Source organism: Urtica dioica, chromosome 7, assembly GCF_054948205.1.
Source record: "Urtica dioica subsp. dioica isolate 48M chromosome 7, U.dioica_male_clone48M_v1_H2, whole genome shotgun sequence".
Lineage (NCBI taxonomy): Eukaryota > Viridiplantae > Streptophyta > Magnoliopsida > Rosales > Urticaceae > Urtica > Urtica dioica.
Genome location: NC_142762.1, coordinates 45,033,733 through 45,104,563, shown reverse-complemented (window position 1 = coordinate 45,104,563; position 70,831 = coordinate 45,033,733). Strand labels below are relative to the sequence as shown.

Below are 70,831 nucleotides of genomic sequence, written 5' to 3'. Positions count from 1 at the left end.
AGGTTTGATTCAGAACAAGCCATTGCTTGGCTATAGGAAACAGGATCATCCATGTCAGAGACGGCTACAAGAGAGTCTCCATAAGACATGTACCTGTCAGGCTTTTGAGTAGCCCTCCCACTACGTCGAAGTACTACTTGACGAGATTCTGATGAGTTAGGTTGTGTTTTAGTTGGGGTAAGAACAGTTCTTATAGATGAGGTAGAAGCTTCCTCACCCAACTTTTCTTCAAGCACAATTTTGCTTCTAGGTTTCGCATCCTTCATAAAGTCCTCCTCAAGGAAACGAGCATTCGTGCTAACGAAAGTCTTATCGTCCTCGGGACTATAGAAAGTAAAACCTTTGGTTTCCTTCGGATATCCTACAAACAGGCACAGTTCTGACCTACTAGCCAACTTGCTAGTCTTTTGCCTCAGCACGTGTGCAGGGCAACCCCAAATTCGGATGCGGCCAAGATTCACTTTACGGCCAGTCCATCGTTCATAAGGAGTACCAGGAACCGTTTTGGACGGAACTTGGTTCAGAATGTAGGCAGCTGTTTCGAGGGCATATCCCCAAAAGGAAAGCGGGAGTGATGAGTAACTCATCATCGATCTAACCATCTCCATAAGAGTTCGGTTTCTTCTCTCTGACACTCCGTTTTGTTGAGGTGTGCCAGGCGCGGTAAGCTGAGAAGCGATGCCTTCTTCTTTAAGAAAGTCATCGAACTCTCCAGACATATACTCACCACCTCGATCAGATCGAAGGGTTTTGATCACTTTGCCAGTTTGCTTTTCCACTAAAGCCCTAAAGACCTTAAATACGTTAAAGGTCTCGGATTTGTGTTTAAGCAAATAGACAAACCCATATCTTGAGTAATCATCAGTGAAGGTAACGAAGTATTCGTATCCTCCACGTGCCTGTTGGTTGAGCGGACCACATACATCAGAATGTATTAGTTCCAGCAACTCAGTGGCTCTTCGACCCTTATCGGAGAAAGGGCGCTTAGTCATTTTTCCTTCTATGCAGGATTCACAAGTAGGTAGTGAACCTATTGCAGAGGCTTGGAGTGGACCATCCCTCACAAGTCTCTTAATCCTATCTAGACTGATATGACCAAGTCTTAAGTGCCAGAGGTATGTTGATTTTGTTAGATCGGAGGATTCAGAAAGTTTGATCCTCTTTGGCTCCCTAATTAGATCGTTATCTATTTCGGTGTCTAAGAGAGAAGGTTGAGTGGGATAGATGTAAAAAAGACCATTCTTCATACATGCATCAGTGACGAAAGAATTAGAAAAAGAAATACGAATTCCATTCTTTATAAACTTTAAATAATAATCTTGCTCGAAAAGTTGAGCAACAGATACTAGGTTTTTCCCAAAGGAAGGAACATAATAAACATTATTCAAATTTAAAGTTCGATCTTCAAAAGATAGCGTCACGGATCCCACAGCCTTCGCAGACACCACGCTCTCATCACCCCACTTGAAGCAGAAGTCGCCATCCTCTAAGCTTTTGCTTTTCCTAAAACCAGTCAAGGAGCAGCAAATGTGGTTAGTAGCAGCGGAGTCAATAATCCACGATGATACATTATCAGCTACTAAACAGGCTTCAGTAACAAGTACAATACCTTTAGCTTTGGTTTTGAGGTAGGCGGGACAGTTCCTACGCCAGTGACCAGGCTCGTTGCAGTGGTGGCACTTGTCTTTAGACTTATCCACCTTCGGAGCCTTTGGCGTCTTCTTCTTCGTTTGAACCTTAGGTTGGTTCTTCTTCTCGGCGTTGCGAGGTCTCTTCTTAGATCCAGAGGTGGAGGCAGTAGCATGTACTTCTCCTTGAGCCCTCTTTTTCTTAGTGAGTGCCTCAGCGGTTTGAAGTTCCTTCATGAGCTCGGTAACAGTGTACTCCAGCTTGTTCATGGAATAGTTCAACTTGAAGGTATCAAAGGTTTCGGGGAGAGTTTCCAAGATCATATCTATTTTAGTCTCCCCATCAATCTCAGATCCAAGAATCTCCATCTCGTTGAGATAGCTAATGATCAGCATCATATGATCTCTAACGGGAGTTCCAGCCTTCATACGACAGTTCATGAATTGTCGGACCGCTTGTTGCCTAGCTTGACGTCCTTGCCCTCCAAACATCTCATGGAGATTGTAGAGCACATCGGTGGCAGTTTCGAAATCACGATGTTGTTGTTGCAACACATTGTTCATCGATGCCAAAATATAGCATCTCGCAATCTCATCGGATCGAAGCCAGGCCGCCAGGACGTCTTTCTCCTCTTGCGTCGAATCATCATTCGTTTGAGGACAGGGGGTGGTGAGAACCCATTTGTGCTTGTCGACAGTAAGGACTATGTCGAGGTTACGTTTCCAGTCGACGTAATTGTCGCCTTCGAGTTTATTCGAGGAAAGAATTGTTGAGAGAGGGTTGAGAGACATATTGCCTATAACAGTTGAAACAAGTTTATGATTAGTCTTTGGTTTAGGATTTAAGTTTTATTAAGACTTTTGTAAAACCCAAAGGTGTTATAAACCAAACGATAATTTACTCCCTCAAGAGAAGGCCGCAAAAAAAATCTCCTTTTATAAGTAAATGACACATCATTAATGCTAAGCCAAGATGTCAGTACATCATTTTGACTAGCCACCTTGTAAATTGGTTTGATCACTCATATCCTTTCGCAGAGCCTTAAGGAAGGATACTAGGGATTGAGCCTAAGTGTGCAACCAACCACTTAGTCCAAAAGATCAGCTTTGAAAAACAATCCCCCAAGGGGAGGCCTTGCCATCATTGCATCACTTTCGGACGTAGCTCATTGAGCAATGATCGAAGCAATAACGCCTTGGAGTACTCACATTTAAGTGAGGGTCGCAAGAGCGGCTCTTAGTCCCACGTTATTGCATCTTTCACTAGTGTTGGGGATCGCGGGTTACAAACAACGAGTATAACCCTCCCACTTAGTTTTTGGAGTTGGTTCATCGACTCTTTTAAGTTCGGAAACAGATTTCCTAGTTAGAGAGCGACAGAGCGGACAACTAGAAGAGAATCCTAGATCGACATGTTCAGAGCAGTATTAGTGCATAAAGGCACAAGGTACATACTCGATCTTTTCCTATTTTCTATTTCGGGAAAGTGCGTGAAGGAAGTGTGAACTTCAACTCACTCGAACACTTGAAAGTTTGAGATTACACATCTTTTTATTTTTCGGCTTGTCTACAAGGAGACCTCCCACTCAAAATTTCAAGAGCATATAGATTTTGAACATATGTGATATAGATATAGTTTTGAAAACATTTTGAAAACTTATTTGATTTGGATGACAAAATATTTTCAAGTTTGAAAGTGAAAACGGTTTTTCAAAATTCAAACTAGTTTTGTAAAAATTCAATTTCAATTAAACTTTCAAAAATCAAAACATTTTAATCTTACACATCATGTTTATAATCATATGAAAAACATTTTTGCTCAAGAAAGTTTTCTCATTAGAGTTCTATAACTCATGGTAGTGGGGTTTGAAAATCCGGATTTCTAAAAAACTGGAGTTTCAGACAGCCGCGCACCTCGGAGTAAAATCGCCATAACTGGCGGCTCCGATGTCCTTTTGAGCCGAAACCGGTGGCATTGGACAGAGGACAGACAGAGCTTTAATTTGATTCAAGAATCATTAAATTTCGATTTCTGAGCAGAGAGTTATGCCGCTTTTAATGCGGGTTTACATTCCAGCTCGAAGAAAAAGAAATAAATTAAAGCTTTGTCCTTTTGGATGCGAAAAAGAATCGAGTGTAACGGAACGTTTTATAAAGTTGTTTAAAGCTTTTATTTGTGTTTTATTAGCAGGGTAATAACATAAAAAATAAAAGAAATAACAACATGCATAAAACGATTCAAGTAAATAAACGAAACTAGCAAGAAAACAAAACTAGTCACAAAATTTACTCGAAAATTCTCAAACCTTTAAAACACGTTTTTCAATATAAAAAATTAAAAACTTTTAGAACTGATTCTAATGTGTTTTAACATCATCCCAAACTCATAGAAAATCAACATGGTTTTTAATTTAAAGGCATGAGCAATAAATTAAAAAAAAATCTAAGATTACAATTCTAACTTGTCACAAAATTAGTAAACTTTCGAAAACGATTTTCAAGCTCATAATTTAAAAACATGCACATGCATTCCTTTGACCATAGCTCTGATACCATTTGTTGGAATCGATCTAGGGTTTAAGAAAAAGATTAAACGCTTCGCAAAGCGGCGGAATTTTAAAAATTTTCTTTTTAAGTAAAACTAGTTTTTACTAACCTAGACAAGAGCATATGCATGTAAATAAAAACTAATATGAGCTTTAAAAGTTACTAACCTTTTTGATGCTTGAACGTTGATGAGCCTTTGGAAGGTTGGCAACGTTCGTCTCCCCTCGCAGCACGTCTCTCTTTTCTTTCCTCGGGAACTCGAGCAACCACGATAGTTTCTATCACTAAATCACTCGAAAAGAAGGAATTAGTGAGTGGGCACTTTTAAACACTACGACTTGAGAACGAGTCTCGAAGTCGCAGAGCTAAAGACTAGGTCGAGTGAGGACCTAGGTGCCAAGACAAGAGAAAACCGAAAATAAACTAGAGAGAGAGAGAAGAGGACTTCGGCCAAGTTCTAGAGAGAGAGTCTCTCAAATCTCTTAAACTTGGATGAATGAATTGTGAGGAAATGGGGCTCCTATTTATAGGAGAGGTCTCACCTTCAATAAGGTAGTTTCCTCTTCTATAGAATATCACATATTCATGAGCAAAAATCCTTCATTTCCCATTCCTTGTTGGGCGCCCAAGGCTGCCTCCTAGAGGCTAGGATTTGTTTCCTTTTTTGTTCCTTGGCTTTCCCTTTTCTCACTTGGCCGAATTTCCCATTGCATGTGTGGGAAATTTGTTTCCTCTTTTTCTTTTGGCAAGTATCTAAATACATTTATGCACAAAATAAACTCTCTTTCCTTGGGTATTATGGGCGCCCATTTCACTTCTAGAAGGAGCTTCTAGAAGCTTCTTCATTTATTCATGAGAACATGAAAAAGGCCCATTAAGAGTTTTCAATAAAATTCTTATGAAATGAAATTAATTCACAAGGCCCAATGATCAAGTCATGGCCGAGTGAAACATGTCATAAAATGACCTTGTCAAAAAATTTATTGACATTCATTTCATCCTTTGTCTCAAAAGACAAAAATACCCTTTTAACTATTTTCGTTCTTGTTTTGGCTTAGCTTCCAGTTTAACTATTCCTATCGATGTGATTCGTGACAGTGACCTCATGGACCCAAATGAACAAAGCTTTAGCTAAACACTTGGACTCAAAAGTTCACAAACCTTTTCCAAGTTTAGCTTAATGCCAACTGACTCCACTAAAGAGCTGACACTGAAAATCTCTCGGTTCAAATGAATTTATTTTCTACTCAAGAATTCGACCTAATTATGATGAGCGGATCCACTGAATATTATCTATGTTTACCCTTCATGAATGTCATCAGCTAGTCGGGATTTACTAAATTACCATTTTACCCTTCTAGCTGTTATTTCCTCAACTCCTTTGTCGCTTGTGAATAAGTTAGAAACAATGTATTGACGAGGAGCTAACAAGTCACATTGTTTCATCCAAAAGAGTCGAGACTCAATTTGGACACTGGCCAGTTCATTTATTCACACTCCAAGGAACAAAGCATGAGGTGACATACATTGCATTTCAGCAATCTTGTACATGAATTCCATATCTATGAGAACTTCACAAAGTTACTCATGACAGACTCACAACTTAGTACTTCACCAATAGGCCTTGTTCGGAATCACATAGTGAGTCCGAACTTTGACTTTCTCAAATGAGAATACTAAGGTGTGAAATGGCATGTCTCATTTCAGGATTAAGGTAAGCATGATGCAATTCATACATAGTGACTTCGAGACATAAGAGGTTAAATGGTTTGTTCTTATCTTGTCTCTAGAAGTGCACTGGTCAATTCAGTACCTTCGGAAGATACCTAGAAGAACTATAGAGTTCCTAACTCTCAATGCCTCATAACCAGACATCATAGATTCTTCTAACAATCATACTGAGGTCAATAGTCCTTTGACCCTAAGATTGCGAATATATCGTTTTAAGCAAACTACGAAGAGTTTGTTCATGCAAATCTACATTTGTCTCTTCGTAAGTTGTTAAGTTTGTTTATGGACTAAAAGACTATGGTTTTATCATAAAGCTTCAGACAAGGAAGATTGAATGAACGTTTCAACTTTATTAATGAATGAATAGGCAATTACAAGCAAGAGTCTTCATGAGACTATATGACATCAAATGTACATAAATAGACACTACTACTCTTCTTGTGGGCACCATTGACAACAATTCCGAACAAGGCCTATTGGTGAAGTACTAAGTTGTGAGTCTGTCATGAGTAACTTTGTGAAGTTCTCATAGATATGGAATTCATGTACAAGATTGCTGAAATGCAATGTATGTCACCTCATGCTTTGTTCCTTGGAGTGTGAATAAATGAACTGGCCAGTGTCCAAATTGAGTCTTGACTCTTTTGGATGAAACAATGTGACTTGTTAGCTCCTCGTCAATACATTGTTTCTAACTTATTCACAAGCGACAAAGGAGTTGAGGAAATAACAGCTAGAAGGGTAAAATGGTAATTTAGTAAATCCCGACTAGCTGATGACATTCATGAAGGGTAAACATAGATAATATTCAGTGGATCCGCTCATCATAATTAGGTCGAATTCTTGAGTAGAAAATAAATTCATTTGAACCGAGAGATTTTCAGTGTCAGCTCTTTAGTGGAGTCAGTTGGCATTAAGCTAAACTTGGAAAAGGTTTGTGAACTTTTGAGTCCAAGTGTTTAGCTAAAGCTTTGTTCATTTGGGTCCATGAGGTCACTGTCACGAATCACATCGATAGGAATAGTTAAACTGGAAGCTAAGCCAAAACAAGAACGAAAATAGTTAAAAGGGTATTTTTGTCTTTTGAGACATAAGGATGAAATGGATGTCAATAAATTTTGACAAGTTCATTTGATGACTAAATGTCACTCGGCCATAATATGATTAATTGGGCCTTGTGAATTAATTTCATTTCATAAGAATTTTATTGAAAACTCTTAATGGGCCTTTTTCATGTTCTCATGAATAAATGAAGAAGCTTCTAGAAGCTCCTTCTAGAAGTGAAATGGGCGCCCATAATACCCAAGGAAAGAGAGTTTATTTTGTGCATAAATGTATTTAGATACTTGCCAAAAGAAAAAGAGGAAACAAATTTCCCACACATGCAATGGGAAATTCGGCCAAGTGAGAAAAGGGAAAGCCAAGGAACAAAAAAGGAAACAAATCCTTGCCTCTAGGAGGCAGCCTTGGGCGCCCAACAAGGAATGGGAAATGAAGGATTTTTGCTCATGAATATGTGATATTCTATAGAAGAGGAAACTACCTTATTGAAGGTGAGACCTCTCCTATAAATAGGAGCCCCATTTCCTCACAATTGATTCATCCAAGTTTAAGAGATTTGAGAGACTCTCTCTCTAGAACTTGGCCGAAGTCCTCTTCTCTCTCTCTCTAGTTTATTTTCGGTTTTCTCTTGTCTTGGCACCTAGGTCCTCACTCGACCTAGTCTTTAGCTCTGCGACTTCGAGACTCGTTCTCAAGTCGTAGTGTTTAAAAGTGCCCACTCACTAATTCCTTCTTTTCGAGTGATTTAGTGATAGAAACTTTCGTGGTTGCTCGAGGTGCCGAGGAAAGAAAAGAGAGACGTGCTGCGAGGGGAGACGAACGTTGCCAACCTTCCAAAGGCTCATCAACGTTCAAGCATCAAAAAGGTTAGTAACTTTTAAAGCTCATATTAATTTTTATTTACATGCATATGCTCTTGTCTAGGTTAGTAAAAACTAGTTTTACTTAAAAAGAAAATTTTTAAAATTCCGCCGCTTTGCGAAGCGTTTAATCTTTTTCTTAAACCCTAGATCGATTCCAACAAATGGTATCAGAGCTATGGTCAAAGGAATGCATGTGCATGTTTTTAAATTATGAGCTTGAAAATCGTTTTCGAAAGTTTACTAATTTTGTGACAAGTTAGAATTGTAATCTTAGATTTTTTTTAATTTATTGCTCTTGTCTTTAAATTAAAAAGCATGTTGATTTTCTATGAGTTTGGGATGATGTTAAAACACATTAGAATCAGTTCTAAAAGTTTTTAATTTTTTATATTGAAAAACGTGTTTTAAAGGTTTGAGAATTTTCGAGTAAATTTTGTGACTAGTTTTATTTTCTTACTAGTTCCGTTTATTTACTTGAATCGTTTTATGCATGTTGTTATTTCTTTTATTCTATGTTGTTACCCTGCTAATAAAACACAAATAAAAGCTTTAAACAACCTCATAAAACGTTCCGTTACACTCGATTCTTTTTCGCACCTAAAAGGACAAAGCTTTAATTTATTTCTTTTTCTTCGAGCTGGAATGTAAACCCGCATTAAAAGCGGCATAACTCTCTGCTCAGAAATCGAAATTTAATGATTCTTGAATCAAATTAAAGCTCTGTCTGTCCTCTGTCCAATGCCACCGGTTTCGGCTCAAAAGGACATCGGAGCCGCCAGTTATGGCGATTTTACTCCGAGGTGCGCGGCTGTCTGAAACTCCAGTTTTTTTAGAAATCCGGATTTTCAAACCCCACTACCATGAGTTATAGAACTCTAATGAGAAAACTTTCTTGAGCAAAAATGTTTTTCATATGATTATAAACATGATGTGTAAAGATTAAAAGTTTTGTTTTTTGAAAGATTAATTGAAATTGAATTTTTACAAAACTAGTTTGAATTTTGAAAAACCGTTTTCACTTTCAAACTTGAAAATATTTTGTCATCCAAATCAAATAAATTTTCAAAATGTTTTCAAAACTATATCTATATCACATATGTTCAAAATCTATATGCTCTTGAAATTTTGAGTGGGAGGTCTCTTTGTAGACAAAACCGAAAAATAAAAAGATGTGTAATCTCAAACTTTCAAGTGTTCGAGTGAGTTGAAGTTCACACTTCCCTCACGCACTTTCCCGAAATAGAAAATAGGAAAAGATCGAGTATGTCCCTTGTGCCTTTATGCACTAATACTGCTCTGAACATGTCGATCTAGGATTCTCTTCTAGTTGTCCGCTCCGTCGCTCTCTAACTAGGAAATCTGTTTCCGAACTTAAAAGAGTCGATGAACCAACTCCAAAAACTAAGTGGGAGGGTTATACTCGTTGTTTGTAACCCGCGATCCCCAACACTAGTGAAAGATGCAATAACGTGGGACTAAGAGCCGCTCTTGCGACCCTCACTTAAATGTGAGTACTCCAAGGCGTTATTGCTTCGATCATTGCTCAATGAGCTACGTCCGAGAGTGATGCAATGATGGCAAGGCCTCCCCTTGGGGGATTGTTTTTCAAAGCTGATCTTTTGGACTAAGTGGTTGGTTGCACACTTAGGCTCAATCCCTAGTATCCTTCCTTAAGGCTCTGCGAAAGGATATGAGTGATCAAACCAATTTACAAGGTGGCTAGTCGAAATGATGTACTGACATCTTGGCTTAGCATTAATGATGTGTCATTTACTTATAAAAGGAGATTTTTTGCGGCCTTCTCTTGAGGGAGTAAATTATCGTTTGGTTTATAACACCTTTGGGTTTTACAAAAGTCTTAATAAAACTTAAATCCTAAACCAAAGACTAATCATAAACTTGTTTCAACTGTTATAGGCAATATGTCTCTCAACCCTCTCTCAACAATTCTTTCCTCGAATAAACTCGAAGGCGACAATTACGTCGACTGGAAACGTAACCTCGACATAGTCCTTACTGTCGACAAGCACAAATGGGTTCTCACCACCCCCTGTCCTCAAACGAATGATGATTCGACGCAAGAGGAGAAAGACGTCCTGGCGGCCTGGCTTCGATCCGATGAGATTGCGAGATGCTATATTTTGGCATCGATGAACAATGTGTTGCAACAACAACATCGTGATTTCGAAACTGCCACCGATATGCTCTACAATCTCCATGAGATGTTTGGAGGGCAAGGACGTCAAGCTAGGCAACAAGCGGTCCGACAATTCATGAACTGTCGTATGAAGGCTGGAACTCCCGTTAGAGATCATATGATGCTGATCATTAGCTATCTCAACGAGATGGAGATTCTTGGATCTGAGATTGATGGGGAGACCAAAATAGATATGATCTTGGAAACTCTCCCCGAAACCTTTGATACCTTCAAATTGAACTATTCCATGAACAAGCTGGAGTACACTGTTACCGAGCTCATGAAGGAACTTCAAACCGCTGAGGCACTCACTAAGAAAAAGAGGGCTCAAGGAGAAGTACATGCTACTGCCTCCACCTCTGGATCTAAGAAGAGACCTCGCAACGCCGAGAAAAAGAACCAACCTAAGGTTCAAACGAAGAAGAAGGCGCCAAAGGCTCCGAAGGTGGACAAGTCTAAAGACAAGTGCCACCACTGCAACGAGCCTGGTCACTGGCGTAGGAACTGTCCCGCCTACCTCAAAACCAAAGCTAAAGGTATTGTACTTGTTACTGAAGCCTGTTTAGTAGCTGATAATGTATCATCGTGGATTATTGACTCCGCTGCTACTAACCATATTTGCTGCTCCTTGACTGGTTTTAGGAAAAGCAAAAGCTTAGAGGATGGCGACTTCTGCTTCAAGTGGGGTGATGAGAGCGTGGTGTCTGCGAAGGCTGTGGGATCCGTGACGCTATCTTTTGAAGATCGAACTTTAAATTTGAATAATGTTTATTATGTTCCTTCCTTTGGGAAAAACCTAGTATCTGTTGCTCAACTTTTCGAGCAAGATTATTATTTAAAGTTTATAAAGAATGGAATTCGTATTTCTTTTTCTAATTCTTTCGTCACTGATGCATGTATGAAGAATGGTCTTTTTTACATCTATCCCACTCAACCTTCTCTCTTAGACACCGAAATAGATAACGATCTAATTAGGGAGCCAAAGAGGATCAAACTTTCTGAATCCTCCGATCTAACAAAATCAACATACCTCTGGCACTTAAGACTTGGTCATATCAGTCTAGATAGGATTAAGAGACTTGTGAGGGATGGTCCACTCCAAGCCTCTGCAATAGGTTCACTACCTACTTGTGAATCCTGCATAGAAGGAAAAATGACTAAGCGACCTTTCTCCGATAAGGGTCGAAGAGCCACTGAGTTGCTGGAACTAATACATTCTGATGTATGTGGTCCACTCAACCAACAGGCACGTGGAGGATACGAATACTTCGTTACCTTCACTGATGATTACTCAAGATATGGGTTTGTCTATTTGCTTAAACACAAATCCGAGACCTTTAACGTATTTAAGGTCTTTAGGGCTTTAGTGGAAAAGCAAACTGGCAAAGTGATCAAAACCCTTCGATCTGATCGAGGTGGTGAGTATATGTCTGGAGAGTTCGATGACTTTCTTAAAGAAGAAGGTATCGCTTCTCAGCTTACCGCGCCTGGCACACCTCAACAAAACGGAGTGTCAGAGAGAAGAAACCGAACTCTTATGGAGATGGTTAGATCAATGATGAGTTACTCATCACTCCCGCTTTCCTTTTGGGGATATGCCCTCGAAACAGCCGCTTATATTCTGAACCAAGTTCCGTCCAAAACGGTTCCTGGTACTCCTTATGAACGATGGACTGGCCGTAAAGTGAATCTTGGCCGCATCCGAATTTGGGGTTGCCCTGCACACGTGCTAAGGCAAAAGACTAGCAAGTTGGCTAGTAGGTCAGAATTGTGCCTGTTTGTAGGATATCCGAAGGAAACCAAAGGTTTTACTTTCTATAGTCCCGAGGACGATAAGACTTTCGTTAGCACGAATGCTCGTTTCCTCGAGGAGGACTTTATGAAGGATGCGAAACCTAGAAGCAAAATTGTGCTTGAAGAAAAGTTGGGTGAGGAAGCTTCTACCTCATCTGTAAGAACTGTTCTTACCCCAACTGAAACACAACCTAACTCATCAGAATCTCGTCAAGTAGTACTTCGACGTAGTGGGAGGGCTACTCAAAAGCCTGACAGGTACATGTCTTATGGAGACTCTCTTGTAGCCGTCTCTGACATGGATGATCCTGTTTCCTATAGCCAAGCAATGGCTTGTTCTGAATCAAACCTTTGGCTTGACGCCATGAAAGTTGAGATGCACTCGATGTATGTCAACAAAGTCTGGAAACTTGTAGACCTTCCTGAAGGGATTAAACCCGTAGGGTGTAAGTGGATATACAAGAAGAAAAGGGGTCCTGATGGGAACGTTGAGACGTTCAAAGCACGACTTGTGGCGAAGGGTTATACCCAACAAGAAGGGATTGACTATGAAGAAACCTTCTCGCCAGTCGCGATGCTTAAATCCATCCGCATACTCCTATCCATAGCTGCAGCTCTCGACTATGAGATCTGGCAAATGGATGTCAAGACAGCTTTTCTGAATGGCAATCTTGACGAGCGCATTTACATGGCTCAACCAGACGGTTTCGTGGATAAAGGTCAAGAGACCAAGGTTTGTGAGTTGCTTAAATCCATTTATGGACTAAAGCAAGCATCTAGGTCATGGAACATTAGATTCGATGAAACTGTAAAGAGCTTCGGCTTTGAACAGTCAATAGATGAGCCTTGTGTTTACAAGTTAATACACGAAGGCAAAGTTGTGTTTCTGGTACTATATGTCGATGATATACTACTCATTGGTAATGACGTGGGTAAGTTATCTGAGGTTAAGGTCTGGCTAGCAAAGCAATTCGATATGAAGGATCTAGGAGAAGCCGCATACATTCTGGGAATCCAAATCTTTCGAGATAGGAAAAACCGGACCCTGTCGCTCTCTCAAGCATCTTATATTGATAAGGTGATGGATCGCTTCTCGATGCAAGACTGCAAGAGGGGTCAAACACCCTTTAGGCATGGAGTTTCACTCTCTAAGGACCAGTCTCCCAAGACTGCACAAGAGATTGAAGACATGAGGAAAATTCCTTACGCCTCTGCCGTAGGAAGCCTCATGTATGCTATGCTTTGCACCCGACCTGATATATGTTTCGCCGTTGGCGTAGTTAGTCGTTTCCAATCCAACCCTGGACCCGAGCACTGGATTGCTGTTAAGCATGTTCTTAAGTATCTTCGAAGAACTAGGAACTTGATGCTTACATACTCAGGTACTGACCTGACTATGACGGGATATACCGACTCCGATTTTCAAGCGGATAAGGATTCCAGGAAATCCACTTCGGGATCTGTGTTCATCCTTAATGGTGGAGCTGTTGTGTGGAGAAGTATTAAGCAATCTTGCATTGCTGACTCCACAATGGAAGCAGAATATGTGGCTGCTTGTGAAGCATCCAAAGAGGCTGTATGGCTTAGAAAGTTCCTTAAGTATTTGGAAGTTGTTCCAAACGTCGACGAGCCCATGACCCTTTATTGTGATAATAGTGGGGCTGTCGCTAACTCAAAGGAACCTAGAAGCCATAAGCGCTCTAAGCATATTGAGAGGAAATACCATTTGATTCGAGAGATCGTGCAGCGCGGAGACGTGGAAGTGAAGAAGATCTCAACGGTGGACAACCTCGCAGATCCATTCACCAAGGCCCTAGCGAACAAGGTCTTCGACCAACATCGTGAGGGATTAGGCATGAAGGACTACACACACCTTCTTTGAGTCAAGTGGGAGTTTGTTGTCAATAGTGCCCACAAGAAGAGTTGTAGTCTTTATTTTGAACATTTGATGTAATAAAGTCTCATGAAGACTCTTGCTTGTAATTGCCTATTCATTCATTAATAAAGTTGAAACGTTCATTCAATCTTCCTTGTCTGAAGCTTTATGATAAAACCATAGTCTTTTAGTCCATAAACAAACTTAACAACTTACGAAGAGACAAATGTAGATTTGCATGAACAAACTCTTCGTAGTTTGCTTAAAACGATATATTCGCAATCTTAGGGTCAAAGGACTATTGACCTCAGTATGATTGTTAGAAGAATCTATGATGTCTGGTTATGAGGCATTGAGAGTTAGGAACTCTATAGTTCTTCTAGGTATCTTCCGAAGGTACTGAATTGACCAGTGCACTTCTAGAGACAAGATAAGAACAAACCATTTAACCTCTTATGTCTCGAAGTCACTATGTATGAATTGCATCATGCTTACCTTAATCCTGAAATGAGACATGCCATTTCACACCTTAGTATTCTCATTTGAGAAAGTCAAAGTTCGGACTCACTATGTGATTCCGAACAAGGCCTATTGGTGAAGTACTAAGTTGTGAGTCTGTCATGAGTAACTTTGTGAAGTTCTCATAGATATGGAATTCATGTACAAGATTGCTGAAATGCAATGTATGTCACCTCATGCTTTGTTCCTTGGAGTGTGAATAAATGAACTGGCCAGTGTCCAAATTGAGTCTTGACTCTTTTGGATGAAACAATGTGACTTGTTAGCTCCTCGTCAATACATTGTTTCTAACTTATTCACAAGCGACAAAGGAGTTGAGGAAATAACAGCTAGAAGGGTAAAATGGTAATTTAGTAAATCCCGACTAGCTGATGACATTCATGAAGGGTAAACATAGATAATATTCAGTGGATCCGCTCATCATAATTAGGTCGAATTCTTGAGTAGAAAATAAATTCATTTGAACCGAGAGATTTTCAGTGTCAGCTCTTTAGTGGAGTCAGTTGGCATTAAGCTAAACTTGGAAAAAGGTTTGTGAACTTTTGAGTCCAAGTGTTTAGCTAAAGCTTTGTTCATTTGGGTCCATGAGGTCACTGTCACGAATCACATCGATAGGAATAGTTAAACTGGAAGCTAAGCCAAAACAAGAACGAAAATAGTTAAAAGGGTATTTTTGTCTTTTGAGACATAAGGATGAAATGGATGTCAATAAATTTTGACAAGTTCATTTGATGACTAAATGTCACTCGGCCATAATATGATTAATTGGGCCTTGTGAATTAATTTCATTTCATAAGAATTTTATTGAAAACTCTTAATGGGCCTTTTTCATGTTCTCATGAATAAATGAAGAAGCTTCTAGAAGCTCCTTCTAGAAGTGAAATGGGCGCCCATAATACCCAAGGAAAGAGAGTTTATTTTGTGCATAAATGTATTTAGATACTTGCCAAAAGAAAAAGAGGAAACAAATTTCCCACACATGCAATGGGAAATTCGGCCAAGTGAGAAAAGGGAAAGCCAAGGAACAAAAAAGGAAACAAATCCTTGCCTCTAGGAGGCAGCCTTGGGCGCCCAACAAGGAATGGGAAATGAAGGATTTTTGCTCATGAATATGTGATATTCTATAGAAGAGGAAACTACCTTATTGAAGGTGAGACCTCTCCTATAAATAGGAGCCCCATTTCCTCACAATTGATTCATCCAAGTTTAAGAGATTTGAGAGACTCTCTCTCTAGAACTTGGCCGAAGTCCTCTTCTCTCTCTCTCTAGTTTATTTTCGGTTTTCTCTTGTCTTGGCACCTAGGTCCTCACTCGACCTAGTCTTTAGCTCTGCGACTTCGAGACTCGTTCTCAAGTCGTAGTGTTTAAAAGTGCCCACTCACTAATTCCTTCTTTTCGAGTGATTTAGTGATAGAAACTTTCGTGGTTGCTCGAGGTGCCGAGGAAAGAAAAGAGAGACGTGCTGCGAGGGGAGACGAACGTTGCCAACCTTCCAAAGGCTCATCAACGTTCAAGCATCAAAAAGGTTAGTAACTTTTAAAGCTCATATTAGTTTTTATTTACATGCATATGCTCTTGTCTAGGTTAGTAAAAACTAGTTTTACTTAAAAAGAAAATTTTTAAAATTCCGCCGCTTTGCGAAGCGTTTAATCTTTTTCTTAAACCCTAGATCGATTCCAACATTAACAAACAGCAATTGAGCCACAGGGCCGATTTTGCTAATTCCTGGTCCCCGCCGAAGCAAACTAGATGGAAACTGAATGTTGATGCTGCTTATCCTCCAGAGGGATCAGCCATGAGCCTGGGAGGGTGCATTAGAGACACGAATGGGTGTTTTGTCGCGGGTTTTAGTAAAGCCAGACCGAAGGCGTTTTCGGTGTTGGGAGCGGAGCTGGAGGCTTTGCGAGAAGGACTTGATTTTGCGTCGAAATGGGGTTTTGTTCCTTGTGAAATAGAGTCAGACTCGATGACAGCTATCAGTCTCCTGAAGTCTCAGGACCCGGTCGCGACAGAGGAAGGTTTCACCATCGAAGACATCATCAACATGGCGGCTCAAAGTGGCTCTAAGTTTAGCTTTATCAAACGTAGTGGTAATAGAGTGGCACATTTCATTGCGCGTTGTAATTTATCTTCTGCTACCTCCTCCACTACTTGGTATGAGGAACCCCCTCCTTGTATAACCGAACATTTGTTGGCTGATTTGGCCTTCACCCATTCTGGGCAGAGTTAATTCAAAAATGGCTTTTTCTCAAAAAAAAAAAAAAAAAGAATGGTAATAAGAATGGTAATAGAATGAAAATGGATATTCTTTTCTTTTGTTTGCTATATACTTTTAAATAGCTGGAATCAATCAGCAAATTTACCTAAGTAACCTTATCTCTACCAAACCAAACCAGGTCGTAAGTTTAAGAAACCCCATTAATGGAGTCTGATAACAATCGATGACTACCTATCAGCCTGAACCTTCGTCTCACCACCCAACGGCCTGAACCTTCATCTTCGCCGCCTCCATTCGCCACGGCGCCGCTCCCTGGACTCCGGCGACACTCCACCATCGAGCCCGCCGCTGAGACCACCCAACGGCCTGAACCTTCATCTCCGCCGCCTCCATTCGCCACGGCGCCGCTCCCTGGACTCCGGCGACACTCCACCATCGAGCCCGCCGCTGAGACCACCCAACGGCCTGAACCTTCATCTCCGCCGCCTCCATTCGCCACGGCGCCGCTCCCTGGACTCCGGCGACACTGCACCATCGAGCCCGCCGCTGAATCTCTCATCGGCGCTTGTCGATGGCGACGAGGGTGCGGTCGGAGATGACATCGTTGGTGGAGGCGGTCCAAGAGGTGGCCGAGGTCGAGGATCTGCCCAACATGTCTGAGTACGGTGTTCTAAAGTTGGGTGTTTTTAATTTTTTTAAGAAGAAAAAAAAATCTGTATTTTAAGATTCAGGGATAAATTTGAAAAAATAATTTATTACACAATGGAATGGTTCATTCTCTCCAATATGTGAAGAATGAAAATGAAGTAATCAAGATTTTGTAGAATGGTGATTACAACCACGAAAATTAAACCAAACAAAGTAATATAATTTTTTGGGAATGGATTCCATTCCATTCTTTCATTTGACAGTGAACCAAACATGCCCTTAGTGTCTTTATAGGTCTTATTTATGATTTGAATATAACGACCAACTTAAGTATTATATGTACATAAATGATGGTGATTTCATCCATTTTGTTGATATACAAGAATTTTCAACTGACTTGGGCGTACGTATTCAATGCTCAACTCTTGATGTTATATTATTCCACAATGCACAATGATTAATGAAGAGAAAAGAATAGAAATGTTCTAAAAAAGGCTTTGAATAATATATAGATTTGCAGTGTTAGAGCAACATTAAGGAAGCTCTTTGGTTGAGACTTGATGAGAGTTGGTTTTTGAGAGCGATTGGACTCTCACATCCGATACCATATCAACTTCATCTGAGAGAGGACTCACTCACAATAAGTAATAACTCCACTACTTGCACTACCATGAAAACGACATTTGTCGGCCAATCACCGGTTTTTCTTATTACACGCACATCTTGATAAATAAATTATTAACACATCACATATGTTCATACGCACATCTCAAACTCGAGAATACCACTCACTATATATTCAACATGTTCATTATACGAACGCCAATGACAAGTTGATATCGATACATCATACATCCCACACAACACGACTGAAAAAAAAAAAAAAAATTCCCATAGATGTGATTAATTTGGTTACTTATAAGTTATAACCTTACCAATTTGGTTCAAGCTAAAGGCATTCACAGCAATGATAGGGATGTATGTCGTCTAAATTCGTCGAATGTGTACCACAGGATCAGGGGCGGACCCATAAATTTAAATTGAGGGTGGCCAAAAATATGTAAATAATATAAACATTGTATAATAAACGAATTTTTAATAAAAATCATTAGATAAAAATAGTGAATCTCCTAACGAGTGTGTAAATGTTTTTTTTAATATATTTATCTATTTAAATTTATAAATTAAAAATATATATATTCAAAATAGTTTGCATTCCGACTAAATCGAACCCAGCAGATCAAAGAGTACAATTTAATCTTCTTTAATTCATTTACTTAATTTGTACGGTTCAATATTTAATTTTAAAATAGTTTTGGATGGTCCATAAATATTTAAACACCGATTTGGGCTTGCAACTTTGTCTCATTGCGTGATAATTTGAATCGAACGATTTAACTAAACGCTTGAAAAAAATAGTTGACCATAATTAATCATCACATATAAATTGTAAGAGAACAGGTAAAATTTACACTCAAATATTCAGACTAAATAATTAATGTAACTTACCACTGGTTGGAAGAATGACTTTTTTAGATTATTTAAACGCTCTTAAATTTTGTTATTATATATTTAAATTAAAATTATTGCAAATTTTTTATGTATTTTATCGCAAATACTATTTAATTAATATTGCTTACACCACCCACACTTAAATTTGTACTATTACATATTTTGTTAATCCTATTATTCTATACTTTTATTATTATTATTATTATTATTATTATTATTATTATTATTATTATTATCTACATACACAAGAACATGTGTTTTATTAAGTGGTTTATATGGTTAGGCCGATAGGCAACAAGAAGCTCAATTTAATATAACTTATATAATAATAATAGGGTAGTTATGAAATTGTATAAAAAAATGAGATAATTCTGAAATTTTATAAATATATAGACATTTAGGAAATAACCACATTAAAAAAGGTATTTATGGAAGTTTCGCTGATATTATGGGTGGCCCAGACCACCCTCCACTAACTCTAACATAAAAGGGAAAATATCAACAGCATCCCATGTGTTTAATCGAAATGCGCGATTTATACTATCAGTTTTCAGAAATATCATACATATTCCTTCAGTTTAATATAATTGACATATATCTCCCTTACAAATATCACCATTTTTCGTTTATTTTTAACCTAAAAAATGAACTCCCCAAAATACCCTTAATGAAATAATTTATTATTTTCTATTCTATATAAAAAATTAAAAAAATTATTTATAAAAAGTTAAGGATTTTTTTATAAAGAGAGATTTTGATTTTTTTTTCAATAAAATAGTAAATGAATATTTATTCTATTAAGGGTATTTTGGGGAGTTCAAATTATTTTTTTGTAAAAAATAAACAAAAGGGTGATATTTGTAATATAACATTTTTTAAGGGAGTTATATGTCATTTATATTAAATTGACAGATATGTCTCTTAATATTTTCACAACATAAAATTCTAGATTATTGTTATTTTATTTTTTTTAATCGAAATTTTAGATTATTATTGAACAAAATACAATAAATAAATAAATTGTTTGTCACGATGTCTCAAATTCATCCACTTATCACCTGATAAATTCCATCTCAAACCTACAATAATATGAATTTGTATCTATCTCTCTGTATTTGTCTCTTAACTTTAATTAAATGATATGTTCTATCATCTTTATGATAATAAAATTTTGTTATAATAATTATCTATGCCAAAACTCATTTATGAAGACTAGAAACACACTGAGCTCAATGAAGATTTAAGTCGGGTTGTCAGACTAATCTAATTTTATCAAAAGAAAAAAAAATATAAATAAATATTGAGGTTGCTGATAAAATGTGAAAAGCGAGCGAGTGTCAATGAGAGCATCCTTTTTTCCCATTTTCTAACTTGGCTTTTATAGTTGTGGCTGTGTAGTTAGTGGGTCAATTAGACTCACGGTTTTTTCGGTTACATAATGGTAGTCGTTGATTCGTGACTTCAAAATAGTTATTTTTGTTGTAACCGCCGAGTCTTTGACATCGTATAGTTACTTTCTTACGTGACCACATTCTTGTATATTTTTACTAGTCTTATTTTCCCACCCGCTTATCATGGTATTTAATGTTATACTCGGGGTGGTGTTCTTTCCTTATTATGGGCTATGTGTGTTTCTCTTCAAGATTGGTCCTCGAGTCCTGTACTCGGGAAAAAAAAAATCAAATAAAACCCTATTGATTTCTAACATCAAATAAGCTATTCAGCGGATTTTATTTTCAATGTATTTTTTGTACATGTTATGAGGGTGAATAGTTTAATCCTGATAGACCAAGTAAGGTCAACTCAGCATGCTCCTGCCAAAAAGTTTCGTGCAAAGGTCTCAATGACCAAATATAGACTAGTCAAACTAGCACACAGAACCGAGAAGATCGAAGAAACTGACGATTAAATCAAGACTAGTCTGAAACTTTCAAATGTGAGCACTTGAGCACAAAGTTACCATATCAACCTCCACTTAAGCACGTGAGCGGCGGTTATTTCTAATATATAGTTGTCGAATTTTGGGTTTTATCAAGCCGCGATCAATGAAATTACGCAAAATAAAAGCAAAAGACGGAAAAGAAAAACACACACAGACTCACGCTCGGCCATTGATAACTTCATCGGTACAATATATCATTTTCTTTACTGTATACCACGGTAAACTATTGGTTACCACGATATACCCACAAAATTTGGGTTTCAGTATGACAACGATAACGATATTTCGGTCCTTGATCTATCCGACAAATGCAAATAAAATATCGAAAATATATATACATGATACATATCTGTGTGTGTGTATGTGTGGTGTAAGAGTTTTTTTTTTAAAACGTCATTTAGAAATTGGGTTTGAGTTCAATCGGAAAGAAATTACATAGCACAGTCATACGCCTAAATCTCCCACACCTTTCGATTCGATACATAGTTTTGGCCCAAATAGAATGGGTCGAAAACGACGTGTCAATAACCGGAGTCTCTTAGAAACGGATTGTACATTATATTTGTACACACACATATTTAATGCAACAAAATGTACATATACGGTTCAAAGTCTTGTAACAAGCAACAAACCAACCATTCACTGTGATCTGATCCGTCTAACATCGCTCCTGTCGGTGCGCTCGTCGCACGTGCCCTCTCTATCTCTACAACAAATCTCACAACCACCATGTTTAATGTGTGCGACACAAATTCAATGAGCATAAAAATAATACCAGACAGGTTTTAACTTGGTTAATAACTTAATACTAACACTACACAGCTCAAGCTCAAGTATGTAATGAATTTGAAACCGTATCATATACAGAGGTTTTCTTGCCTAGTCGACTAAAAAAACGTCATCCTCTTCTTCACTGTCACTGTCCGCAAACAAGTGAAACCTCTCATCAAAACCCTCCGCTTCCGAGAGCACCGCCCGATCATCATCGCCGGACTCAAACTCGTCGTCATCGCTCTGCTCGTCGCCGAAAGAGCTGGACCTCCGGCGAGGGACCAAATCCCGGTCGGTGATGTTCCCGTTCTCGACGGAGACCCATGGGACCCACACGTCGGCCTGGCGGCCCAAGGCCTTGTCCCAATCGCCGACGACGACGGTGCCGAGGCTCGCCGCCCTAGCCCGCCTCAGCATCTCCGAGAAGTCTGAGTCGTCGGAGACCAGAAGGAGCCAATCGACGCCGCTGCTCATCGAGTGTTGCATCTGCCGCTTCAGAGCCCAGTCCGCCGCCTGGGGCTTGTCCTCCACCGTCCTCACCACCACTCCGGCTCGCCGGAGCTCCCCGGCGAGGCCGTAGCCGACTTTCGGGGTCAGAATCTCCCTCGCCGCCGCCGTGTACTTCTCGTTCCCGGTGATGTATCGCTCTTTAAATCGCTGCCTTTTCTTCCCCTTCAGAGAGTTCATGCGGTTCACCTTCTTCTTCCTCTCCCGCTCGTGGAGCTGCTTGAAGTGCTTCGTCAGGTCCGAGTTGGTCTTGCACTTGCGGCCGCAGACGCCGCAGACGTAGGGCTCCGCGGCGGCGACGATGCCCTTCCGCTCCATGGCGTCGAGGCTCCGGCGGTCTCGGCGCTGGTCGAGGACCCACTGCGGGAGGTGGACGAAGGCGTGGCGGTTCGCGTACGCCGACGCCTCGGAGACCTCGCCGAACTTGGACGCGAGGCTCTTCAGCGCCACGGCGGCGGAGTACGGCGGGCCTCGCGGGGGCTTGTTGTCGAGGTCCCACAGGATGACCACCTTCTTCTGCTTCGGCTGGTACATCCCCTGCCTGTCGCGGACCATGTCGATCTCGGATCCCGACGCGCACGCTCTCACGGCGGCGCGTCGCGGGGAGAGGCGGAATCGGACGGCGGAGGTGGAGTGGCGGAGTGGGGTGTGGCGGAGGGCGAGGGGGTGCACTCGCGGCTGTTGCCGGCCGAGGTTGCAGATTGGGTTCATCTCATTTGGGGGTTTTCCAGCCACACTCGTGATGATGAACGAACACAAATCCCTCCCTCTCTCTCGATGGAGTAAGACTGATGAGACAACGTGATGATAACTATCCAGCCCAATATAGGCCCAACTATATCTTGGTTGAGAAATATTTGGATATACGGGCCTTATCATTTCGGCTTTGCATACCATGGATATTGCTTTTGGTAGCCGTTTCATATAACTATCACCATTCACCAATATAGTCTACTTATAAGTTTTAACTTTTTACTACAAAAATATATGTTTTTAAGTTATAAATATACGTTGTTCTTGATTTTTCTTGATATTTGCCATCTTTTTTTTCTTTTTTTTTTTAAGATTTGTGTACTATTTTGATCTCTATTTATATAGAAGGAAAATAATTATTTACTATTTTAAAAACTATATATAATATTTTTAAAATGATTTAAATTAGCTGCTATTTGGAAAGATTATACTTAAAACTGTCCCCTCAACTATATCCTTTGGGCTTATATAATTTGGGCCTAAATGTGTCATGCTTCTTTGGATTTCACGAATGTTGAAATAAGTTAGGGTTTAGTCTATTAAGTCTATTTTTCTAAAAGCCAAATTGTTTAAAGTGTTTAGTAAAATTGCTTTTAGTAAAAAAAAAATTGTTAATTATGAAAAATTTACAAAACATTGGCTAAAACGCAAATGTTTATGTGACTTATATTGCTAAATTTTTGTATATAATAAGTGGTTCGATATCATTAGACGATAATAGCATTTGTGAGCCATGTCATTGGTCAAACAAGATTGGTTAATCCATTAAGGCTATAGCCCATTTCGATGGTCGAGTTGATGGTCCTTTTCAAAGTGAAGGGATTGTTATATGGGCTCTCGTCTAGTTTGAGATTTGGCTTAATAATTTGGTTTAAGTGTGGTGGTGGTTAATCCTACCCCCACAAGTAGCACAGAAGGTTTAAAGATTGGGTAATGTCGGTATCTAAGCATTTTAATTCACGCAGGTTATATGCATTTATTAGAAATTTCTATTGTATCTAATTAAAGACAATAATATTTTTAATTATATTATATTTCTAGAATATACAATATGTATGTTGGTGATTGATATCTCAAAATAAAATCATTCAATAAAATGGGTGTCTATATTTTATGTAACTATAAAATACCTCTAGGTATACTCAAGCATAAAGCCAATAAAAAGTCAGAGGGCTATAACCCCCTTCAATTTATTTTTACATATTTTTACTTTTAAAATATATAAATCAGTCTCTCTCAATTTATTCTCAATTTTTTTTTTTTGTATATAAATCTCCCGTAACTTGAATTATTGACTTCCTCCGTGGGTATAATGCTAAATATTACACCTCTCTATGTGATTATACGTAGTATTTAAAAAGAGATCTCATAACAAAGTGGTGGGTGGGTTTTTTCTCGATATTGCTACAGGAAATAAAATTTGTAACAGACGACGCAACAATGACGTGTTAGTGACGTGTGAATCGCCAGCAGTCAAGATCTTATATTATCCTTTTTAAGAAAGTTTAGCCAATCATGGCTGCTAATAATATATGCCTGCGATAAGAGAGACAAATGAAAATGGATGAGCTCTTACTTATATGGTTTTGCTTGCCTATCATCTGCCATTCTAACAGTGTCGATATGTTTACTATTCGCAGCGTCCCCTCATAATCCTTAGTTATGCTTTTCTTCTTTTCCTTTTAGTTTTACTCAAATTTTCACTTTATATTTCTTAAAAAGCACTTGCCTTTATGTAATCCATAAAGATAGAACTTTTTTTTTTTAATCTTTCTTTCTTAAGGCTAACTGACTCTTAAATCAAGCAATCATCTGATAAATCTATTCTTTGTACCTTTAATGACACTTTCAATGGCTTATCTAAAAAAATTACTTGCCACATAAGAAATTCAATATCAAATTGCTACAAACCAAGAATTGAAATCCTGTAAAATATCAAGTTTTGAGTCATTTTCATTTGTGCCGCCAAAAATTGACATCATCTAAAATAAATAAAAATCGTCATTTTCTTGTTAACATTTTCGAGAGTTGGCACTAAAACACAAAAATTATGTAGAACCTCTTATTTTCTCCATCAAATTTTTTTTATGTTGCATGAAGAGTTGGACGAGGTTCTTATAAAGATATGCGATATACTTCCTTTACATCTTATGAATTTCGCAGCCTTGTTCAACCCAATTGACAATTTCATAAGTAAATAATTGCTTTGTAGGTAATCGTATTTCTAATTTATGTAAAATGACTTCCGATAATTTTTTCGATAGTTTATATCTATGTAAAGCCTAACTCATCAATGTTCATTGGTATCATAATTTAAGCATTAACTGCTTTCAACGATCACACTTCAAAGTTGAACATTAATTGCTAGTCTTATATCTCAAGTTATATCGACACTCGAGTAGTTATATATATGCTATATATATATATATATATATATATATATATATATATATATTTGTCTAGAAAACAGTTTCTGAAGTTTCAATTTGTGGGCATTTGTAACTCCTAGCAACTTCAATGTTCACATTTGTTTTATAAAAACTTATGTCCTTGTAACTAGATTTGTCAATTAGGCCGACCCGCACGGCCCAATCCTCTTTTGTTCAAGGGTCTTAGACTAATCTGAACCGCTTCATAAATCGGCTAGGCCGAAGTGACTTTGTTGAAGGATCTAGGTTCGGCTAGGGATATACCTCAATGCCAGCAGAGCTCAACCCTCAGCTCCAAGGGCCTTAGATCAGGTCAGGGTTGGGCCTAAGATACTCCTCAAGCTCGGGCGCCTAGTAAAAATAGCTTGGACCGTGCCCCTGAGCTTGATAAAAAATGCTCAGACCATCTCGGCCTAGCTCTTTCGACATCTTTATTCAGAACATATAGCTAATTTGTAATATATTTTGGAATGATGTATATATACACTAGAAAAATATACTATAAAAAACCACTAGCTATATCTTAAAATATACATCTAAAATGATTTTATCAGTGTAATATCTATGTAATTAGTAATATATGTAATAAATAATTAATTAGTGTTAACATACTTGTTACTAAAATAGTTTTTTTTTGTTTGTCGTGTGAATTTTTTTTGTTGACGAGAGCCAAAATTCATTATGAAGATTAACGGTGGTAAAGAAGTTTAAGAGTTTATGCAAATTATCTAATAAAATACAAAGGTACTCCTCAAGCTTGGGCGTAAACTTGTACCAAAGTAACAGAAACCAAGGGCCTGTTTGGTAGTTAACTCAAAAAGTTGTTGTTTTATATTTTTTAATTTTTGTAGTTGTACTGAAAAATTATTTTGCAGTTGTTTTAAAAAAAACTGTTTGGTACAGTTTTCATTTTTGTTTTTGAGAAATTGAAAAAACTGAAAAAACAGTTTGGTACAGTTTTCATTTTTGTTTTTGAAAAAATGAAAAAAAATGAAAACTATTTGGTACACCCTTTGAAAAAAATGAAAAATATTTGGCGGCGATGGTGAGGCTCGGTGGTGATTGAAGAAGATGGCCGGATTTTTTTATTTTTATTTTTTCAAGTCTTACGCGCGGGTGAGGAGAATGAGGAGAGAAGAGAATAAATTTTTTTCCAAAAACACATTTTATTTGTTTTCAGTTTTCTTTATTTTTTTACAAAACAAATTCAAAATTTTTTGAAATTTTTTTTCCGAAAACACCTTACCAAACACATTTTCAGTTTTGTTTCTTATTTTCACTTCTTGAAAAGTCAAAAACTCTTTTTGAGTTTATTACCAAACATGGCCCAAATTACCTGAAAGGTATTAGTAATATGCGTATATTTATACCAAATTAACAGGGAAAAAAAAAACCCGCAAAGCTTGATGTTTTATCTTTCACCCTCAAATTAATAATTTCTTCCTTAATTTATGGCAATTATCTTCAAATTTAATATCGTTTTCCTTTTCTACTACTACCGACCCAAAAAAAGCAAGTCAATTATATAATGCAATTAAGATGATTAGTAATTATTCAAATGATTGCTTTTTGTTTTAAATGTTAGGGTGTTAATGGCAATAAATTATAAGTTGACAATTTTTCTAAAAATAAAAATATGAATATATCAAATCCTGTTTTTAGATAAATTTCATTAATGTTCCACTGGAAAATTCTAGCATTATTCAAACTAGAAAATTCAGGGCATGAGTTCTGGCTAGGTCGGAATCAAATTTTCGTTCCAACCGAATGCCCAACATTATGATGGATAAAAAAAAATACAAGAAACATAAAATATCACAAAAATCGAAAGCAGCAATCTTCATGTCTCAAAAACAGAACAAAACTCTAATTTTATCGTCCCACCAATCAACCAACAATTGACTTTTAGCCACCAAAAAGAGTAACACCTCCTCAATTTTAAAACAGGTAACTTAAGCAGAAATTCGCACTGGGAGTTGAAGAGTCTAAGATTGACGAAGAACCCAAAAACTTCAATTTGGAGATTTGGCACTTGATAGTCTATAAGAACGAAACGCACAAAATTGAAAAGAAAATTTGGCCGATTAGAAACTAATTACGAGTGCCAAGAAAAGACGATGTGGAAAAATAACATGCTCGAATATCACCGTTCCAACACTAATAAAACTAGTGGACAACTCAAACAACTTGGAAACAAACCCACCATTATTCTTCAAAAACTATTATCAACACTTTACGTGTTGAGAGATGGACTTCCATTTTGTCCCATAACCCTTAAAAAAAATTCATATACGCACCAAAATTAAGTTCAACGCACGAAAGATAACTCAAGAAAAGAAAGCAACGAAAATTAGAAAGTGAGCAATCTTGGTACATGATTAGACCACCCTTAAACAAGAAAAAAAAAAAAGAAAGGCCACAAAAATGGAAGCATGGCAGGTTTTTTCGTGTCACAATCATCATCTACAATCCATTAATATTATTCTCCGTATCATTTTTTTTTCTGTCTAACCATAGACAAACAAGTGAGTACCGCTAAGTAGGAGTGTCACTTTTATGGTGCTTCTTTAGCCTTTTTCCAAAATCTACCCAGAATCAAATCACAGACGAGACAAAAAAATAAAAAAGGTGTACTGGCTCTATTTTTTTAATATAAGATACATAGAAAGAACAACTTCTCTGATGTGATACTTTGAGAGGGTCAAATAAACTCCAACGGTTGGAGTTTTAATTTGTTATATTAATTTGTTTTTCTAGCCATATCCGTGCAACTATAACGCTGAGTTTACTTTCCCTTTCGTCAATAATATACACACACATACACACACACACACACACACATATATATATATATATATATATATTGATGATAAGTTATTAAGTATTATTATAAAGATTAGTTGAGAAAGTTGCAATTTGTTTTTCTTTCATTCACAGTATTTATAAGCAGCTTTCTCCTATAAAAAGGAGGCTGCCAAAGACTTGCCCTTTATGTTTGATTTGTACTTGTTTGAATTCAAACAGTAATGGCTTGAAATTTATTCTAGCTTGCTTTAAATTTTTATTATTTGTCAATTTGACATATTCAAGAAGCAAAAGGGTATGTATTGCATTTTGTTGATTCAGATTTTCAGATCACACTGTAAGTTTCTCAGATTTTGTTGATTCTCTTCCCACAATGATTTGGTATAGAAATTGAAATAAAAAACAAAAACATAGAATTGACTGCCAGTCGACAAAAATAACTACTGGCACGTATTGCCACGAAACTGAAATTATCAATCCAATCCAAGTTAACCTTTTCGAGTTTAACAACTTTGGTTCTGTTTTTAACCTTCCAAGTTATGTTGTCATTCCAAAGAATGACTTCGCTGTCCCCTCGGAGAATCTAATCGTCCGACAAAGGGAATAACAAAATGACATAAAAGCCCCTCGTAGGCAATTCTTGACCCTTTTTGGCATTCTAGAAGTAAGTGAGTCGGGAAACACAAATTCGAAGCACAAAGTTGGAAACTTGGAACTCGGAAGAAAGAACAAAGATAGCTTCAATTACATAACAAATATCTGATTTTGACCACATGATAAATAAAACCATATATATTTTTAATTTTAATAATAATAAAAAAATCAAGATCCAGCATTAATACCCAACTAAAAACAAAGCATGTATGACTACTTATCAAATGCACGCATTCTGTGCGTCTCTCTCCTTTGAAAACCCGGTCACCTTTTTAAATGAAGAAAGATAGTCGGTTTTTACTTTTTTTAGATTTAAATAAATGCAAAAGACCGGAAAGTCTATTGCGCAAATATAAATATACATATAATAAAACAAATAAAAGTCGTGAGATAACGCCATATCTCCCAGCAGGTGTTAAACCCTTTATTTATTTAGGCTCTCAAACATTCTGTTCTTCTCGTTGAACCAGTCTCAGTCCACGCTTTCTTTATTTCCCTCTCATTCAATTCTTCCTCGCACCATTGATCAAAGCCTCGATATATCGATCCTTGATCGAAATGATCGAGCAAAGACACGTGGCGGTAGGCGTGGCCTGCTTCGGAGTCCTCACGATCGCCCTGACGCTCTTCTTGTGGCGGTGGTTCTGCCACCGGCCGGCGAATCCGACGGCGACGAGCCAGCTCGTTACCAGAACCGACTCCATGAACGAGAGGCTCCAATCCGGAATCGCCAAGCTTCACCAGGAAGCCTTGTTCCCCGGCCGCCGCGATTTCGGCCGGAGAGGCGTCGGAGGATACTACATGATCCGCCGCGGAGTCTCCGGAAAACCGCTCTTCTGCTGGTCCGATCAGCCGGAGCTCATCACCGACGCCGTCGAGCACGGCTGGTCCCGATTCGCCTTCACGTCGTCGTTCTCGTCTCTGGCCTCGCCGTCGCCCACGGCGTCGGCGAGGCTGCTCGGCATGTGCGCCGCCGGAGATCTGCGGCGGGAATCGGAGCCGGAGATGAGCTGGGAGGTTTGCCAGGACTCCGCGGATTTTATGCAGAAGATAAGGCTCAACGCTGGGGCAAGCAATTCAGGTATTTCCGTGATCAGGACGGCGTTGCCTTTGCCTGGACCGGCGCTGGGAAAGAACTCTTCGTTTCCTCAGGAAGCGTATTTTGAGATCACAGTTTTGTACTGCCTCGCCGGAGAAGAGCGAGAGTCGATCGCCGGAGGTAACAGAAAGTCGAAGGAAGGCGAGAGGACGAAGCTTATTCCGGATCAGAGCTTCGACGGGACTTCTAACAGAGGCAGTAGCGTCAGAGTGATTGACGATTCCAAGCTCGCCGGAAGAGACGACGGAGTAGCTGCTCTGTGCGTCGGTTTGACGGCCGGTGGGTCTCTGCCGCTGAAGCTTCCCGGGAGTTATCCCGGGAGTGTCGGATTCAATACAGACGGTTCTGTCTATCTTGACGGTAATAAATTTGAACTCTTTTCTTTTTTATTCAATTCAATGCTCTTAAATTCAATTTATTGATGATGATATACGTTTTTGGACCAACTCCAAGTTCTCACGTTGAAGGCCAGTTAGTCAAATGTGGCACATTCTAAGGCAACACAATTCTTTGTTGATTTAAGAACTCGTTCATTAAGTTATATTTAAGGCAATCAAATTTAATCTAGCCTTTGGACCCTAGTCAAGACATTTTTTTTTTCTTTTGAAGGGACAGATTTGTGGGGTTTTTTTAAGGTGAAAATTGTTCTCGGGGCAACTAATTTTGTGCGACATTCGCGTCGTCACTCACGTGTAATCTGTGTAAAATTTTTCTTTATAGGAATAAAGCTCGTGTTCGGGTCGGAAAAGACGGAATGGGGAAGAACAGAGAAGGTGATCGGGGTGGGTTTCGAGCCCAAGCAAAAGAGAGTGTTCTTCACGGTGGACTCGGAGGTAATACACGTAGTCAATTCCAAGACGGAGGAGTTTGGGACGCCGTTATATCCGACTCTAGCCGCGAATAGCGAGGTCTCGGTCGTGGTCAACCTTGGTCAAAGCCCGTTTAAATACGGGCCCGCGAACTCCCATAGGACCCCGAACCCTTGCTTCATGGCCAACTCTCCGGCCGCAACCATCGGGTACGAGGACAGCAAAGAGCTCTTCTCCATGGGGAGAATCGACTCCCAGTGGCTCAACCGGTGCGGGCCCGCCAGGGGGAGCCAGGTCAGCCCCGGGAACCCGAACCGAGCCTTGGATTTCGACGAGGATTCCGAAGCTGATTTGTTCGAGATTGTGTTGGATAGTTGTGGTGGGAGATCACCAAAACCGGGTGTCTAATTATTAGATCCATTAACAATGTTGGATTTTGAATGAATTTTTTTTCTTTATTTTTTTATTTTTGAGTTTGATAGGAAATTAGAGATTACATTACACACATTCAAGATACTACTTCACGATTTTTTTTTTTTTTTTTGGTGTATATATAACCTGTTGTAAAAAGAAATGTACGCTCTTTGTAATAACATTTGAAGATGATATGGTATAGTAAAAAAAAGAATATTAATTTATTTATTTTTGCATTTCGCTCTATAATAAAAGCACGTCCTTTTGCCAGCTTGAAAGTGTTGGCATTGCAATGAATTAGTGAACACGGTTTCTTCACGAAAAATGCAAAGAACTGTGGCAGAATTCCTTGCTTTTTTTTTTCTTTTTTTTTTTTTGGCAAAACTGTGGCAGAATTCCTTGCTCTTGATGTCAAAGCATTTGAGCCATGGCGTGTTGGCAAATGTACTTGTCGTGCTTATTGGTTAAACAACTGACAGCTCGTAAATGATTCAATTCATGCTCAAAAAATCATTCTGATATATTATTATTGCACGTCAAACAAAACATAGTTGGACAAAAAAAGGACGATGAACAATCACAATCGTCACTAGTAAGACTGAACAAAATTATACTCAACTGACTGACTGTAAATTGGAAAGACAACTTGTAGGAGACAACTAACTGTTGTAATTATGAATGGTATATATAGTTAAAAATTGGAAGCAGTTTTGCTACATAATACATATATATGAACGGTTTTTATGCGCTACATGTTATGCTATGCCACATCAAGGTTGACCGTCAATATTTTGCAATTTTTATTCATATTTTTTTTTGTGGGTGCATGTATCAATACCAACTCTCATGTGATACGCAAAAGAAAATGATAATAATAATAAAATTAAACCCCGATACTGACGCGTACATTTACAGACATACAACCCATTTTAAGATGTATTGTTTGGTTTACACAACTAAAAGTTCAACAATTATATACATGTTTGGTATGAATTCCATCTGGAAATTTTGGATTATAGTTTAAGGGGGGTGATTAAGAGCTTCACTTATGAATAGAGAAAACAATAAGAAGTATCATCAGATATATTATATATATATATATATATATATATATATATATATATGTATATGCATGCGTGTATATTAAAATTAGGGTCCCACTCTTACAACATAGAAAACCCTATTTATGCTCATTAGAGTTACTATTGTGCAATGATTTTTTCAACCGATGGTCAACGATGTACAGTGTTAGTATCTATATCCAAATTCCAAATATTGCATTAGTGAGTATTTTACACATCCCATCTCTATTTTACCTATTTTTAAATAATATTTTGAGTATATTCTATTCCACTATATTTTCTTAGAATTATAGTTTTGAACCTTTACAACGTTTATACTTACCAAATTTGTCCTGACACATTTATGTTTTCAAATTAATCTATATATACATATATGTTATTTTCAAAACCACTACATTTTCATACAAGTCCAAGTACTATGAAATTATGAGGCGTCTTTTTAAGTTTTTTGTTATATTTTTTAAATGTATTTGTTAATTTTATTTCAATTGTCGCAATATTGTGACTTTATTGTAGTAGTTTTAAATTATTTTTTTTGGCATGAGCTGTATTTGAGTTAATGTATTTTAGAATAAAATATTTAAATCTTTTTATTCAATCAGTAATTTGAGCAATCATATTAAAAATATGTACAAAATATATAAATTAGGTATAAAGTTGTAATTCCAAATTAAAATTAAGCAATTTTAGAATTATTAAAAAGTGATTAAAAAAATATATATGCATTTGTGAATAGTGGTGATCTTTATTTGGATCACCACTATTTCAAAGTGATGCAAATTTGAAGAATGCATCAAAATTTTAGAAAAAAAGGAAGTGATGTAAATAAATAATGAGCTTATAAATAAATATATTAAAGTGATGTAAATAAATAAATGCTTATAAAAAGGAAGTGATGGGAAATTCGGATTTGGAAAAAAAAAAATTCTTGCAATTCTGAGCTTGAATATAGCAAGGGCCTATGTTAACCAAGTTATACGCATCACCAACCCAACAAGATATATCTCTTAATTATTAATTTTATGAGTTTTTTTTTTCATCAAGAAATTCCATTAATATCATTAAAGCTACTAACGAGTGAAAAAACAAAGAAATTGAACATAAAATTAAATCGAATAGACAAGTCAAATATAGTACTATAAAAAAAACCGTCGAGACCTAAACGTAGGATAATTAAAGTCACTTGGGAGTTGCCGAGTAAGTTACTATAACATCACTGCTTTAGAACTTAAAAAATTTGCAAAAGTAATATGCTATCGATCTATTCAACGTGAAAATCATTCCACTAAATCACAAGCTGAGGTTGTAAAAATGACGTTAAGGAAGCACACACAGAGAGATATAATGTAGTAGTTTTTTTTTTTTAATTGTTTAGCTTATGTTTCAATTAACTCTCCATGTATAGGCTTATAGTCATTACTATGAATCAGATTCAGATAATTAACTGGGGAAATAGTAAAATGAAGTCGCCAATTTTCCAGGATCCCCGATTTTTGTTTAATATATTATTTCTAGAATTTATTGAACAAATTGACCCGCAGGTTATGTTGTCGTTTCATAAACATAAAACATACTGTGCCGTTTTCCTCTAGAGGCTGAAATTAAGGAATACACAAATTTGTTATTAATATCAAAACACTATAATTCATCTAAAAGGCATATTTCGTCACTCACCTCCTCACCGGCTGAGTGTTTTTTTTTTCGGCCACTTTAGTCATTGATTTGCCAGTTTTTCGCCCCCGCATTTTCTTGTCGTTTTTTTAATCTCTTTTTCTTGTCGCCTTTTTTATACTTTTCAATTCATAATATAATTATATACCACAAAATGGCCTCAAATATGCAAAATAGGATAACTTTCATTTTAATTTAAACTTTCTGTTTAATTAATATTTGAGTTTTGAATATATATATATATATATATATATATTTATAGAAATAATATTAGAATATTATATGTAAACATGTTCCTTTTTCATACGTGCAATAACTTTTGTCTGCTTTTTTTTATCGGTCTTCTTTTTCCATTTTCTTAGACCATCAAAAATTCATGGAAATGTTGTATAAACAACTTGAATACTAATTGCTATGACGATATTTTTACGAGATAAAAACGACACGTCAAGTCAACGTACAAAGCTCAAGCCCATGAACAGAGCGCTTAAAGTCAATCTCCGAGTCAAATTCTCGAAAGAAACTCTGCGAAACGACTCAAGACCATGTCGACGAATCGCATCTCGAAATCACATCAACGAGATAATTTACAATGACTCAAGACCACACCGGCGAGTTGTGCCTCGAGGCGACGTCGACAAGTTGTATCTCAAGTCTACGAGACAATATTTGAGTCCATACAACGATCAGAGACCACATGTTTTGATTCATCACTACGACTCAAAAGTAAGTCTACAAACTCTCGCGCCAAACTCCAAATCAAGGCTCATAAAACGACTCTCAAAGCATGTTTTCGGAGACTCAAACATCTGGAGACATGAACACTAAAAAATCCGAAGAACATGATGGACGTGAAGAACACGAACACGTGAAAAACAACGCCTCACATAGGGCGGTGCATCCTCAACACAGAGCGGTCCCATCCAACTCGATCTGTAAGTCGAGTGAATAGGTCGTAGAAAAAGGAAGGGGACCAAACCAAATTAAAATTCGTAAAAACAACGGGACCAAGAATACTTAAAAGAAAAACGCACTAAAGGAAACATCCAATTTAAACACATTAGTCCCTCAACCAAACGAATGAGTCCAAAAGGACATTGTTGTCACCTTCAAAGATGACTCTCAAAGCTTGAATCAGTTGGCAAGGCCTACCATAGTTTGAATTCTTAGAAGCTGGGCTTCCAAGGCTGAGTTTCCAGCACTAATTATTTTTTTTTTGGAGCAGTAATAAAATTTATTGGCGCCGCAAATTTCCTATAAACAAAGTACAAATTATTAACAAACAACATTTGCGAGACCTGCCAAAATTAGAAGTAAAAATCAGTCGTCCCAGCGGTTCGGATAATCAGACCATGGTAGTACTAATAAATTCACGTGAGTATCTTCCCCAAAGTAATTATTGTGTTTTTATTATATTTATTTTATTTTTTGTGTCATCCGGTTGTAGAAGATCACATTCGTTCATGAGCTAAATAAACTAATATCATTGTTAAAAAAAATGCCAAATTTAATTACTATATTGTAACCAAAATCTTTATATTTTTGACAACATCGTAAAGTATATATATATGTTGGTAAAATGAAATTTCAAAAAATTAGGTAACTAACCAACTAAAACGTTTGGAATTGCTATATAATCAACGTTTCATAAATTTTAGGTATATAACCATAAAGATGACGTGACATTCCTGGTTTACCCTTTTATTGAAATAAAAATTGGGAGTATTTACTTCAATTAACACGTGTAAATATATGACTATGGCTATTTATTTAAGATTTACAAAATGTTGGCTATATAAGAATGTGAAACCGTAAATATGACCTAATGACCCATAAAATTTACTATTACTCATGTTCAGATACATCTAACTAAAGAGCAACGAACATGGGCCGTCGTCCACCTACATGGGCTTCTACGAAGGTAATTCCAAAGTAGCTTAAGCCCAATATCTTGCCGTGTTTTGGTGGAATGCGACAGTATTAATTAGAGAATTAAAAAACATTAATTGTCTTCTCATTTGTAATTCAAAATAGAAAAATAAAACACAATCTCATCTATCATTTTTGCGACAGAGTCCCATGCCTAAAAGTAATATTTACATGAGCCGATGCGTAAGAAGATCGAGTGCGAAAGAATCCCTTTCTGAGCTGTTCTACTAACTTCTAATAATCTTTATGATTGTAAGATATTTTGTTTTCATTATCGAGCAACAAAAAAATCCAGTAATTTTTGGGGCCATATATAATGTGAACTGATAATTCTGACACCAGCTAAGTAGTGGACCCAAATTATATATCCGCTGCCTCTGGCCTTATTCTCCCGCGTGTTCAACCTGGCCCATTTCTTACATGCATTAACACGTAACACTTCGTAAATATATATATAGATGACAATAATTGAATACAAAATAAAATAAATCACAAGAATTGCCTGCAAATCAATGATCAGCGATTTTGTTTAATGTACTCATGCATGTGTACGCAAATATCTGTTCCATAAGTCACAAAACATGTGTCACATTTTTTCCACTTCACATTGCATGTTTCTGACTTTGATAATACGCGTGTTTGCAATTGCGCACACAATTAATACATTATAGTTACACACACCATCGTATACATATAATGTTGAAAATTCGATGGGCGTCTTGTTTTGGAAGGTGAATCAACTGCCCATATCTCCGACTTAATTTTATACGTTTGCATTATTGTTGTATGGACTATGGACCAACGTAGAGTGGGTGAAAGGACTTTTGACGCTTCCAATATATATATATATATATATATATATATATATATAGTTTATGCAACACCTTGAATAATAAGATAAAAAAAAAGATTTCATATATTATTGCATAAAACAAATGTTATATGTACGGAAAGGAAAAATGATGAATAAAAAAATAATTTAAGATTATATATATGTGAGGGAGGGAGGGAGGGAGTGAGTGAGTGAGGTTTATTAATGGAGATTGATCAAGAGGAAACAAACCCCACTTGGGTCATTATCCACAAAACCCACTTAAAGGTGAACGTTTATATATTGCTAGTAAAACCCACTTTTTGATGGGCGCTCATGATGAAGAATTTCAGCGCCTGCACATGTTGTGTCTAATGCCTTTTCTACTTAACCTTGAGACCACTCTATATTAGAGAGAGAGAGAGAGAGAGAGAGAGAGAGAGAGAGAGAGAGAGAGAGAGAGAGAGAGAGAGAGAGAGAGAGAGAGAGAGATTAGTATGTGATATTTAAGTTTTTAAATTTATTAGGAAATGGGATATGATGAGATGACACAAAAAACAAAACACCAAGAAAAAGAAACACAATTGGATTGTGTTATATTACATGTATTTGAGTGGACATAGAGGGGTATATATGAGCAATAATTATTAAAATTAGGAATCATATCTATTTTCTATGAAACCATAATTCATGGTTTCAAAAGTACTTAGAATGAGTGCACTGACTAATAAGAACTTATAATAGGCCATTAGGACTCTAATATAGTCCAAATTTAGTAGGAGGGGATTGCTTGTTAGGATGACCCAACAAAAGGGAGCAGAAAAATAGGATGAGCTTGTAAACAAAATAAAAGGAGATCGATGGGAATATAATGTTGTGATGTAAAGGAGATAAGAGCATGTGATTTCGAGCTCCCACATGGGTTGAAACTTGAAAGAATATAAGTCAGTAAAAGAAAAAGGTTTAGTGGTTCGCGAATGTGACGTAAAATAAAAGAAACACAATAGTAAGTGGCATATTACATGCATGCATGTAACGATTTGCTATTATTTTCATATTATGAGGATGGACAAATCATATATATAAGTACTCATGAATAAAATGGTTAGGCATATATGCATATGGAGTGATTTTACTGATAACCAACCTTTTGATTTTTGTATTTTTTTTTGGAATTAAAGCTAATTGACGTTGTGTTGGGTGATATTAATTGATCACCAAAAAGCTGATTACCCACATGGTGTGTTGTGATATATAATTTGGCAAAAGAGAGCAAACAAAAGTTCTAGTGAAGGTATTTGTGAATTGATCACTTGCAAGATGAAATACTATAGTGTCCGAACATGCCTTAATAAAGTCATGAAAGAGGCCTTGCTTGTGACCTGTATCAAATTCTCTGCTTGGAATAATATATATGGAGAGAGAGAATGAGAGATATGGTAAGGACAAATTCAATGGCTAGAAGTAGGAATGACACGTTAAATACAGGCCATAATACACCTTTTATTTTTAATTTATAAAAAAGTTCGCTTATAAGATAGATGTGAAATGAAAAAGTATATAATAATGATATTTGTTGAAGAAATTCGGTGCTTTTGTGGTTAAAAAGTCATTATTTATTGTAACAGGAAATTAAAAAGTAAAAAAAAATAAAAAATTAATCCTCAGATCCAACAAATAATAATAAAAAAGTTGTAAGTTCTTTCCTTAAATTCCCTTTTTAATGTCGGCTAAGCTCAAGTTAAACATAAAAAGACGAATTACAACTATCACTAATCAAGAGACACAGTGTAAAAAAGTACATTAAGGCACAACAAACTTGATCTCCAACAAGCACTTAGAATAGGTGGGACCAACCACCTCGCTGTAGTTGCTTGGTCGGCGTCAAAGCTAACGGTCGAATTCAAAACGGGAAAAGAGGAAATTCCAACGAATCGAGCAGAAGGTTTTATTTTTGGTTGGTAAAAAAGAAAACTTGAAGTTGGGACAAAATCTTAAGCTTTCAGAATTTCCTTCCTTGTGAATGAAGTAGTCACAGAGTTGCTCAGCACTTTGGTGGTGTCTCTACTAGCTTGCTTAACTTGTAGTCTACCACATCAAACAAAACCTCTTTTTTTTTTTTTTTTTTTTTTTTTTTTTTTTTTTGTCTTTTTCAGAGAAGGTTGATGGTATTACATATATATTTTTCTTTTGTTACATCAATACAGCAAAACCATATCTAGGGTCAATAATAATATTATACAATACACAAGAAGAAAATATGATGAAATATTACTGTTCAGGAGTGTTTTATTAAGTTTTATCATTTGCTTTTTTCTTTCTTTCTTGGGGCTTAAGTGTAACGTCAACGAGACCACACAACCAAGTTGGTATATATTGGTATTATTATCCTATGCGGTCAGAGAATTCCTTTGTACAGAATACAGATCACGGAATTGGTGTAAACATGTGAAGTGATACTGTTTAAATTATGATATATATACACACACACACACATTGGAATAGAATGATCTATATTGTGGACATTTATAGTTATAGTTAATTTTAAAATATATATAGTTATAGTTTATTATGAAGATGCTAGCCCTATGAGATATAGGAATGTGACTTTCCATCCAAAGCCGTATGCCATTTATTTACAAAAGAGGTTTGGCAGGCTCTCATAGATTTCTGAGTAGGATTATCTATCTAACTTATATTTATTTATTACCTTCTTTAAACTATATGTTTTATTTCACTCTAGATGGTTCCCTAATATAGTAACGCCATGATTTATTACTCTCGCGATTTCAAGCCCAAGGAAACGAGAAATATGATCTCGTGATTTGGACCCTCAACGTGTATATCTAATCGATGGTAACATCTTACTAAATACATATATTTATTCCATAATATTTACTAGTTTATTGTAGTACTAGTTTCACCACCACCACCACCATTTATAAATGCTAATGATAACACACGTCTACAAATTGATTATTGTATGGTTTGGCTTTTCCGTTTACGCATTACACAACAAGGTAGTATTAAAGTGAAAAAAAAAATATCTTCAAGCATTTTTCTGTTTTAAATAGTAGACTTATATTAAGAAACTCCATAGACCTACTTTTGATATGTCATTGATGTCACTTGCTCATCTACTTTGTAATATTTGTTTTTGAATCCACTCCTAATAAGATGTTCAACTATACAACCACCGAGAGAGCCATTCACTATATATTATGCCAAAACGATTTTATTACCTGCAAAAGAACATGCAAGCTATGGCTTGCCAGATAAGAAGAGTTATTAATCCAATCTTTAGCAAAGAGATCAAAAGAAGATCACAAAGAAATATGAGAAAATATATACCTACATGCCTCCTTCTTAATATAATCTTCCTATGCGCAAAAATGGGTAATTAACTAATTAGCTAAGAAAAGAATTATGATAAGAAGAGTTATTAATTAATCCAATCTTTAGCAAAGAGATCAAAAGAAGATCACAAAGAAATATGAGAAAATACATACATACATACATACCTCCTTAATATAATCTTCCTATGCCCAAAAATGGGTAATTAATTAATTAGCTAAGAAAAGAATTATGAATTTTTTTTCATCTGCTTCCTTGTTTGTTGGTAGTATTGATGCATTGAAGTGAAGTGTGTGTAGGGATGGTTTTGTGGGGACTACAAACGTAAAGTTAGATGTTGAATTTTGTATATTTTATTTGTTTATTTATAATTTTTTGTTACATGTTGAGAGATAACAAGATGAGCTGGTTTGTAAAGAAAGAGAAATATTTGGGTTTAAGGTATCCGGATTCTATATTTATTTTTTATGATATTTTTTCCTTCTTCTTGTTCACCAAATTAAAATATGTCTAAATAGAAAGAATTTTTTTTTTTTTTGACGTGTTATAAGTTACAACTTAACTGAAAATAAAAAGATCATAGCACGCAGCATTCAATTAAATTAGGGGCTCACAACGAGGCGTGGCAGAGCTTTTAAAGAAGCTTATAAGCTTGGAATTCAGAGAGGATTATTGTTATTAATAAGTGGCACAATTAAATTGCGTAAATCCGTAATATGGGACCATATACAGAAAAGAGAGAGTCTTCTATGTGACCGAGTGATTGTGGGGCCCACGTGGTTATTGAGAGACTAAAAAAATAAGGCCATGTGATGTGGGAGACCACAGCTGGCTAATCTCTCATTCTGAGTGGGTCTCTCTCTCTTTTCCGTCCTCTCACTTTCCTTCCTTTGTTTTCCAGCCTCAACTTTTCCTTCTTCCCAAACAATCCTTGCACTCCTTTTTTCTTTTTTCTTTACTTAAATTGTATTCTCATTTCCTTAAACTCAGCTTACAAACATCCAAATATAAATAGATATACTTGTGTGTGTGATTTGAAGCAAGTTCACAAAGGAGAACAAAAAAATCAATTCAATTTATGAAAAGCTGTACTGTTGTTAGTTAGAGTAGAGAGAGCACATGTGCCTATTTTTAAGTGCATTATGTAAGCTATAGCGAAGTACTACCAACTTAATCATGATTTAATGTCCCGTATCCTATTTTTTTTTTATTAAGTTTAATTGCCTAATTCCACTACGTCACGTGCTCTCTCTCTCTCTTTCCCTCGTATACCACACTAACACTGCGATACTATTACTTTACAAATATGGTATTGCATTACTTATTATTACTGCTAATTAAACATCATTATTACTCAAAAGTCATATATCATAACCCAAAAATACGGAAGGGTAAAATTGTAATAACGGACAGTGTGGCAGTCGAGACCGTTGGCATAAAAGGGGAGGGTAGTTTCGGTATTAGAAGAAAGTGACTGAAACGCAACCGTGTCTGTTCTGTTGTGCAGTGAAGCGCAAGGAAAATGATAGTGGTGGTTGTTATTCTACTTCTTCTATAGTTTACCCGCTTCTTCTTTTAGCTCTCTCACTCTCTATATTCCCCAACTACCCTTCTCTCTCTCCGTTTTTATTTCTCTCTCTACCAACACTGTCCGAGGAGCTAAAAAAAAAAAAAAACTCTCATATTATTATACGACCTCTCTTTTCATTTCATTATCATTTTTTTCCCTTGTCCTTACAGTTGCTATTTCACTTTCCCTGGCTTTAGAAACAACCTGAAATCCCCCCCAAAGGCTCGCGTCTCATCTCAGACTATGCGAACGGTCTTCTCAGACAGAGAAAAGCTTGATTGAGTCATTCATCGCCGCCATTGTTGTTGTTGTTGTTGTTGTCTTGTGTGGTGTGTGTCTCGAGTCTTGAGACGACTGTCGTTTTTGCTCATTCTTTCTCTGGCGGTCTCTGTCGTATGGCCATGGAGGCTTCGGGCGAAGATTGCTGTGTTAAGGTCGCGGTTCACATCCGACCGCTAATCGGAGACGAGAAGCTTCAGGGATGCAAAGACTGCGTCACTGTCGTCTCTAACAAGCCTCAGGTAAAAAAAAAAAAAAACCCTCGCTCGCTCGATAGCGATTCACGCTTTTCTCATTGAAAACACTCATTTTCCTCTGCCTTTTTGCTCTTTTTGGTGTTATGTGTTTGTCAACGAGTGAGTGTACTAGACTAGTCTCGTAATGAACTCACGAGATCTAGATCCACACACACTGGCTCTTTGCTTGCTTGTTTGTTTCCAAGTATTCCCTTCCTTTTTTCTTTTTTGGGTTTTTCTTTCTTCAGTCCATATTAGAATTATAATTGTTACTGTTTTTACTTTTCAATATCCACTTATTTGGGTTTCGAGGGTAAGCTGAATTCCGCATCACATTTGATAATCAGTGATTTGATTTTTTTTTTTTTCATGCATAACTGGACAATTCAATTCGTGTGCGATTGACTAAAAAAAATCTGGGAGTTTGATATGGAGTTTTGTTTTCTTGTAGAAGATTGAGTAGGTGATCAGAGCTGAGAATTACAGTTGTATCTTGTGTGTATGTTTCCAATTAGGGAAAGTTTTCAGAGAATCATATCAAATAAGTGCGGTTTCTTCTGTGTCTTGCTCAACACTGCGTTGGTTTCTTCTGTGTCTCAGGAAAGAAAGAAAAAAAAAAAAAAAAAGACGGTTTGCGTGGGTTTTAACAACCACTGAAAAATTCTTTTCTTCTTCTTCGCATCAGTACTTACAGTACTATCTTTTTGGATTCTGGGTTGGTAGTAGTAGAAAAAAGTCTTGTGCTTTCTTTTAGTAATTGTTGAGTCAACCCAGATTTTTGTCAGATAATTGGGTTGGGTTGAGACTGATCGGAGTACAAAATCTGGTGAGATTTGTGAGGCAACTAGTTGTTCTCAAAGAGGTGATTGTTGTGAAGGGGCAAAGTTGTAATACAAAGAGAGAAAAAAAATTAGGTGCATTAAATGCCAATATGGGTCGCAAAACATAAACTCTCATCAGTTCTTGTGGTGCCACCTGGATTACGGCCTACTCATTTATGTTCATCGCTTCAATGATTGATTCTTTTTTCTTTATTTTTTTCCTTGATTTTGATCCTTCAATTTGAGATTTGAAATTGAAATCAAATGTCTTCCGTCTTCTATAAGCCCTTGATTTGAAGGGAAAAAAAAACAATTATTTTTTAGTTACGCACTTGAAAATCCACTTTCTACCCAAAGCACTTTTTATATTGGATTCAGTGATTAAGGGATAATACGTTGTCATTTTGCCAAATCTTTTCCCATTTGCTGGAAATTTGCCTGTAATGATTTAAAACAAAAGGGAATAGTTTAAAATAGAATTGCATAATTGTTTTTATGCATCATCATCAAAGTGCAAGGATTGAGAAATTTAGTACCTTGAATGAAGATTCGTATTAATGACACAGGTACAAATTGGTACACACTCTTTTACATTTGACCATGTCTACGGGAGTACGAGCACCCCATCAACTTCCATGTTCGAAGAGTGCGTTTTGCCTCTCGTTGACGGTTTGTTTCAAGGATACAATGCCACTGTGCTCGCCTATGGTCAGGTAAATTCGCATCCCCTGTCAGAAACTGCCACGTGGCACGTTCTTGTTCCGTGTTATTGATCACCGATGCGTTGCAGACGGGTTCTGGTAAAACATACACCATGGGTACCGGCTTCAGAGACGGTTTTCAGGCTGGAATAATCCCACAAGTTATGAACGTTTTGTTTGGCAAGATTGAAACTTTGAAGCATCAGTCTGAGTTCCAATTACATGTTTCCTTTATTGAGGTACGTCAAAGAAAAATATATATGTTTTATTTGAGTTTTACTCAGTTCGATGTTCATATTTTGAAATCATCATGTCAAAGTAGCATATGCCTCTTATGTTTTTGACTTACAGTAAGGCCCGCCACATCATGTATTACTCTGAATTTCATCGGTTTTTGTAATTGATGGCCAAAAATCTTGTCTCAACTATGATTTTTAATCTTCTCTTAGTCATTGAGGTTTGGTTTTTTAGGGCCCTCAATATACAATCATAAATATTTTATACTCAGGAGTGGTTAAAGTGTCTTATTTTTGCTTTAAGCAAGTAAGAAAGGAGTCGTATGAGGCTTGAACGATAACTCATTTCAGTGCTCTTTTTTATGAAAAAAGTATGTACCCTTTTCAAATCCAATTTTGTTAGAGTTAAATATATTTAAAATGGTTAATCTGTCAAAATCTGACTTCCCACTTTTAATTGACATAATCCTGTTTCAATAATCGTCACATCAGCGACAGTATTTGACTTCTTACTTTGCTTCTTTGAAATGTTTTTTTGGTTTGTTTTACTTACTTGATAATTGCTTGTTGGATATTAAAAGATATTAAAAGAAGAAGTACGAGACTTGCTGGATCAAACTTGTATTACCAAACAAGAAATGACAAACGGAACTGCGGCGAAAGTAGCAGCAGTTCCTGGGAGACCACCGATACAGATTCGAGAATCTTCAAATGGAGTTATAACACTGGCAGGATCTACAGAAGTAAGTGTTAGTACCCTCAAAGAAATGGCTGCGTGTCTTGAACAAGGGTCGTTAAGTCGAGCCACGGGGAGTACTAATATGAACAACCAATCGAGGTAATTTACAAGTTTATTTCGCTATTCCAAGTACACTTGTAATTTTCTTGAATTTAGAACTGCATGTGATTTAAAATATATATCGTTTAACATATGGACAATACACCAGCTTGATGTGTCAAATATGGATACTAATAAAGGAACCAAAGTGCGTAGATTCCAACACTTATAGTCCGACATCTATATCTTGTCTTTTTAGTTTTCACTTTTAGGTGATTTCTCAAATACTTGCCTTTGATGACGTGTCAATTTTACGCATGTATATAGTCGTTCACATGCCATCTTCACCATCACATTAGAGCAGATGCGGAAGCTGAATTCGGTGTTTCCTGATGAAAGCATACCTAACGAGGGTATGAATGAAGAATATCTGTGCGCCAAATTGCACTTGGTAGATCTTGCTGGGTCAGAACGAGCTAAGAGAACAGGTTCCGATGGACTGCGTTTTAAGGAAGGTACACAGCATTTATTATTATTATTATTATTATTCTGCCAAATCCGTTGTTAGTTGTATTAAGACGGTGCTCTTTTAAATAGGCGTGCATATTAATAGAGGCCTTCTTGCACTTGGCAATGTTATAAGTGCACTTGGTGATGAGAAAAAGCGTAGAGAGGGTAATCATGTTCCCTATCGAGATAGTAAACTCACTCGTCTCTTACAGGTTTGCGTCCTCAAAGTTCTTGTGTATAAGTTCTTGTATATATTTATATGAGACTCTATACTTCCCCAACTCCCTTTTCTAAAAGCCGTTATTTTTCTGCGATGACATCATTTTGACAGGATTCACTTGGGGGTAACAGCAGGACAGTTATGATCGGTAGGTCAATAACATGAATTCCAGTTTTTATGAATGGATTCAGTACTGCAAGCAAGTTCACAAATTTGACATGAAAATTTCAAAGTATATAATTGATGCAAAATCCATTGAATGGATCAGCATTTTTTTTTCTTCTTCTAATGCTTTAACATTCGTCTCAATTCTAGCTTGCATAAGTCCCGCTGATATCAATGCTGAGGAGACCCTCAACACTTTGAAGTACGCAAATCGTGCTCGCAATATTCAAAATAAGCCCATTGTAAGTGGATAAGGATGTTACATTTGCACTTCTTTTTTCTTCTCATTTGGCGCCAAACGAGTAGGTGAAGCTTTTGTTGCCTTCTTATATCTGTATCCCTGCTCTATTTGCTATAAATATAACAGGTCAATAGAGACCCCATGGCCAGTGAGATGCTGAAAATGCGACAGCAATTAGAATATCTCCAGGCTGAGCTCTGTGCCCGAGGAGGAGGATCATCTGCCGAGGAAATACAGGTGAATTTCCGTTGATATGATTGTCTCAGAAAGTGGAAAAATATGCTCTCTCCATAGTCAATCTAGAATTCTTATGCAATTGTGTATTGAATTTTGCAGGTTCTCAAGGAAAGAATTGCATGGCTTGAAGCTGCTAACGAGGATCTATGTCGCGAACTTCACGAATATAGAAGTAGATGTCCTTCTGTGGAGCAGCATGAAAGAGATCCTCAAGTACGTCCCTATGCTTCTTTCATTAATTTTCAAATAATATTGTTTTTTGTGGTCATAGCAATTCAAGGTTCGGGATTTTGACACTAAATCTTCAAGATGTTGACGTGTTGTTTCAAAATTCAAACTTTTAGGATGGTAATCCCTGCACAATTAGAAGTGAGGGCCTGAAGAGGGGATTGCACACTATAGACTCCGCCGACTATCAAATGGCCGAGAGCGTTCCAGGTTTTCTATTTTTCCTTGACAGTTTTTGTTTCGTTTAGTAACGTGTAATTGATAGTACTACAGATTAACTGAGGGTAGGATTTCAACAGGTGATAACAGGGAAATTGAAGAAGAAGTAGCAAAAGAATGGGAGCATACACTTCTGCAAGATTCGATGGACAAGGAGTTGCATGAACTAAATAAACGTCTCGAAGAAAAAGAGGTATATTCGTAGCTTGATTTTGGGATTCGTGTGCGAATATGTAATTGCTTTCATGTTCCATGATGCCTATTTGGTGTTACATTGACTCTGTGTTTCTTCCTTTAATGGCTTTGCAGTCTGAAATGAAACTTTTTGGAGCTCCTGACACTACAGCACTTAAGCAACACTTCGGAAAGAAAGTTACAGAACTGGAGGACGAGAAGAGAGCTGTCCAGGTAATTTTGTTTAATGGCTGGAGAGTAACTTCTCATGGTTTTAGACTTTAGTATTGCCTGAGAGAAAAAAGAGAATATACTTACACATTTAGATTTAATCAGCAAGAGAGAGACCGTTTGCTAGCTGAGGTTGAGAGCCTTGCTGCTAATTCCGACGGACAAACACAGAAGATGCAAGATGTCCATTCCCAGAAGTTAAAATCACTTGAGGCACAGGTGATTATTATCCTTAGATGAAACTATTGGTCTCTTCTAAAGGTGTTTAGATAGAATTTCATCAGTAACTGATGTCGTACAATTTATCCAACCAGATTCTTGATCTTAAGAAGAAACAAGAGAATCAGGTCCAACTTTTAAAGCAAAAACAGAAAAGTGATGAAGCAGCAAAACGACTACAGGACGAAATCCACTTTATCAAGGCACAAAAGGTTGAACGATGCATTATTATGACTCCTCGGTGTCTTAATTATTGTTTCTTTATAGTTGTTGTATCATTGCCATTTTTAATCATGGTTCTATTCTATATGTCACAGGTTCAATTGCAACAAAAAATTAAGCAAGAAGCAGAGCAATTTCGACAATGGAAAGCTTCTAGAGAGAAGGAGCTGCTTCAGGTATACAACTTATAAGTCTTTTCCTGTGATTTTAAACTCTGGATTTTTCTGTTATAAAGATGTGGTTGTTTAGCAACGTCTTTTTCTCACTCGAGTACGCCAGATAGCATAGAGATATAGGAAAATCTTTATTTGTAAAGGCCCCGCCTTTATTCTTCACGACCTTGTAATTCATATTCTGTCCAGCAGCTTTATGAAATGCCATTCACTGTCATAAAGTTTTTATTTTTTAATTCTCTCCAAACTCTAGTTTGGCCATTGCATTTCTTGTACTCCAAGTTTGACATGCTTGTAATTAAATTCACAGTTGCGGAAGGAGGGCAGGAGAAATGAATATGAAAGGCACAAGCTGCAAACTCTAAACCAACGTCAGAAACTGGTGAGTATCTACGTCTGCTTTCTTACGCATATATTCAAAAAGCAATGAATACTGAAATTTGAAAGCAAAAAACTTTTCATTGTGTAAGGTTCATAACACTTAAAGATAGCCCTGATTTTTCTCGTGCCTGAGATCACCTCTATTATGAACATCTGGAAGAGCTGCAATTTTAGCTTACAGTTAAGACGATATTCAATTTTCAGGTTCTTCAGCGAAAGACAGAAGAAGCTGCAATGGCTACCAAAAGGCTAAAGGAATTGCTGGAAGCTCGCAAATTCTCTGCCCGTGACAACTCAGGTATGATAAAAATCTTTTTATATTATCTGGGTAGATGACATGGCATGTCTTTTTATGTGTCTGTCCGCTAATTATTTGTTTTTTTTTTTTTTTTTATCAGCTTCCATGAACGGGAATGGAACAAATGGACAGGTAATCAATCAATTTGTTTTTACTACCTCTTTTACTTAATTGCTATCCCTTGGATTCTAAATCTAATCTTATTTGTGTTACATTCAGGTTAATGAAAAATCTCTACAACGTTGGCTTGATCATGAGCTTGAAGTGATGGTAAATGTACACGAAGTGCGTTATGAATATGAGAGACAAAGTCAAGTGTATGTATTTCACCTTCCTTTTGGCTCTCATTTTTCTAGAAGATCAATCTTGCATGGTTTTCTATAACAATGCTTCAATCTGTAGGCGAGCTAAACTGGCAGAAGAATTAGCCTTGCTTAGGCAGGTGGATGAATTTGCTTCAAAAGGAATTAGTCCTCCAAGAGGAAAGAACGGTTTTGCCAGGTACGAGAAACATATAAAGAGCTCTACCATTGTGCCTTTCCCTCATTTTCCTTTCTAGACACTGTATTTACAGCTCGATTTTTGTTCTTCAGAGTCTGCTCTATGTCACCAAATGCGAGAACGACAAGGATATCTTCACTTGAGAGCATGCTAAGCATATCATCCAATTCACTCGTAGCAATGGCGTCGCAACTTTCAGAGGCTGAGGAGAGAGATCGTGCTTTCACTAACCGCGGACGTTGGAATCAGCTACGATCGATGGGAGATGCAAAGAACTTACTACAGTACATGTTTAATTCCATTGCTGATACAAGGTGATTTACGGGCACTTTATTGGGATAGTTTTTTTTTATTTCGATGATCAAAGTTTGTGGATCTGAGTCTGTAACAATAATAATAATAACATAAATCTGCTTTTTGTTTTGCAGGTGCCATTTGTGGGATAAGGATCTTGAAGTCAAGGAAATGGAAGAGCAACTAAAGGAGCTTGTGGGCCTCTTGCGTCAAAGTGAGCTTCGGAGAAAGGAAGTTGAGAAAGAACTGAAATTGAGAGAGCAAGCTGTTGCAATTGCATTGGCTACATCAGCATCGGTAAGTCGAGCTTTCAATTCGATATGCCGAACAAATTTAATCAAAGTGCTCTAGTGATTCTTTGTTATCTCCCACCCTTTTTTCTTTGTAATCTTGTTTTTAACTCTTTTCACCGGTCTTCAGCAGGGAAATTCACCCAACTCATTGGAACACTTTGTGGACGAAGCGAATGGTCCATTATCTCCAGTTCCAGTCCCAGCGCATAAGCAAATTAAATACACAGCGGGCATTGTTAATGGCTCAGTCACAGATTCTGCCGCGTTCATAAATCACTCACGACAGGTTAGTCAACTCTCTCTCTCTCTAGACCATACTGTCCTCAACCAGTAGTAGTGGTTATAAACGGGATTTTCTGTGCTTCAGATGGTACCCGTTGGACAACTGTCATCAAAGAAGCTAGCGATTCTCGGACAATCCGGAAAGCTATGGAGATGGAAGAGGAGTCATCACCAATGGCTGTTGCAGTTCAAGTGGAAATGGCAGAAGCCGTGGAGACTCTCGGAAACGATCAGACACAGCGACGAGACCCTAGTTAGGTTGAAGCCTCGGGTACAACCAATTAGACCAAACGGGATGTGAAGCGTTATGGATAGCCAGCTTTTTTGCTGCCCAGATTTTCTTCGTTGGCCTGAAAAAGCATCGATGATAGGGATGGGGAACTCGATAGGAAATAAATGCAGGTGACAATTCAAAAATAATGATTTTTCCGCGCGTAATGATGATTCTTTTTTTTGTTGCTCGAGAAACAAGAAAGAGTGAGCCTTATATGTGTCGCTCGCTATTTCTTCTATCTGCAACGTTCTGTAAGTAGCCGTTGGAGATTTTCGCTTATGTTGTTGTGAAGAGATTAGGTTTTGTAGTCTTCTGGGGTTTTTTTAATTGTTACGCCAACTAGTTGGCGTGCATCTTTGTAAAGCTGTGTTTGATTGATGGTTCTGAGATTACACACAATAAATAGTTAGAAGAAATGCACCAAAAGGGTGTGTGATAGTTGACCTGCTCAAGTCCTGAGATGAGACCTGACCACCCTTTGGTGGATGTGCTAGTTACATAGGTCACGTGTATGAAATGTATTTTTTTTTTTTAAGTCTTCTATTTCTGTGTCTTCAAACTGTGACAGTGTTTATTGTGTACACACATAACATCAACAATTATATAGTAATTTTAGTTTTTTTTATAATTATTATTATAATTATTTATTGTTGCCTACGTACCATGTTATAGTAATTGCATTGAAATTATGCAAAAAAAAAAAAAAGGGACATTTAATACACATCACCAATGAAGAAAATATTCCATTGAAATCGACCAAACATTGCATAATATTCTAAAATAAAGAATATTTCATAAAAAAAAAGTAATGTGTTTTAAAATTCTGTAGTCTATGATATGTGAACTATTAGTTGTAATGTTAGAATAAAGACTTGAAAACAATTGGGTTCCACTATACAAAAACGTCAGGCAGCTGATTCTCAGTCGAATATTTTACGACGCAGACTTAGAAATTTGCGAGGTTTCAATGTAAAGCTACCTTATTTTTATCGAATAATGACCAAATTTTTACCGATAAGAATTCAGATTTCTGGCCAGAAATTTTTTAAATATCGAAAACACGACCAAATCTTACGAAGAAACAAAATAAATCACTTGGGCTGGAGGGCAGGGCAGCGACTAGTCGCAAATCGCGGCATTTTAGTAATTGGTTATTTGAAGAGAAATTACCTGCAACCAGTCATGACAATATGATCATACGCAACATCATTGACCATTACTTGGATCATCTTTCTAATCGGATCGCATTCAAATTACAACTCTTTTTTTCCCTGTAGATATGTAAAATTGCAGATTACAACCAGTAGATTTTCCTTCAATTTCAGGATATTACATCACAATTCACTAATGGACCGAAATAAACCACGGAGTTTCGATCCCTCTTTAGTGAACCCTCGGTATATCAAATTCACACCACCAAAAAAAATATAAACTCGACCTCTCTCTATCCCTAGAACATCTCGAAAGACAAAAGACCGAAACGACACGTACTCAAATTTGGCAACACCAATAGGCGAAATGCTCGTCTCTGCGCTGGCTGCTGACTAGACCGCCGCACTGAAGGCATATGAAGCTGCTTCCGTCGGCCGAAGCGTCCAACACGATCTGCAATCTCCCGCTCTCCGCCAATATCGACGTCGTCCTCGTCACCGGACCCTCGGCCCACTCCTCTGTGCGAGGCTGCGCTTCGGTCCTCTGAGGCTGCGCTTCTGCGATCGCACACTCCGCGAAGAGCGACGCGAGCTGGTCCACGCCCACGTTCTCTTGCACCCTCGCTCTGTACAGCTCGCGGGCCCGGTGCAGAGACTGGAAAACCGCCTCGTCGCCGCCTCTGCTTCTCATCGCCATCACAACCTGTTTTCAGACCGGTGTGTCACAGTTTTGCGCACAAGTCGAATTATGATAGTCGTACGTTGGTTTTAGTAGTAATTGCAGATATCGTTGTTCACAGTGTTCAACAAAGCTGTCTACATAAGAAACCAGAGCATCGCCTATGATATATTACCTAACGAAGCTGCTCTACAGAAATTATCAAGTTATGACCAAAGCGATTATCAATTTCATCACTTTGTTTGTGGTTGGATCTGTGGAGTAAAAGCAATATAAACCTATGCAACGACGTTGAATCTTTTGCACACGAAAAGTGATTGATTATGTTGCTTAGTGGTCTGATTTGGCCATATGATGCGACTGGTAAAAGAAAGACATGTTATCTTGAAATATAAGGCGATAGAAACAGAATGGGAATGAAAGCAACACCTCATCATCCTCTTCCTCTCTTGACGGACTTTGGAAGCAAACATTCCTAAGTTCTTACTGCTTTGCAAAACTATCACTACAAACAAGCTATCTCATTTTCGTTCTACAATTCAAACATGCAATAGCTTACCATTGCCAAACACCAGTCTATTCGCTTTCAACGAGAAAACAGGATATGAGGAAATATTCATCGATTCAAGAATGACGTGAACATGATTCTTTGATTTTATCATCTAACATAAGACCTACAAATTAATGCACTTAACTTTGCGTGTGTTACGAATGTTTCATTTCATCCAAACAAGGTCGAGAATTCAATTTCAATAAAATAAACTAGCAACAAAACAATCAACTTAATTAATAAGATGGAGACTGACATTCTTTTTTCTGTTTTTGTTCCTTGCTGAAGCACAAAGACAAGGAAATCATTTCATTACACGGCAAAAGAAAGTCGACACTTCAGAAACATCGAAGATCAAGAGTTCAACTCCGATCAACAAATTGATGCAGAGAGAGATTTTCTTACCGCTTGGAGAGCCTGAGTAGGTTGCCCCTGACTGATAAAGCGACGAGCCAATGCAAGAAAATCCCAAACGACGCCGTCTTCTCCGGCAGCGGACGGCTGATTCGCTGGCGTCGCCTCCGCCATGTCGGCGTCGCTGCTACGGTGGTCCATCTCTATAGTCTCAACTGTATACTCTCTTCTCTTCTTCTCGTTTTCTTGCAATGATTTGTCTAGCTATATACACGGAAAGAAATATCTGTCAGATTGTAATCATGGGGAGATTCGGATTTGGGTTTCTGTCGAGATCAACCAAAACGACAAGCCAACAAATTAAACGCGGCGATGTTTCTAGTGATTTCACGAAGGAGTTAATTCGAGAAATGGGCTGTTTGCTTTGAGTTCAGCCCAATTAATTACCCGGAATAGATGGGGAAAATTACAGAAATAGTATCTTTTAAGTGTAACGTTTCTAAAGTAGCGACTGTTTTAAAGTATTTCAAAAACAATATTTTTTCAAACGGTAAAAAAAATTATTTGAGATTGATACACTTGTAGATAACAATGAATAATTTTAAATATGATAAATAATTTGCATAAAAAAATCATGGTAAATAATTTATATTTTAAAAATTATTGTTTAGACTTTAGAGCTTGAAAATAGCAATGATTTGAATGAACTCCCTGATGTAGAGGTGCTTAGCACGGGCCACTTTAGTGAAACAAGATGGTAATAACTCCCTAACAAAACAGTACACACTGCAAGTAAGCCGACGAATGTATTTCTTCGTCAAATAGATAATTTATTAAACTTTGGTACTACTACATCTAATTTATTCAACATAATATGGATTAAAAATAAAAGGAAATATTGGCGTCAAGCATTCAACATTAACTTGCCTAGTATTCGATTCGTTTTGGTTAATTTATGTCAGAACAATATAAACAAAGTACTTTGACATACTAATTTCTATTTATAGTCGTCGTCGTAGATCCTGTGATGCAGACGTAGCGATCAGTTAGTGAATTAAAAGGATGACTCACATCCTCGCACACTAATCCCTGTTTTGGCGTGTATTTTCAGTTGATATAATACATGTCTATAAATTACAAGCAAATGGCTAAGCGGTACAACAAACCAAAGAAGAAAGAAAGAAAAAAAAATGATTGACTAGGAGTTAGTGTAGTCCTGGTGGTCATCGCCGGCGGTGGAATCCACGGCTTCCTTGATCTCCTGCAACATCTTCATGACCTGCCACATGGTGGGCCTCTTCTCCGGCGAGGCAGCGCTGCAGGCCACCGCCACCTCAGCCAGCATCTCCATCTTCCCGTTGATCTCCTCTTCGCCGTCCCTCGCCCCCGCCAGCTGGGATGGAGCCTTCCCCGTCACCAGCTCCAGAACCAGAACCCCGAACGCGTACACGTCAGCCTTTGACGTGGCGCCCCCGTGCTGGGCCTCCGGCGCCTTGTAGGCCGCGTCATCCACGTCATCGTCCTCGTCATCATTGTCCTCGTGGTTGAGTAGGGCGGAGAGGCAGTAGTCGGAGATGCAGGCCTCGAAGTCGGGGCCGAGGAGGACGTTGCGCGATTTCAGGCCCCCGTGGACGAGCCGCCACGCTTGGTGGATGTACGACAGGCCTTGCGCCACATCCTCCGCGATCTTCAAGCACGACGTCCAGTGCAAGGGCTTTGCTCGGCTCGACTTCGAACCTGAGATCATCGATTCGCCGTCAATCGGGATAGTAATGTATGAAAGGGATGTGAAAGTGGAGGAGTGTTATATATACCGTGGATGAGAGAGTGGAGACTGCCGTTGGGGCAGTAATCGTAGACGAGAAGGCGCTCTTCCTTGGCCTGGAAGTAAGCTCGGAGAGGGACGAGGTTGGGGTGCCTGAGCCCACCGACGGAGGCCATGTGGCTCTCGAAGGCCTCGCGAGAGGTTCCGGCGAGCTTGGCGGCGTCGAGGCGCTTCACGCACACGATGAGCCGGTTGTCGAGGACGGCCTTGTAGGTGGTCCCCACGGAGCCACGGCCCAGGAGCTCCGCGGAGGCTCGCATCAGCTGGTCCAGCGAGTACACCGGAGCTTCGCCGGCGCAGAAAGACAGGTTGCCGCTCCGGGCCGCCACTCCCAGCTGCGCCGCCCTCTTGACCTTCTCGTCGAGCTCTCTCTCTTGCTCCTTCCTCACCGCCTCGGCCGCCTCCGACGCCTCCATCATCTTCCTCTTCTCTCCGCCGCCTGTGTTCTCTTTGCCGATTCTCTTCTTCCTCCTCCTCCGACGAATCACCGCTGCTGAACAGATCACGATCACCACCGTCGCCGCCGCGGCGGAGAACAGCGCGATCATCGCCGTGCCGGAACGACGGTGGTGCGGACTCCCTCCCGGCGGGGGTAGCTCCGCGCCGGTGACTTCCGCGGCGGTGGGAGAGCCGGCGGGAGTGCCGAAGAAGGGCGGGCCTGGAGCGCACTCTCTGTGGACGATCTCGCCGCAGAGGCTAGGGTTTGAGGAGAAGGACGAGGGGTTCAGACGGAGAAGCGCCGCCGTGACGGGGACGGCTCCGGTGAGGTTGTTTCCGGAGACGTTGAAGGAGGTGAGAGAGGTCTGGTTCATCGCCGGGATTTCTCCGGTCAGCCGGTTGTGTTCCAGGCGGAGGGAGATGAGGCGGTCGAGGGAGGTGATTCCGGCGGGGAGAGCTCCGGTGAGGTTGTTGCTGGATAAATCGACGGTTCTGATCCTGTGGAGGAGGAGAATCGACGGCGGGAAGGCGCCGGAGAAGGAATTTCGGTCGAGGAAGAGGGTTTTTAGGTTTTTTAGGGCGGAGAGATCGGGGATTGGGCCGGTGAGGGAATCGTTCTGGAGAGTGAGGACTCTGAGCTGGTCGAGGCGCGAGAGCGTGTCGGCGGCGAAGACGCCGCCGAGATCCAGGCCGCGGAGGACGAGGCGGACCACCTTATCGCCGCCGGGGTAGCACTGGATCCCCCGCCACCGGCAGAACCGGGAAGTTGAGTTGCGAGAGAAAGGAAGGACTTCTCGCCTCACGTCGGCTTTGGCCTTGAAAGCCAGGATAGCCACCGCGTCGGAGGGAATCACCGCCGTGGAGTTCACGGCGGCGCTGGAGGAGCCGATTAAGCATAGCACCCACAACAAGTACTGAAACAGAGCAACCGAGATTTTGCTCATTCTGTTTGGCTACCTCTCTTCTCAACCTAAAAAAAAGAGCTTTGAATAGATTTAGAATCTTTTTTCAAAAAAAAAAAAAAAAAAAGGCTAGAGATAGAGAGTGAAGTTGAAGACAAAAGCAAGTATATAATCTCTCAGCTGTCGGAGTACTGCAAGCTCAGAATCACGTGTATGTGGGGAAGCAAAAAAAACTCAAACCCCAATAAGCAAAGGGTAAAAAAAAAAAAAACACAAAACTATAATAATAGTAACAAAATTTAACAGCTTTTGATTCATAAATAACTATAAGTGCCTCTCTCAGGCAAGCTTTGCGTTGAGTAATGACACTCTAGTCTCTCTACCCAATTGATCTAATCTAATCTAAGACTACAATATATAGTACAGATTTTGTAGTTTTGGTCTTTACTCTGTTTCCACTTTTTATTTTGTGTGGGATTAAATTGGCTTTCATATTGTCTATGTCACGTGAAATCGCAGTGCAATGTTTTGATCAAAACAAATATCTACGATGCTAAAAGCTGCCATAATATTTATTTTCTGTCCCACGTTAGCTTATGAGTTATGACTGAGCCATATGGTATGGCCTGATTAAAAAAACGATCAACTATTCGCAAAAAGAAAAAAAAAAACATGGATCATTCTTTTCCTTCAACGTTGATATCTCCTTCAACGTTGATATCTCATTACTTAAACTACAGACAAAAGGAAGCGATGTTAATGCCGCTTTAAAAAGTAATGGAAATTAATTGATTAATAAGCTCTTCTTGTGGTCCTACAGATCATTTCTATGCACCTTTACTAATCCTATCTTTCATAAGTGTTACAACTTTTTGTGTAGATCGTCATTGTCCAACAAGCAAAGAAAGAAAAAGAAAAAGAAAAAAAAAAACTAATCATATTAAGAGAAAAAAAAAAGTTCATTAGGTAGATATATAGGCACATTTACACTTCAAAATTATTATTTAACTAATATTTGGTAAATATTTGATAAATAATCATATCCACGTATTTACACGCTTAAATTAACGTACATAACCACTATTTTATTACAGTTAAATGGTAAATCAGGAATGTCACGTCATGTTTCTAACTATTTGTCAAACATTGATTAGATAGCAATTTCAAACGTCTAAATTGACTAATTGCCTAAATTTTTGTTAAAAAAAAAAACAGACAAACTGTGATGCGTTTAAACTTTAAACACGCATCATTTCATGTTAACGAGTACAATACTGTTAACTTTACGAAAAAAAGCCCACAAACCAAATAAAAAAAGATTGCCTAAACTAAAATATGTATATTAGGCTTGGCCCAAAAACATACCCCCCCAGACACTTAAAAGTTCTAACTTCTTCTCACGTTTTTTATTTTTTTTTTTAACTTGACTTTTCCCACATTTTTTACTTACGCACATGTATTATACATTTCTGGAACTAAATCTGCCAATCTGCAACAAGTGTAGTTTAGGAGATGAATAACGAACATATATAAAGCGCATATACTATATCACCTCACGCGAGGTGATAGGAGCACGTGTCAAACCTGTCTAATATTTAAGTGACGTTTTTTATTTGGGGTGATTTTGCAACAAAATAAAATTTGAGGGACTTAATTAGTTAAACTAGAAATTGAGGGCCAGACTGCGACATATAGAGTTTGGAGAATAAATTATGAACATATTTTTTAAACTTTCTTTGGGAATGAATGATTAAGTAAATATATTATTAATTTGCTTAACATATATGGTACAAAAAGTTATAACAGAGTGAGGAAATGAATTCTACATTGTTGTACATACGCTAAAATGTGGATATGACATTACCAAGCCGATAAGACACAAGCACAACTACGTCGGAATAAATTTTTATATAATTTTTTTTATAAGATCTAACCGAACTACATGCGATTCTAAGATATGTTTTTTCGGCATTAACAATGAATCTTCCAATATGCTAGCTTCACATTTAATCATACTATGAACCTTTTGGATGACAAATTTTAAGTTCGTCTTGATGCTTTTTGCGATCCTCAACTTAGATTGTCGCTAAGAGTCTTTCTTCAACACAGTTAATTTGTGCACACTTAATTTAGCAATGGTGTGTGCTTGATGAACGTCTGGTTTTCTACACTGTAATTAACGGTTAGAATTTCGATTTCTTGCTCACTAGTATGGTTTTCTACACTGTTATTAGCGGTTAGAATTTTGATTTCTTGCTCACTAGTCTTCGTGCTTTATTATATGAGCAATATAGATCTTGGCAGGATTTTGTTGAGGACTAAGCAAACCACATTGCATCTATACATATTACGCTTAAGGGTTTTCGTGTACCATCTCCTTAAGCCAATTAGGCACTTTATACTTAAATTGAAAAAAAAATAGATTTCATTTTAAATATTTCAAAATCTTCTGTTAAATAATATTTAGAATTAGCTATGATAAATATAGTTTTAAAATAAATATTCGGTATACTATCTTAACAATTAAGTTATTAATAGAGTTTTGAAATATTATCCAATGATAAACTTGAGAAAGGGAACATCCAAATTTAAACGAGTACTACTTGAAATATTCCAACTTATTATAAGGGTCCAGTGGCTATCTAGTCATATGAAACGTTAGAAATTGTGAAATAGCCAACGTTTAGTTAATTTTTTGTAAATAGCCACGTAAATCTATTTACGCTATAAAAATAACAAAAACGGAGCGTAAATTTCTAATAAATATGGTTATTTACGAAATATTTACAACAATTTTTTGCTATTTACGAAAAATTTACAAAACGTTGACTAAAACACAAACGCTTATGTTTATGTGGCTTATATCCCTAAATTTTTGTTATTATAATTATAAACCTTGTACATTGATATAATTTTAATATAAAATTATAAGTAATTACAGTGTGTTAGGGGGTAATTAATCATTGTCAAAAATATGTAAGAGAAGAAAAACGACAATGAATGAGTAATATCACAATGAACTGTAGGAAGAGATATAAAAAAAACTAATGTATCCGTTGGGTGTCAATGTAGTTTCCTAAAAAAGACATAAAGGTTCCCCTTGGTGTAAGACAAGTGAGACATTCAACCGTATTATTAATTAATGAATAGCTGGAGACAATGACTTGTTGTGAAACCCAACACGCCTATTCATTAATCAAAATCTCGAGTCATAATACTACACTCTCCACGCGTGGACCACTTTGTTGCCTATCTATATGTTTTAAAAAAAAAAAATTGAATGGTGATTTAAGTATAAAGAGGGTAAAATATCTATAAAAAGCACACTACATACTTAATCAGTCTAAGTAAGATATCGCTCGTCTTGTATATGTTTCTGAAAAAAAAAAAAAAATACATCTAGGACATATTCTTCTCTTTCAATAATATTAAAGATGGTCAATGAAAATATCTAATTAACTGTAGTCCGATAATCATTAAAAAAAAATTATTCTTCAATCTGTATGAACTTAACAAAAAAATTACACATGAACCAGAAAAATGAAAACCACACAACTAATGTTTATAACAATAAAATCGGACTCCTAGAAGGGAGTCGGGAAAGGGAGATAGCTCTCGGCCACATCTTAAGCTACCTCTTCGAAATAAAATGGAAAGATCGGCAAGGATCTCAGACACGTGGCCGGGAGATATCGATCCTTCGGGGACAAGAATTGCGGCGCTTTGTCGAATGTGAGTCAACTAACAAGAGCGGCAATATGGAGCCAAGCAACTCTGGCTTTAGAGAAGAAAATTGTAGCAGAGGATTCGTCACAGCTCACCGTCGATGGCAAAGGAGAAAACACGTACCCGAAATTCATTTTCATCAACGTCGCGACAAATGCGGACCGAATTATTTCACAAATTTGCTCAATTTTTTCCCCTTTCATAAGTTCAATTTCGCCCTTTTGACACCAGTAAAAAATAAAAATTCTTATATTATTTTTTCGGTTCAGTAGATATATAGTCATAAGAAATATTGAATTTAGCCATTTATATAAAGTTTTTGTAAATTTTTAGTAAATGGCCACACGAAATATTATTTACAAGTAAAAAAATTAACGTAAATACCTTATAAAAAATTTAATAGAAAAATTAATGTGAAATACAAGAGGCTGAAATAATTACCCTATAAATACTTTATAAGTCTGAAAATAAAAAACTATCTGGTAGACACTACGTCGTCATTATGGCTATTTGCTTAAATTTGTTATTTTTTTCCACCCACCGGAATGTTTTGAAAAATATATATTTTGAGAAAAGAACTGTACTGAACAAGGAATTTTTTTTTTTTTTTTTCCATCATGGTTACATCCTTGCCATGAAAACGTAGGCATAAAGCTGTCAAGGTGAGGACAACAAAGAAGCATGAGAGCTAAAGCGAGGAGATCACTCACAAGGAAAGTGGCTATAAGACCACATGTTGAAGGGACATATCAACTTCTTAGGACTCGAAAGAAATCGGAAACACTCTTCCACTGATCTCTGGTTCGGAAGACCAGGAACACAGTTTCGGTCAACTTCCAAAATCCCTCTCTCTATCAACCTCCTACAAAGTGGACCTACGTGGATGAAGTAGTTATCAGAAAGTGTAAACCTCTCCAACTTCTCTAGAACCCCACACACCACATCCGGAACCATGCCGTACAGCAAGTTTCCGGCGAGGTTAAGCTGTTCCACGCTCTTTAGACACGCCATGGAATACGGCAACGGACCGGTCAACTGGTTGTCGCTCAGGTCAACCACTCTCGCCGCCTTAAGAAACCCTAACTCGTAAGGGACACACCCGGCGAGCTTATTGCCCGAGAGAAGAACCTCGGCGACCGAGGAAAAGAGCTCGATGATCACCGGAGGGATCGATCCGACGAACTCATTGTTGGCTAAGGTTAGGTAAACGATGTGAGAGGGTTTTAGGGTTTGGTGATCATCAAGGAGGTTTACGTGCGAAAACTCATTGTTGTTTACGAAGAGAAAGTCTAGGGTTTGAGAGATTAGTATTTGAGGTGGGACCGAGCCGGAGAAGAGGTTGAACCTTATGTCGAGAAAAGTCAGGCCTTCCATTGCCAGCAAGGCGGTGGGGAACGATCCCGAGAGGCGGTTGTTGCTGACATCGAGCTCGTAGAGGTACCGGAGATTCGCGGTTTTCGGCGAGATTGTGCCGCGAAAATCGTTGGAGTTTGCGTGGAAGAGAGCCAAGTCGTGGAGATTTTCGAGGAAGTTTTCGAGCGTCGGGGCAGAGAGACCAAAGCCGTTGAAGTCGACGGAGGCGAGGGCGGTGGCGGAGGCGTTGTCTGGCGGGGCTTCACAGTAGAATCCGGTGTACCCGCACACATCTGAGCCAGTCCAGGACTTGGTTACGTTGAGTGGGTCGGAGGTGATCGTTGACTTGAATCTTTGGATAGCTGGGTAGACCGCCGCGAGCCGAACATCGGCGAATATGAGGTGTTTCGGCGGCGGTGGGACGTGGTGGTGGCCGTGGAGGCCGTAGTAGGGTGGTTGAGCTTTGCTGATGAGGATTAGAGAGGCGATGAGGATTATTGTTGAAAAGATTATTGGAGGAAATAAGGGATTGGTGAGTGAGTGGTTTGTCATTTTTTTTTTCTGAGTTTGTTGTGATTTGTGTTTTTTAAAATGCATTTTGAGGGAAATCAATAGCAATTTTTTGAGTGTGCACTATCTAAAAAAAAGATATTAAATAAATAGGATATTTGTGTCGGCTAGATTAGAGGGTTGATTAGAATGATTATTATAGAGCCTATAATGCTGGTTTGTGCTTGTGACTTGTGAGTGGTGGTGAAAGTGGGATATATAGAAATGGATTTTGATTTTGTATGGTGTGTGTTTTGTGTATATTGTCCTTCACCTATTACCAAATCAATGATTTCTAAAAAAGGTAATGATTATGCAACTCAATATGGTTTTTGGAAATACATAACCCATCAAGTCCTTCTCAAATCGTTTTTAGCATTAATATATATATCACTTCTCTGTATCTTGCTTTTTCGTATAGTACTGTCGTCCAAACTTGGACGACATAGGATTGAACTATACAAGAAAACTGTCGTCCAAGACTTGGACGACAATTTTTTTGGTATCCTCCATCCCAGTTTTTTAGTACTGAATGCTGACTCGAACCTACTATAATCATGTATAATCTTATTAGATGACCTATATTGTATCAACCGTGACCGTTAGATCGCTTAGAATCAGTTGTCCATGTAGGTTCTAGATCAAGTCCATTGCATGTATGTATTGACTTTTGTTGCGTAAGGTAAATTTAAGAGCAAGGGTTTGGTGGGTAAGTTATTTGTCATATTGATTTGAATTTGTGTCTCCCAAATGGATTTTAAGGGAAAACCAAGAGCAACTTTTGATTCTGCTGTATCTTGGAAAATATATAAAAATAAAAAGGCGTAGATGATTGATAAAAAAAATAATATTAATAAAAAAAAAAAGTGATTGTTATGGAGCCTACAATATGCTGATATTGTGAGTGATGGGACACAAGCTACTATGCAAATATAATATAACTATATATGATTTTTTATTGTATATATTGTTCTTCACCTATATCCAAAATCAATGACTATTATAACGGTAATGAATAGCCTGCTAAATCAATTACATAAGAGACTCTCTTGAGATTATTCGATTGCAAGCTGATCTTTGAAATATATATATATATATATATATATATATATATATATAAGGATATCTTTTAGCACATTTATCTCATTATGTTACTATTCTCAAGTAAAGAATATATACATATATTATATAATACGATACATGAAAAGTATTCACTAACTTTTCATTTCCTCTACTTCTTAACATATATAATATCTCTATAATGTGTAGCAGACAAGCGTCTAAAATTAAAGATATTATTATATTTGAACAACGGATAAAGTGTGTACGTAACAGTGTAAGTAACTATTTAAAGTCAAATTTAATCTGGGGTATGATTTCTCTCATCAACATTTTAGTCTTAATTAATTACCAGAATACTGTTAAGATAGTACCAATACCATACATATCAACACTCCCAAATTACAACATTACAGCCATGGACGGTGTTATAAAAATTACGAGACAAAAACAAAAACAAACACAAAATCAGTCACAAAGATCAACCATGACGTAAAAAAAAATTACATAAACATACACCACAAAACACAAACCCGCCTGCATAATAAACGCCAAAGACATAATAATATTAATAAGAAAATAAAAATAAAAAACCTTATTCATTACCCTCGTGAGTAATTTGGCTTGGACCACAAGGCATCAACGGTTTTCCATCTCCATGGCGGCGTAGGTCCTGGGCATGGGCGGCGCCGACATCTCTGGAATCTCGGTGAGGCGGCGTCCGGCGGCGGAAGGGAGATTACAGGTGAGAAGAGTGAAAGTGGATTCTCTTGGACAAACCCTAGGCCTCGAGAAGAAGCGGCCACACTCGACCGCCGATTTCTGTCCCGCGAGTCCGCTGATGCAGTTGTTTCCGACGAAGAGCCTCCCGGCCCTAATCAGCCTCCGGCACTGAAGCCCGACCTGCGTGAAGTAGTTCGACGAGAGCGTGACGTTGTAGAGCTGGGGAAGCCGGCAGAGAGCCTCTGGAATCTCGCCGTAGAGCTCGTTGCCGGCGAGGTTGAGGAACTGAAGGCTCTTGAGGCACGCGAAGGAGTGTGGGATCGGTCCGGTGAGGTTGTTCGAGGCCGCGTCGAAGACCGTGGCCAGGCCGAGGAAGCCGATCTCGTAGGGGAGGCAGCCGGAGAGGCGATTGTTGACGAGGAGAATCTCGGTGAGCGTGTTGAACGCGCGGCCGATGCTGGCCGGGATCGTCCCGTTGAAGGAGTTCCCGGCGAAGGTGATGTACTTGGCCGGAGTGTTTCCGAGGTTGGCGGGGATCGGGGACGAGAAGCCGTTGTTGTTGGCGAAGAGGACGTCGGTGTCGAGGGCGTCGAAGAGGCGGCCCGGGACCGAGCCGCGGAACGAGTTGAATCGGAGGTCGACGAACGTGAGGTTGGTGGCGGTGAGGACGCTGGCGGGGAAGGCTCCGCGGAACTTGTTGTTGCTGAGGTCGAGCTGGAAGAGGTACCGGAGGTCGCCGAGGCCCCGGCCGATGACGCCGGAGAAGTTGTTGGAGTTGGCGTTGAAGATGGCGATGTCCGGGAGGTTGCGGATGTAGCGGTAGAAGTTCAGGAACTTGCCGCCGAAGCGGGCCCCGTTGAAGTCCACGGTGGCGAGGCCGGTGATGTTCAAGTCCGGGACGGTGTCGCAGAGGTAGCCCTTGAAGAGGCAGTAGTTCGTCCCGGTCCACGTCCCCGTGTAGTTTTGCGGGTCGTACGTTATGTTCCGCTTGAGCTCTTGCGTGATGTACAGGATCCGGGCCCGGTTCGCCAGGGGGCCCGGGTTGTTCCGCGGCCGTGTGGGCATGAGTTTGAGGGACGGCGGGTAGAGAGGCGGGCGGGGCCGGATTCGGGGGAACGGCCGGGGCCGCGGCGCCGGAAGGCATCCCTGGCCGGCTTTTTGGGCTCCGATGGAGTCTAGGGATAAAAGCAGCAGCAACACTAAAGAGAGTGAGCGATACATGTTGTATTTTGGGCAATGGACGATGCTGATATCAATCGCCTATATATGTACTTATATATATATTGCTATCATTGTGGCTAATTAGTAATGTCACAAGTTTAAAGTTTAAAGGTAGTCTTATAAGTGATGGGTGTGTTTTATACGTTTTACGCTCGTTTTCGGACTTGAATCGAAGCGAATCTATAAGTGTTTATGATATTTTTGTAGTTTTTCTATGTTTTTACAGCTATTTTATGAGTTAAAAAGTGTTTTGAGAGAATTGGAGCAATTTTTTGATGATTTGAAGACTTTTCGGACAAGTTAAAGCGAAACAAAAAGCACGACGCGGTCTTCTACAACATTATGAGATTTTAATTTGATGAATTTGAATGTTCCAATTGCAGAATTGGATATAGATTTTTCTTAGTTTTCCAACGCATGTTTATTTGCGAAAATCGGATAATGGAGCAAGAAGTTACGTACGGCCCATTCAAAATAACTGCGCAGCTGTTTAGTTTCTTCGCGCCACAAATGACCCGATTTTAAGCGTTTTTGGGGCTCATATTACTTCGAAAATCAACTATAAGCTCTTATATACTGCTCTTGTAACCTCAAAACACATATTTCATTCTTGTTTTTCCTTTTCCCTTAGTCTCCCATATAGTTTTTAGTTATTTTTGAGAGCTTTTGAAGAGAGAAATAGTGTTCTTCATTGGAATCGACGACTCCAACGAGTCTCTTGAACTCAAATTCAATCGTTCAACTTTTTTCTTTTTGTTTTATTATTAGTTGTTTAAATCTTGGTTAAACATCAATTTAGATTAATATAAATTCTTTTTTAGCGAAATCAAAGCCACATCAAAAAAAAGTTAAAAGTTTTAAAGTTTAAAGTTTAAAGTTTAAAGTGAGTGTGTGGGAATTGCAGTCATTAACGTGTTTCATGTGTCATATACTTTAGTTGGAAACTTGTACTATAATGTATTATATTATATGTATGCAAGTTTAAAAAATATATCTATGTTATATGATAATATATATAAGATTATTAGCGGTATAAATACTTTAATTTTCGATTTTAAACACTTTTATATCACAACTTTTTTCGATGACTAAAATACTTAACATTATCTTTTAGTATCATTGTTACTCTCAGTCCGTTAAAATGACACGTAGAGAGGTATTGGCGACATAAGTACCTTCTTTTCGATTTTCTACACTTTTATACCATAATTTTTTTTTCAAACAGTAGTGCTTAAAGACGTAACGAATTTTCTGAGCCTTTTATTTCTTAGCAACCTAATTTAAACTGCTACAAACTAGTAATTATATATACACACCAGATTTCATAATAAAAAAAATACCTTGAGCAATGTAAGCTTAGAACTCGCATCTGGTTCATTGAGAAAAGAAGAAGAGAGACGCCATGAAAGTTGTTTTCCAGTTAAGAGGGCTTATCGTTTTCTCTCAAACGAAGCTAAGCTTTGGTACCCAACATTAACGTTGCTTTCTTCATGGCTGCAACGACGTCTTCACAACTAGACCCATTGATTCCGGGTTTGCGTGTCGCTGAAGAGGAAGAGGAAGAGAAAAAGAGGGGTGTCGCTGATGTTGTCATGTGGTTCCTGACATCTTCGTCTCGGTCTTGCCGACACTCCTCCTCAACTTCACGTTTGGGTGCGACCAAGCTGAAGAACAAACCTGCTTCGTTTTTTTTTTCTTTTCTGATTTTCTTATTTATTATGTTTTACACAATTTTTTTATTTATGAGAGTCCACATGACATTTGACGGATTAAAAGTAATGATGGTGTTAAACACTAATGTTCGTTATTTTTGTCGTCGAAAAAAAATTGTAGAACAAATATATAAAATCGAAAAGTTAAATTATTTATGCCATCAATAACCCTCCACGTGTCATTTTAACGGACTGAGAGTAACAGTGGTACTAAAAAGTAGCGTTAGGTATTTTTATCGTCGAAAAAAAATTGTGGTATATAAGTGTATAAAATCGAAAAGTTAAAATATTTATGCCGTTACTAATCCATATATATATATATATGCAAAGACCATCCTATTGAGTTATCGAGCACTTACATTTGGCGGACCCGGAATTCTTTTTTAAGTGGAGGCCAAAAAAATTATTAGCTGTAAAGTAAAAAAAAAAAAAAAAAAAGACAAAAAAACAAATTGGCTGAAAATTATTTGGGTCGAAAGTTTTGGTTAGAGGGAGGATCAAGGCATCTTCATGCCTCTACCTGGTCCGCCCCAGCTTACATTACCGTAGTGTTGTTTTAGTTATTTACTGTCATTAATATTGTTCAAAGCTCAAAAGAAATACACAAGGGAATCTTGCATGCGAATATGTACATAATCCACGACTTTTTTTTTATTAATATTAAACTTATTAACACAATCACGTATATTATGCATGTGTGTGTGTATATATATATTTCGGACGTGTAGATATAACATGTCAGTTAGAGATATTCGTGGAAGGAAATAATGCCTCTAGTCAATTTAATTAAGAAAGTAATCTGCATTGTATTATTTTGCAGCGTGCAAGCTTAGTACTCGACATATATTATTGGCATGTGTAATTAAACCGCTCTTAAGTGACGAGCACCAAATGTCGGTTATTTACAATTTCAACTTTATAAAGCAAAAATCAGCTGCAGATAAAAGTCTTGGTATTTCGTCCTTGTTTAAAATTTAAATAAAGCAACCAACAACAGAGTAAAACTGTTTCTTTATTTAATTATTATTTTCTTTTCTGTTTGGGTGCGACCAAGCTGAAGAACAAACCTGCTCCGTTTTTTTTTTCTTTTCTGATTTTCTTATTTAATTATTATTTTCTTTTTTTATTATTTTTTTACTCAATTTTTTTCATTTATGAGAGTCCACGTGACATTTAACGGATTAAAAGTAACGATGATGACACTAATGTTAGTTATTTTTGTCGTCGATAAAAAATTGTAGAAAAAATATGTATAAAATCGAAAAGTTAAATTATTTATGTCATCAATAATCCTCCACGTGTCATTTTAACGGACTGAGAGTAACAGTGATACTAAAAAGTAACGTTAGATATTTTTATCGTCGAAAAAAAATTGTGGCATATAAGTGCATAAAATCGAAAAGTTAAAATATTTATGCCGTTAATAACCCATATATATATATATATATATATATATATATATATATATGCAAAGACCAGCCCTATTGAGTTATCGAGCACTTACATTTGGCGGACCCGGAATTCTTTTTTAAGGGGGACTAAAAAAAATATTAGCTGTAAAGTAAAAAAAAAAAAATGGCTGAAAATTATTTGGGCCGAAACTTTTGGTTAGAGGGAGGATCAAGGTATCTTCATGCCCCAGCTTACATTACCGTAGTGTTGTTTTAGACTTGTAGTTATTTACAGTCATTAATATTGTTCAAAGCTCAAAAAGAAATATGTACATAATCCATGACTTTTTTTTTATTAATATTAAACTTATTAACACAATCACGTGTATTATGCATGTGTGTGTGTGTATATATATATATATATATATATATATATATATATATATATATATATATATATTTCGGACGTGTTGATATAACATGTCAGTTAGAGATATTCGTGGAAGGAAATAATGCCTCGTCAATTTAATTAAGAAAGTAATCTGCATTGTATTATTTTGCTGTGTGCAAGCTTAGTACTCGACATATATTATTGGCATGTGTAATTAAACCGCTCTTGCAGTTACGAGCACCAAATGTCGGTTATTTACAATTTCAACTTTATTAAGCAAAAAACAGCCGCAGATAAAAGTCTTGGTATTTCGTCCTTGTTTAAAATTTAAATAAAGCAACCAACCACAGAGTAAAACTGTTTCTTTATTTATGTGTGGGACTGAGGTGTGTACAAGAAGACACGGTCGTTTAGATTAACGTCTTTTTAAAAGTTATAGGAGTATCTTTACTTTCAGTGGTGTCTGGCAATATTTTATATTCTATTCTTTGATCGCTCAGTGGAGCTTTATTAATCAGGAGATAAAACTGTATGAGTATATCTAGAAAATATATAAAATTATCAGTAGAGATGGACCAATAATTGCGGAAGAATGACTTTAGTTATGTATCAATGCTGCATTTAAATAAAGTTTAATTAAATGTACACGAGGATATAAGCAAATAGAAATTAGGTAGCTACTTCGAATGAGACGCGGAATTTTCTAAACATTTTGAAATCCTTTTTTGATATCTTGGAAGTTAAATATCTGGATAAAAATGTCCTCGACATTACAATTACTACTTACATACAGACACGAAGCCAGCTGTAATTGAAGGGGGGTTTTTAGCCCCCTTCAATTTTTATTTTTTTTGCATTTTTTACCCACTTTTCATTTTTTTTTTACAATTTTTTACCCTTAAAATTTACAAATTAGCCCCCCCTGAATTTTTTTTTACAAATTAGCCCCCCCTAAATGGAAATCCTGGTTTCGTCCCTGCTTACATATATCCTGTTTCGTTTTCATGAATCGTCTCTTTTTTCTATCTGAAAAATAAGAATAAAATGTGTTGATGTCTGAAAATAGATATAATAATTATCTCGGCGGATGCACTTAAATGCCGAATAGACTCGTTATTTACGAGTGCAAATGCCAAATTGTTCTTCTATTAGACAAATCTCAATACAAGAAATACAAATTACAAAGGGATTCTAAGTGCAAGTACAAATAAAGATGACAAAAATTCTGTGAAGCAAGTGTGTTGTGTCAATCCGTTCCTATTCTTATAGAGGTCTTGTGCCTTTTATAAGTGGGGGTAAAGTATAGACGTGAGTTGATTAGTTCCCTTGTCCTTAGCGGTCATTTAGTAATTGCTTTGATTGTTTATCGTAATTTATTGAATAACCGATTGTAGGTAAGCGGTTATTGGTGCTTAATGTGATCATTGTAAGCTTTAATTCTTTTTTTATTTTTTAGTAGAGGCACTATCAGCCAGGATTACATGATATATTAGCAGTGCAAAGCGCAGGTGGCACTATCGGCCAAGATTACATAGTAGGTGGAACTACTGACCAAGATTACATACTTATTAGAATAAATCCTAGGGGGCATGCATTTCTGCATCCCATGGGGGCTTGAACCCATGACCTCTTCGATCCGTCGAGGTGTGTGTGGGATTACCGCTAGACCAAACTAGCTACCACTTGGTAGTCGATATTCGGAAATTAACTTATGTTACTAAGCGTTCCTCACTTTTCACACTTCGAACAGAATCTCGTTCGATGTTTTATTTTCCGATCATAACAAAATGAGGCCGAAGGTTTGAAGTAAATATAGATATTTTTAGAATGAGAATGAGAATGAGATGGAAGATGTTATAATAAAAACGTTTTGAAAGATGAGGTAGAGTTATGAGGGAGATGAGTGGAGAGAAGTGGGAAGGCTATAGAGTATATAGTAGATCATATTATTCCAATATTTAATAAGTTTAGACAAAAATCAAATATCATGGATTTTTAGTCCTATTATATCAAATTTATCTATTCCAAAGAGAGCTGTAGTTATATATGTTGTAGGTGTAGCTATTAAATGCATAAAAGGGATTATATGGCTAGTTTTCAAACTCCATGTTACACATGAACTAGAGAGTAATGGAAAAAAATGAATTGTCGTTGCAGAATTATTAAGAATATTTATACACCTAAACATAATTACAATAATGACCAAATGAAAAAAAAAAAAAAAAAAAAAAAAGCATCTATAATATGGACAACACACATTCCAGGTTGTTCCATATACTTGTATATTTTGTGTGTGGTGTGTCTGTTCAGATACAATGCTCAATTTAATAAACATACGCTGATTATGTAAATACTATAACTTGATTAAATATTATAACTTAATAAGCATACATTCAAAAAAAAAAAAATTCTCTTATTTTTATCTTGAAAATTTACAAATTAACCCTTCATAAAAAAAGCAAGTTAACTTTACCCCCTTAAATTTAGAGTCTGACTCTGTCGGTGGTCGTATATGTTTTTTAAACAAAGTTTTTTGGTTTATGAATCCCATTAAGTAGCAAATGTTCACCGAATTATTTATTATAATTATCTGTGATTAGACATCCAATTCCAAACATCAATAAACGATTTTATGATTTTAAGGAAATAGACTTGACTCATTGCATTATTATTCTTGAGTCAAGAAGAGAATATAACATGGACCTACGTTCGTACGATGTGGAAAATATAAAAGAAATAAACGATAGAATTGCATGTGTCAATTCGGGACCCACTGCCTCTTTTCATTTCTTTTTCTCTAGCCCAAAGACGAATCTGTGTCAATGGCATCCAAGGGAATTCTCACACCATGAACTATCTAGATATCATACAAACATGATTTCCTATTATTCATTTTTCTTGTAGTCTTTATTTCTCTTCCTTAATAATTTGCATACGTAAAAAATGATCATGGAAAATGGGAAATAAATCATTGTTGCGAAGAGAACTGTTGTTATCGCTATTCAAACAAACAAACAAACAAATAATGGAGAACATGGAAAATAACTTTATACCTTTTGGCTTTGTTTCATGAACTATCTCGCTTGATACAAACATGATTTCCCATTATTCATTTTTTTGTAGTCTTTATTTCTCTTCCTTAATAATTTGCATACGTAAAAAATGATGATGGATAAATCATTGTTGCGGGGAGAACTGTTGTTATCGCTATCAAATAATAGAAAACATGGAAAATAACTTTATAGTTTTTCACATGCTCAGCTCTGGAAAGAAAAGTGGGAACACCAATTCTTATCCGAACTATTGCTTGAATCCGTACATCAACATATCAGTAAATCTAGGCATTCGCTTACTTATTATTGGAACAAAAAATTCTGTTAGCTTATTGGCGGAATTCCA

General features: G+C 37.6%; 7 protein-coding genes and 1 pseudogene across 9 annotated transcripts; 3 read left to right on the top strand and 5 right to left on the bottom strand.

Moving 5' to 3' along the window:
• Positions 1-16,012: 16,012 nt before the first annotated feature.
• Positions 16,013-16,447, top strand: LOC149392069 (uncharacterized). Its single transcript, XM_089620089.1, has one exon. The coding sequence runs from the start codon at positions 16,013-16,015 to the stop codon at positions 16,445-16,447; it is 435 nt and encodes a 144-aa protein (XP_089476215.1).
• A 4,847-nt stretch (positions 16,448-21,294) lies between these two features.
• On the bottom strand, positions 21,295-22,768 carry LOC149392068 (uncharacterized). Its single transcript, XM_089621160.1, has one exon. The coding sequence runs from the start codon at positions 22,737-22,739 to the stop codon at positions 21,417-21,419; it is 1,323 nt and encodes a 440-aa protein (XP_089477286.1). The 5' UTR covers positions 22,740-22,768; the 3' UTR covers positions 21,295-21,416.
• A 6,076-nt stretch (positions 22,769-28,844) lies between these two features.
• LOC149392067 (uncharacterized) lies at positions 28,845-30,865 on the top strand. The gene is made up of 2 exons (XM_089618781.1): positions 28,845-29,915; positions 30,276-30,865. The coding sequence occupies exons 1-2, from the start codon at positions 29,015-29,017 to the stop codon at positions 30,770-30,772; spliced, it is 1,398 nt and encodes a 465-aa protein (XP_089474907.1). The 5' UTR covers positions 28,845-29,014; the 3' UTR covers positions 30,773-30,865.
• Positions 30,866-41,218: 10,353 nt separating this feature from the next.
• On the top strand, positions 41,219-50,036 carry FRA1 (P-loop containing nucleoside triphosphate hydrolases superfamily protein). 2 transcript variants are annotated; one of them, XM_089621183.1, is made up of 25 exons: positions 41,219-41,716; positions 43,098-43,244; positions 43,322-43,471; positions 44,050-44,306; positions 44,574-44,761; positions 44,844-44,968; positions 45,088-45,124; positions 45,292-45,383; positions 45,509-45,619; positions 45,719-45,832; positions 45,964-46,057; positions 46,147-46,259; positions 46,376-46,474; positions 46,577-46,690; positions 46,786-46,902; positions 47,008-47,088; positions 47,396-47,467; positions 47,671-47,764; positions 47,865-47,896; positions 47,984-48,081; positions 48,167-48,265; positions 48,358-48,579; positions 48,694-48,856; positions 48,983-49,138; positions 49,220-50,036. In XM_089621183.1, exons 1-25 carry the CDS (start codon positions 41,591-41,593, stop codon positions 49,433-49,435), a joined length of 3,117 nt encoding a protein of 1,038 aa, XP_089477309.1. In that variant the 5' UTR covers positions 41,219-41,590; the 3' UTR covers positions 49,436-50,036. The 2 variants fall into 2 exon arrangements, with proteins under 2 accessions (XP_089477309.1, XP_089477308.1); XM_089621182.1 differs by having other exon boundaries at positions 48,980-49,138.
• A 206-nt stretch (positions 50,037-50,242) lies between these two features.
• Positions 50,243-52,533, bottom strand: LOC149392065 (uncharacterized). 2 transcript variants are annotated; one of them, XM_089618548.1, is made up of 3 exons: positions 52,194-52,533; positions 50,900-51,262; positions 50,243-50,578 (listed from the first exon to the last, which is right to left on the bottom strand). In XM_089618548.1, the coding sequence occupies exons 1-2, from the start codon at positions 52,341-52,343 to the stop codon at positions 50,900-50,902; spliced, it is 513 nt and encodes a 170-aa protein (XP_089474674.1). In that variant the 5' UTR covers positions 52,344-52,533; the 3' UTR covers positions 50,243-50,578. The 2 variants fall into 2 exon arrangements, with proteins under 2 accessions (XP_089474674.1, XP_089474673.1); XM_089618547.1 differs by lacking the exon at positions 50,243-50,578 and adding an exon at positions 50,606-50,679 and having other exon boundaries at positions 52,194-52,532.
• A 659-nt stretch (positions 52,534-53,192) lies between these two features.
• On the bottom strand, positions 53,193-55,581 carry LOC149392064 (putative inactive receptor kinase At5g67200). Its single transcript, XM_089620295.1, has 2 exons — positions 53,957-55,581; positions 53,193-53,879 (listed from the first exon to the last, which is right to left on the bottom strand). The coding sequence occupies exons 1-2, from the start codon at positions 55,347-55,349 to the stop codon at positions 53,341-53,343; spliced, it is 1,932 nt and encodes a 643-aa protein (XP_089476421.1). The 5' UTR covers positions 55,350-55,581; the 3' UTR covers positions 53,193-53,340.
• A 3,886-nt stretch (positions 55,582-59,467) lies between these two features.
• On the bottom strand, positions 59,468-60,938 carry LOC149392063 (uncharacterized protein At4g06744-like). The gene has a single exon (XM_089620088.1). The coding sequence runs from the start codon at positions 60,936-60,938 to the stop codon at positions 59,736-59,738; it is 1,203 nt and encodes a 400-aa protein (XP_089476214.1). The 3' UTR covers positions 59,468-59,735.
• A 1,373-nt stretch (positions 60,939-62,311) lies between these two features.
• LOC149392062 (uncharacterized protein At4g06744 pseudogene) lies at positions 62,312-63,987 on the bottom strand (annotated as a pseudogene).
• Between the last annotated feature and the right edge of the window lie 6,844 nt (positions 63,988-70,831).

What these genes read in the sequence shown, in the direction of transcription:
- LOC149392063 (XM_089620088.1), bottom strand. Translation starts at nt 60,938, where the DNA reads ATGACAAACCACTCACTCACCAATCCCTTATTTCCTCCAATAATCTTT.
- LOC149392068 (XM_089621160.1), bottom strand. Translation starts at nt 22,739, where the DNA reads ATGAAACGGCTACCAAAAGCAATATCCATGGTATGCAAAGCCGAAATG.
- LOC149392064 (XM_089620295.1), bottom strand. Translation starts at nt 55,349, where the DNA reads ATGAGCAAAATCTCGGTTGCTCTGTTTCAGTACTTGTTGTGGGTGCTA. An exon ending in TCTCCACTCTCTCATCCACG is followed by an intron (nt 53,880 to 53,956) that starts GTATATATAACA and finishes CGATGATCTCAG; the next exon opens with GTTCGAAGTCGAGCCGAGCA.
- LOC149392069 (XM_089620089.1), top strand. Translation starts at nt 16,013, where the DNA reads ATGAGCCTGGGAGGGTGCATTAGAGACACGAATGGGTGTTTTGTCGCG.
- LOC149392065 (XM_089618548.1), bottom strand. Translation starts at nt 52,343, where the DNA reads ATGGACCACCGTAGCAGCGACGCCGACATGGCGGAGGCGACGCCAGCG. An exon ending in CTACTCAGGCTCTCCAAGCG is followed by an intron (nt 51,263 to 52,193) that starts GTAAGAAAATCT and finishes GTCTGAAAACAG; the next exon opens with GTTGTGATGGCGATGAGAAG.
- LOC149392067 (XM_089618781.1), top strand. Translation starts at nt 29,015, where the DNA reads ATGATCGAGCAAAGACACGTGGCGGTAGGCGTGGCCTGCTTCGGAGTC. An exon ending in CGGTTCTGTCTATCTTGACG is followed by an intron (nt 29,916 to 30,275) that starts GTAATAAATTTG and finishes TTTTCTTTATAG; the next exon opens with GAATAAAGCTCGTGTTCGGG.
- FRA1 (XM_089621182.1), top strand. Translation starts at nt 41,591, where the DNA reads ATGGCCATGGAGGCTTCGGGCGAAGATTGCTGTGTTAAGGTCGCGGTT. An exon ending in AACTCACTCGTCTCTTACAG is followed by an intron (nt 44,969 to 45,087) that starts GTTTGCGTCCTC and finishes TCATTTTGACAG; the next exon opens with GATTCACTTGGGGGTAACAG. An exon ending in AACGTCTCGAAGAAAAAGAG is followed by an intron (nt 46,260 to 46,375) that starts GTATATTCGTAG and finishes ATGGCTTTGCAG; the next exon opens with TCTGAAATGAAACTTTTTGG.